This window comes from Lactuca serriola, chromosome 2 (genome assembly GCF_051521515.1).
Source record: "Lactuca serriola cultivar US96UC23 chromosome 2, Lser_US96UC23_V15, whole genome shotgun sequence".
Taxonomy (NCBI): domain Eukaryota; kingdom Viridiplantae; phylum Streptophyta; class Magnoliopsida; order Asterales; family Asteraceae; genus Lactuca; species Lactuca serriola.
In genome coordinates this window covers 182,178,583-182,249,279 of record NC_136409.1, presented here as the reverse complement: position 1 = coordinate 182,249,279, position 70,697 = coordinate 182,178,583, and the positions used below count along the sequence as shown (strand labels likewise).

At 39.1% G+C, this 70,697-nt stretch overlaps 6 protein-coding genes and 1 non-coding gene across 10 annotated transcripts; 3 read left to right on the top strand and 4 right to left on the bottom strand.

Moving 5' to 3' along the window:
* Positions 1-1,402: 1,402 nt before the first annotated feature.
* Positions 1,403-1,474, bottom strand: TRNAT-CGU (transfer RNA threonine (anticodon CGU)). The gene has a single exon. It is a non-coding gene; the product is annotated as a tRNA-Thr (tRNA).
* An 89-nt stretch (positions 1,475-1,563) lies between these two features.
* LOC145087628 (transcription initiation factor TFIID subunit 8-like) lies at positions 1,564-4,386 on the top strand. The gene is made up of 2 exons (XM_079025629.1): positions 1,564-3,096; positions 3,347-4,386. Exon 1 carries the CDS (start codon positions 2,042-2,044, stop codon positions 3,044-3,046), a length of 1,005 nt encoding a protein of 334 aa, XP_078881755.1. The 5' UTR covers positions 1,564-2,041; the 3' UTR covers positions 3,047-3,096; positions 3,347-4,386.
* A 457-nt stretch (positions 4,387-4,843) lies between these two features.
* Positions 4,844-8,340, bottom strand: LOC145087627 (AUGMIN subunit 5-like). The gene is made up of 7 exons (XM_079025628.1): positions 7,395-8,340; positions 6,728-7,325; positions 6,493-6,645; positions 5,876-6,431; positions 5,549-5,744; positions 5,291-5,423; positions 4,844-5,208 (listed from the first exon to the last, which is right to left on the bottom strand). The coding sequence occupies exons 1-7, from the start codon at positions 7,934-7,936 to the stop codon at positions 5,080-5,082; spliced, it is 2,307 nt and encodes a 768-aa protein (XP_078881754.1). The 5' UTR covers positions 7,937-8,340; the 3' UTR covers positions 4,844-5,079.
* A 14,473-nt stretch (positions 8,341-22,813) lies between these two features.
* On the top strand, positions 22,814-24,989 carry LOC145087624 (RING/U-box superfamily protein). Of its 2 annotated transcripts, none has more exons than XM_079025624.1 (5): positions 22,814-23,009; positions 23,591-23,858; positions 23,958-24,408; positions 24,490-24,599; positions 24,680-24,989. In XM_079025624.1, the coding sequence occupies exons 2-5, from the start codon at positions 23,742-23,744 to the stop codon at positions 24,707-24,709; spliced, it is 708 nt and encodes a 235-aa protein (XP_078881750.1). In that variant the 5' UTR covers positions 22,814-23,009; positions 23,591-23,741; the 3' UTR covers positions 24,710-24,989. The 2 variants fall into 2 exon arrangements, with proteins under 2 accessions (XP_078881750.1, XP_078881751.1); XM_079025625.1 differs by lacking the exon at positions 22,814-23,009 and adding an exon at positions 23,016-23,149.
* A 75-nt stretch (positions 24,990-25,064) lies between these two features.
* Positions 25,065-26,769, bottom strand: LOC145087625 (Thioredoxin superfamily protein). Of its 2 annotated transcripts, none has more exons than XM_079025626.1 (8): positions 26,612-26,769; positions 26,239-26,403; positions 26,043-26,162; positions 25,932-25,975; positions 25,724-25,849; positions 25,527-25,611; positions 25,357-25,413; positions 25,065-25,275 (listed from the first exon to the last, which is right to left on the bottom strand). In XM_079025626.1, the coding sequence occupies exons 2-8, from the start codon at positions 26,377-26,379 to the stop codon at positions 25,198-25,200; spliced, it is 651 nt and encodes a 216-aa protein (XP_078881752.1). In that variant the 5' UTR covers positions 26,380-26,403; positions 26,612-26,769; the 3' UTR covers positions 25,065-25,197. The 2 variants fall into 2 exon arrangements, with proteins under 2 accessions (XP_078881752.1, XP_078881753.1); XM_079025627.1 differs by having other exon boundaries at positions 26,239-26,392; positions 26,612-26,762.
* A 1,782-nt stretch (positions 26,770-28,551) lies between these two features.
* Positions 28,552-31,541, top strand: LOC145087621 (Regulator of chromosome condensation (RCC1) family protein). The gene is made up of 9 exons (XM_079025615.1): positions 28,552-28,730; positions 29,163-29,437; positions 29,513-29,706; positions 29,846-29,893; positions 29,984-30,056; positions 30,146-30,317; positions 30,478-30,900; positions 30,971-31,162; positions 31,242-31,541. The coding sequence occupies exons 2-9, from the start codon at positions 29,185-29,187 to the stop codon at positions 31,276-31,278; spliced, it is 1,392 nt and encodes a 463-aa protein (XP_078881741.1). The 5' UTR covers positions 28,552-28,730; positions 29,163-29,184; the 3' UTR covers positions 31,279-31,541.
* An 85-nt stretch (positions 31,542-31,626) lies between these two features.
* Positions 31,627-40,018, bottom strand: LOC145087623 (agamous-like MADS-box protein FUL-L). Of its 2 annotated transcripts, XM_079025622.1 has the most exons (9): positions 39,791-40,014; positions 39,326-39,536; positions 36,744-36,822; positions 36,483-36,547; positions 32,546-32,645; positions 32,413-32,454; positions 32,227-32,268; positions 31,981-32,087; positions 31,631-31,893 (listed from the first exon to the last, which is right to left on the bottom strand). In XM_079025622.1, the coding sequence occupies exons 2-9, from the start codon at positions 39,508-39,510 to the stop codon at positions 31,788-31,790; spliced, it is 726 nt and encodes a 241-aa protein (XP_078881748.1). In that variant the 5' UTR covers positions 39,511-39,536; positions 39,791-40,014; the 3' UTR covers positions 31,631-31,787. The 2 variants fall into 2 exon arrangements, with proteins under 2 accessions (XP_078881749.1, XP_078881748.1); XM_079025623.1 differs by lacking the exons at positions 36,483-36,547; positions 36,744-36,822 and having other exon boundaries at positions 31,627-31,893; positions 39,791-40,018.
* Between the last annotated feature and the right edge of the window lie 30,679 nt (positions 40,019-70,697).

Below are 70,697 nucleotides of genomic sequence, written 5' to 3'. Positions count from 1 at the left end.
TTTTACCGTTGTACTCTTATTGACGAGACCTTCGATTCTCGTTTAGGTTGTGTCGGCTAAGCTGTCTACTGCTAAGCTGAAATTTAGAAAAATCATAACTTCCTCATACGAAGTCAGATTTGGGCGTTCTTTTTATGCATACTCTCGTTTTAACGAATACTACGAATTTCATTTAGATCACTAAGGCTAAAAAGTAGTTTATCAAAAACTTAATTTTTACGTCATTCAGCGTCGTGTCGGTTTTGTCGTGAAACTTCAACATGTCATAACTTCTTCATTATAACTCGGATTTCAGTATTCTTTATATATCCAGAATCTTTGTCGCGGCCACTACAACTTCTTAATAGATATCGACTTTATTTAATATTTATTTTCGACACTTATTTTTTATTCTTAAATAATTAATTCCTAATAATTAAGCATAAAACACATAATTCTTTTTTCATTTCTTCAAAATGAGTTACAAAGATTGACCTAGACTATTACATCATCATTAATGCTTATCTTAGAAACACGGCCGTTACATAACTCGCCAAGTTGTCATTTAACTCGTCGAATTTCTCCATTAAATGCACAAATCGGGAAAACTCGTATCGACTCGCCGAGTTCACGTAATGAACTCGTCGAATTAACTAGGAATCCAACAGCTTAATGCATTAAGTTGTTTCCATCGAATCTAGGAGCTTCAAATCTCAGATCTCCTTCAAAATGATGTCTAGAAGGGTAGAGTTTCAAACTTTATCCTTAGGAACCATCCAAGTTGAGTCAAACCCAAACCCTATACTCACTGGAGTGATGCTTAACCCATTAAGCCCTTAAAATCTCAAAACAAAGTCCTAATATGCAAATATGGTCCCCTAAGGTTGAGAAATCACGTAAAGTTTCCAACTTTACGTCCATGCATGCTAAAGGAACCCTAAGACTCGAAATGGGTTTAATAAAGGACTTAATGCATAAATGGGACATAAAACCTAGTAAAGTTTGCAATTTTCATGGATGTTAGACCGTTTTTTTTTTCTTTTTTTTTGTTCCGGACCATATATGTTTAAACCAACTACATCCATATATTAAAAAAGTATTTTGCTTTTTACAAAAGAAACTATTCACTTAATACTATTTAAGTAAATTTGCACTTTAATAAGGTATAATTTTACATAAGTTTCTCTATGTAATAATGATACTAAAAAGAACACATGAAGCTTTAATCTGGCTTTATGCAAAAGACGTGATCATGTGACAAAAGAAACTATTCACTTAATACTATTTAAGTAAATTTGCACTTTAATAAGGTAAAATTTCTAGTATTTGGTACACAAGTTTCTATAGATAATAATGATACTAAAAAGAACACATGAAGCTTTAATTTGGCTTATGCAAAAGACGTGTTCATGTGATAAAAAAAAGCTCCCGGCGAGGATCGAACTCGCGACCTTTCGCTTACGAAGCGAACGCACTACCACTATGCTACGGAAGCAGTTGATTGAAAATTATATTTTTAAATATATATTGTGGTTGTTAAATGATGGCTTAAACAACCACTCACTTCAGTCTCCCAAATCCCAATGTTCTTACGATAAAATCCAGAGACCAGTAGTCCACTGTCTTCCAGTGTAAAACTCGGATCGTCATTTTCCCGATCCGGTGTTTTACTCGAGTGTTTATTCGACTCATATGATCCGATTTCGTTTTATTCAATTGCCTCTCTTATTCATTTCAATTGTCATGTGATTGGAATCTCATTTTGCTGCTTATTACTCACTGAATCGCGGAAACCCTAACGTACACGTGCAACTAGTAAGTTCAAAAATTGGTTAAATCGCATGCTCGTTAATTGTTATGTTCATGTGTACCTGATAATGTTCGGTGTACCGGATTTGTCATGACAATAAGTTCAAGGTTTTTGTGTGGAATGGATGTATTGATTATATGAGCGATTTAGGGATTAGGATTTGTCATTTTTGTTAGTTGGTTCAAGCAATTGGGTTTCATTTTTCTTTTCTTCTTGAATTGGTTGGAAACGAAGTGATATGAAGTTGATAACATGAGCGATGGAGGAGGTGGAGAGAGTTCAAGAATTAATAATTCTACATTGAAGAAGAGGACGAAGAAAGACGAATTTACAGAGTCACTCGCACGAATTGCAGTGGCCCAAATATGTGAGAGTGTAGGGTTTCGCGGGTTTCAACAGTCCGCACTTGATACATTATCTGATATAACCTGCAAATATATTCAGGACATTGGCAAAACGTCCAATTTCTATGCCAATTTGGCAGGTAGAACGGAAAGTAACATGTTTGATATAGTTCATGGGCTAGAAGATTTGGGGCTTTCACAGGGATTTACAGGTGCTTCCGACATTGATCATTGTTTTTCAGAATCCGGGATTATAAAAGAGATTTCTCAGTATATTGGTGTCTCTGAAGAAGTAGGATTCGCGTATTCTATTCCCCCTTTTCCTGTAATTAAAGAACGGCTTCCAATACCAAGTTTCTTTCATGCTGGAAAGACACCCCCAGTGGATCATATCCCCCCTTGGTTACCCTGTTTCCCTGATCCCAATACGTATACTACCTTGGCTTCAGATAGTACTGAACAAACTGAAACAAGACGTGATAGAGTTGACCAAGATCAGAAGGTCATGGGGCTGCCATTGCTGAATAATCCTTTTCTTGCATTTCCACTAGAATGTGGAGAGAAGGAGGTTTCTTTGGTTTCTCTTCCTGCTAGACTTGTGGAAGAAGAAGTGGCCAGAAATCATAGTTTATGGGCAAAACATTTGTCTGAATTGGGGTCATTTGCTCCTGTGATTCATGGGTTTAACAGCAGAGATGCTGATAATGAGGAAAGTAGGAAAGATATTGTTGTAGAAAGAAGTCGTTCAGTGCAATTAAAGTTTCAAATCAGCAAGACATGCTCAGGAAATTTGGAAGCCATGTCTTGGTTTACTACAGATGATGAGTTGAGGGATGACAAGAAAAGAAGAAAAGAGAAAATTCTGATGGAGTTGTTAGAAAATGGAAAGCATACTGAAATGATGCAGATGTAAATTAGGAAGATTAACATAGCAGGATCGTTCCCACTAACGTGATTTTGGAGGTATGTTTGCTGTTTCAGTAACGACGATTCTTTTAAATTTAGATTCTTTACTTTTTGTGTATTGTTTTATTTCCTTACCCATGTTGTCTATACATTTGGGCTCTTGCCAAGTGTTAAGTTTTATGCTTCTCTTTGTTATAAACAGAACATGTTACTTCATTCAGTTTCACCATACATTAGTATCACATTGTCTTAAATTGTACAATGATACTCATAAATATCTCACTCAAGGAGATGATGTTTTCTCTAGATGAACAGAAGACATTCCTGGTGGCGTTCCAGGCAACCCTTGACTTGGCTGAAATGGGAATGGAGGGAATGGTGGAAGCAATGCTGGTGGCGGCAATGATGGTGGGGGCGGAGATTGAATGAGATTTGGTTGCTGTTGGATTGGTGGAAACGGCAGTGAAGGGAAGAATGATGGTGGTGGAGGTGGTGGCGGTGTGAAGAACTGAGTGAATGTAGATGGTGACGGCTGGAATTGGTCATACATGGAATCCGGTGGTGGCTGTAATGGCACTGGATCGAACATGGAATCAGGCGATGGCTGAAAATCCGGTGTGAACATTGTATCTGGTGGTGGTTGGGGATCAGGAACGAACATGGAATCCGGTGGTGGCTGGAATGGGAACATTGGAATCGCTGAAGGTGGCTGGAATGGAAACACTGGAACCGGTGAAGGTTGTTGAAACTGGTAAGGCAATGGTAGCCCGAAAGCATTTGTGTCTGCTAAATCATTATAGTCCATTGTTGTTTCCGCTCCAATAGGCGATGGGAATGGGGTTCCAGTTCTAATTCCATCGTCGGAATTCTTGTTTCTTGTTTCCGTTTGACATTCCCTCGGTTGTTTCCTTGGCCGGAATGTAAAAATCCCAGCTGAAAAAATACGATTTCCCGGGGTTTTTGCCTTGAGTGTAATTGACGATTCAGTTGATGTGGCAACCACCGGACAATCCGGTTGATTACTTCTAATCAACTTAACTGAACACTCCCTGATTTTATCCGTAACCGCATAAGGCAGTTTAACTGTAAACTCGCCTTTCCAATTCGTTTTCACTTCCTCTCGGAATTGCGATTCCATTCCGCTTGCCCCAACCCCGTTCCCACCACATTCCACCACCACCGATGCACCTAAACACAGAATCCAAATCACCATTAACCTTTAGTAATGGGCTGTTTTTTTTTTCCTCATCAAGTTACGAGTCTTGTGTGTATAAAGTGGCTAAACAAGTAATAATGTCTGTATGTATGGATAAAATGATTTATAAATAGTTCTGTTTCTTTTCTAAACTAATCTATCTATTAGGCCGATTTACCAATTTACCTTTACATTACAAAAAAACAAATTTCTCAATCTTCTGTCAATTTTAATGTGAAAAGTTAAGAAGGAAAAATATGAGAAATAGGTAAAGAGTTAGTCTTGATGTATTAAGCATTTTTTTAGCTCAACTCGGTAAGTTCATTAAGTAAGAAAAAAAAATCGTAAAACAATTACACAAAACTTACCCGAAATGAAGTGACTCGAATGGGAAAAATCTCGATTGAAGCAAGTGTCGCAATAAACAATACCAACAAGTGTAGTGGGGTTAGCCTCGGATACAACTTTCAAAGTCAAACATAGGGTCAACACTATGTTCAAACAAACCCAAGACAACATTCTCGAAACAATCATTACTCTTTGCATAGAATAGAATTACCACAAATTTTTTATAGAGGAAACTCTTAACATTTTGTCGATCGAATATGGTTTGGTCAAAATATAGTTCTTACTGATTTAACTCTCTTAGATAATAATACAAATGTTTGAGTTTGTATGCATGTATATTTCTTGGTTGTCTATTGGTTGCCAACGTGTATTGAGCCATGAGGCCAGTTGTTGGTTCACATGAATGTTATGGTACATTTCAAAACCCAAAACTTACAAATATAATTTTATTATTATATATTAAAAAAAGAAAGAAAAAAAAAGATGAAGCAAAAAGGCTACAGAAGTTCGCTGTCATAAAATGTAAGAAGTTGCTTCACGTGATTATGCCAAGCTGCAACGTTTTGTCCATCTACAGTTACCCAATCAACAACTGTTGATGCTGGTTGTTCCCACCATTCATCAAGCTGCATCAAAATTACATCTCATTCAGCTTTATAAAAAAAAATTAAAGATTTTATTAAAAAGAATGGAAAAATCGATGCTTACCAAACCGCTAACATATTTGCAATCCTCCAGTGATTTCTGAGCATTTGAAACTCCATTTTTTAACTCAGGCATCCACTTTTCTGAAACTATCTCCATTTGTTCAGAAGCCAAATCTAAACAGTAATTCGTTGTCCTGAAAGATATAAATAATGTAAAGGGTGTAGAAAAAAGAAATATATATATATATATATATATATATATATATATATATATATATATATATATATATATATAGACACAAAATAATTAATATATTACCCTTTATATTCTTTTTGAGTATGATAAGCATGATTTAATAATGTGTGACCACTTTCAACAAGTTCCTTTTTTGTATGGACCATATTTATAGCATTTGATAAGTCCTCCAATAAACAAGCCTCGGACCCACGCAACTTTAAACAAAATTCCATTGATTCCAACACGGATGCTAGGCTAGCTTCTGAATCTTCCACACCTAAATTACAGGAAATAGCAACGTACTTATTATTATTATTATTATTATTATTATTATTATTATTTTACAAAATCTAAAAAAAAAAACTAAGGTACATTTGCCTATATAGGCAAAAAGAGTATTGAACATACCTGCAGGATACTGAAAGGCTGCAGTAACACGGGAAATGGAAGGAATTGCAGAAGGATCTCCTGCACCAGCTCTTGCTGTAAGTAGAGTGGCATTCTTTTCTGCAATAGCAACTGCTTCGGGTCCAGTGGGCCCGTTTGGAATCATGGATTCCAACAGTGCTTGTGGAGTTGATGGAAGCATGTAAAGAGTATTATCAGGTATGTGAAAAAAGGCTGAAGCTTCTTTATCAATAAGATCTTTTGTGTTGTTTGTTATGTTGATGACAACCCCACATTCTGGAATGATGGTATTTGATGCATGCTCTCTTGCAATCAAAGGTTGTTGACTCCAAAATGCAGCAGCATCCATGTTTGCTTTCATAAGAGTGTTACAGATGAACTTAAGCTCTGATCTTCTACTATCAAATTCTTCAATTTTCTTCCACTTTTTCTTTAAAGAATCTTCAGCTTCCTTTCTATCTTCACACAACATGTTCAAACGCTGAACTTCAGACATCAAAGTGGCCAAGCTCGCCTTTAATCCAGCAGCTTCTCTTTCCATGGCCCACACCTCCAACTGTACAAACAGAAAACAGTTAATTAAGAGGCATTTGAAAGGTTTGTTTAACTTGTATTACCTCCAACTGTCTGAGACTACTCATATTCTGTGAAAAAGAGTCTTCATCATCACTTCCATACAGACGCTTTTGAAGTTTCTGGAATGCACTTTTAGCCTCTGCAGCTTTATTGAGTTGATCTTCAGTAGCCACAAATTGTTGAACATGTGCTTTCTGTAAACATGAAGATGCATTCACTTCTATATAAAGCAAAATGGCATATGTTGTTAAGGGTATAAAGTAGAGAGAAAGATACCTGTCTTTCAAGAAGTTGATTTTGAGTTCCCTTTGAAGCAATATTACCATTACCATAAAGTTGCAACTGTAATGGTGAGCTGGCATCAGGGGAAGCATCCATTACCCTGTTGTTCTCGTACTTGTACCTTAATGTTTCTGCATCGGCTTTAATGTCAATCTTCTCTGTTTCTTTAGCAATTAAAGATTTCAACTTTTGAGTGTAAGTGATTAAAGATAGAAGCAACTGAGGAGGACTTTTGAGACAGTTATGAATCACATCTTGGATTTCATCAGGTATGTCTCCATCAACATCAATCCCTAACTTGGCAGCTTCTTGTTGTGGGTTTGAATGAATACCAATTCCTTCGAATGCAGGAAAGGAATTATGGATTTTTTCTGTCATATGTACTGCAAGCCATTCACATGCCTTGCGTATATTCCTTTCCTTGTTCGTTTCATTTAGAAATGTGTCTTCTTGTTTGGAAGAATCAGCCTCCAGTCTCTGAGAATTCTTTGCTTGATTAACATAGGAAGAAAGACGCTTATGATACTGGGAGAATATTCTAATTGCTTCATCACACTGTTGATTATAAGCTTCCAATGTCACCTGTTTATGCCTACACTATGAACGAGAACATGTATTATACTCCACATTAAGAATGGGATTAGTTTTCAGTACAACAAACCTGTAATTTGATCGTTCATCAAGCATTCTTTTGCGGTCTGCTTCTTCACGTGAAACCTCTAACATTCGTGCCTTTAACTCCTTCCTTTGGCGTCTCACAATACGCCTCAACCTCTCCACTTCCTTTTCAGCTGAATCTCTTTCCTGTAGAGCTGTCTCTCTGTTATTGATGTCCCCTGCATTCGTGCTTTCAATCCTTCCCTTTGGTTTCTCTTTCCTCCTAGCTCCTCTAGTCCCTTTCCCAACCTCGCCATTTTTGCTAGATTCTGTACTGTCATGGCCACTAGCGTTGTCTTCTCTACCATGGACGAGGATGTTACGCCGGATATCATTAACCGTCTTCACCGATTTAACCCTCTTTAATAGAAAATTAAAAACAGGGATCATATTCCCACGACAAACCCTACGAATTGCGTCAGATGATGGCATTGATGCCTTACTCGAAGCCATGTAAGGGCCTAGAGGTCTATATCCCATTTCCTTCTGAAGCCAATCTAATATGGCTTCTGGCTGGGCGACAGAGCTCGTCGACGAGCTCTGCATTTTTGCGAGAAACCCAAAAAACTAGGGTTTTAAAATACCAATTTGACTAATTTGACACTGAATTGGACACCTCAACATATAGAATTTCAATGATCAAGTCGGGTAGCGGAACAAAAACGCTATGATCGGTTGAGAAATTAAGAAAGTTATGGAAAGCAAGTAGATCTGAAGATGTTGGTGGGTTTCGCCGGCAATTCACAAGGTTTTAGATCGAATGGAAAAAGTTATTAAAAGATATTACAGCGTGTAGTTGCTCCACTGGTCGGGAAATTGATCGGAGTTGTTGACAATGAGCGATCTGAGTATGACTCTGAATGTTCAAATGGAATGTCCCGCCCGTAATCGTGAAATGGTTTTGGATTCCACCACATTCTTCCTATTGTTACCGGACATCGCCATCGCATGCATTTTAGATTTTAGATTTTAGCTATAGATAATTAGATATTTACTTTTTAGTAAATTGCAAAAATGGTATGGTGTTTTGTACTTTTTTTCCTAGTTAAAAGCCTAAAAGAGAATCTTACGAGTTATCCATTACAAAAACATTAGGTAAAAATTTATAATATAAACAAAAAATTATGTTTCGGAAGTATATTACTATAGGAGGATATAATAAGGCTTTATAAAAGTTACATGAAATAAGAAGTGGCCCTTAAAGTTCCATGATGTGTTGAGATAGTATTATACTTAAATATTATATATTACGATTACGATTACGATATCAAGGTGGTCTATTGATGATCATTTGAAATTTAAACATTCCACAATGAAATGGATGTGAAGTTTGAATCTCACTAGCTTCAACTTTATGGTGGTCTATTGTTAAAAAAAATTGTTTTATATTGAAATAATTTTATTGTTATAAAATGATATATAGAGATCAAGTAATTTGCTTTACCTTATAGAATGAAATGTGTGCAATTAAAATAAGGGTATAAAACTGTATATTATGACTATGAGAAAATCATAATGATTATTTTTCACATTCAAAATAACATCGTAAGCATGAATCCTCTATTATTTTCGAAATACCAAATATAAGGACATATTATATTATATAAGGTTTTTATGTCTTTCCCTTCCTCATGTCCCTACATCTGACACCCTAAATTCATGCATGAATGTTTAATGTAAATGCTCGACTTAACATTCTAATGTAACTCTTATGAGACTCCTCTTAACTATGAATGGCCCTACTCAAACATCAATATGATATTGTCACTACTCATGTGACCAAGCGTATAAGTCCATACTTTAAAAAAAAAAAACTATGAACATTGGCCCCTACTTAAGAAACCAAACATAAATGACTACTTAATCAACCACGTGTCGTTGTCCCTACTTAAGAGACCAAGTGAACTCCACTCTCTTCATGTGCATTGAATGACTATGACAAACTCTAAATATTACTTTAGAAAGAGGCTTGAAATTCCAAGGTCTTCTTCTTGATATACTCAATTCTTTAAATCACTATCAGTAAGTTATTTAACTCCATTCTAATAGTACATTAGAATCTGAATCATGTGTAGAAAACTCATATCTAATGAGTAAAACACATAACCAAAATCATTGTTTGGAGTTCAACCTATGTAAGACTAAACTTTAATTTCTTAATGTATGTGTTCGGACTAGCTTAGAGCTACAATAAAGAAGGCTGACCATTACGGTTGTCTAAAAAGATGCGTTATTTTGGAATTTGTTTTTAGACATGTGTTTTTTGTTAGCGGGTTATTATTATTATTATTATTATTGTTGTTGTTGTGTTTTGTATAATAGCTTTTCATTGATATATTTGTTCGGCCCATTGGCTTCCTCTGATGTATTCATATATATACTGTGAATTAATAATAGATGAGTTTTTTATGGGAAAATACAAACAATCTCATGGTATCAGAGCGATAACAATTTCCCTGTAAACCCTACTCGACGGCCGTTCTTCTGTCGTTCGACCTCTTCTCATTTTCTCATCTTCTCAATTCTATCTTCTATTCTAATATTCTCATTCTAGTCTGTCTCTGCTATACGTGTTCTCAAGATGTCAGGAAACAACTCGTCTGATAAACCTACATCTACCATTAACATTAAACATGTTGTACCCCTTGTTCTTGACCTGGAGCAGATGAACTATGACATATGGAGAGAGCTTTTTGAGATTCATTGCATAGGATATGGGGTAGACGATCATCTCCGCCCTGTTGAACCAGTCAAAGCATCATCAGAAAAGGAAACACTAGAGTCAACATCGGCTAAGGATGCATGGCTTCATATGGATTCAATCATCAAATCTTGGCTCTATGGTACTCTCTCCATCTCTCTGTTGAACATGATTTTTAAGAAACAAGCAACAACCCTTGAGATCTGGGAAAGCCTTGAGAAAGTTTTTCATGACAACAAGGCTTCAAAGATCATCCAAATTGACAGGGAGCTTCGTAACGTCTCAATCGGAAACTCGACAATCACTGAATATTGTAACAAGATCAAGTCACTTGTTGATCGTCTTGAACACATGGGTTCCAAAGTTCCAGAAATTAATCTAGTTGCCTATATGTTGAACGGGCTCACTTCAAAGTATCGACATGTGGTAATAAACATAAGACATCGTGATCCATTGTTGTCTTTTTGGGATGCTCATTCTATCTTGGTTCTTGAAGAAGAGGAGATGATACAGGAAGAAAAGAAAGAGGCCTCTCTCACTCATATGGATCATGCTTCGTCTCAAATTGCCCTAAACACTAAGACCTCAAACCACACTTCTAATTACCGTGGTGGCTTCCGTGGTGGACGAGGGGGTCGTAATTATCGAGGTAGCCGGGGCGGTGGTCGCAATGGTGGTCGAAACAACTAAAACAACTACCACAATAATGGTAGTAAATTTAATGGTGGCTCTAATAACTTTTCTAATGCAGGTGGTCAACAGAATCAAAATCACAATGGAAGTGCATGGGCTTATGGGTGGTTTCAAGTACACCAACCCACTCACGGGTCTTCTCAGTCGGGTCTTCTACCTAGTCCATTGGTTGCTCCATTTCAGTCCAGCACTCCGTTTCAGTCCAGCACTGGTCCCAAACAGCCTCTGACCCAGCACACATCAGCCCACCAGCATCAGTTTTTTAGCCCACCTACAACCCCTGTTCAGCAGGCCTTCTACTCGACACATCAGGTTCACCAAGCCACATAACGAGCCTACTACATTGCCTCAAATGTTTAATACGATGACTCTAAATGACCCGGGGCAAAGTGATTGGTACATGGATATCGGGGCCACATCGCACCTTCACTCAAGTGCAGGTATACTCAAGTCCGTTTCTGATAAAAATAGTAATTTTCCTTCATCTGTTATAGTAGGGGACGGATCATCTATGCCTGTAATTAAAATGGGACACACCACTCTTCCGCATCAAAATCCGTATCGCACTCTTACACTTAAAAATGTTTTGATTACTCCATCTATTATTAAAAATCTTATTTCTGTCCGTCGTTTTGTTCGTGAAAATATGTGTACCATTGAGTTTGACCCGTTTGGATTTTCTGTGAAGGATTTCCGCACCAAACAAATTCTCATGCGATGTGATAGCACTGGGGATCTCCATCCTGTTACAACCCCGACTCCTCAAGCTTGTGTCTCCATTGCTCCGTCTCTTTGGCATCAACGTCTTGGACATCCGGGACATCACATTTTTCAACATTTGGTTAATAATGGTTTTATTTCAAGTTCGTCTAATAAAGACTCTAATCTATGTCATGCATGTCAAAAGGGCAAACACATTAGATTGCCTTTTAATTCTTCGAGTTCTGTTTCGTCTTTTCCTTTTGAATTGGTACATTATGATGTTTGGACCTCTCCTATTGAGAGCACAAGTGGTCTTAAATATTATATCTTGTTTCTAGATGATTTTTCTCACTATGTTTGGGTTTATCCATTGCGTAACAAATCTGATGTGTTTGATAAATTTGTGATTTTCCGTGAGTTTGTTAAAAATCAATTTCAAACAGATATTAAATCACTTCAATGTGATAACGGGGGTGAATACAACAACAAAAAATTTCATCAATTGTTCGATCAAAATGGCATTCTAATGCGTTTTTCATGTCCTTATACATCCCAACAGAACGGAAAATCTGAGCGTATGATTCGCACTCTTAACAATGGTATACGTGCTCTTCTTTTTCATGCTCGACTTCCTCCCACATTTTGGGTCGAAGCTCTACACATGTCATCATATCTTATAAACATTCTTCCTTCAACCACTCTTCACCATGACACCCCCTTTCATAAACTTTACAAAACTCAACCAAGTTATGATCACTTACGGGTGTTCGGGTGTCTATGTTCTCCACATATTGTTACACCTCATAAATTAGCACCACGCTCCACTCCGTGCATTTTTCTTGGTTACCCAACTAATCACAAGGGTTACCGGTGCCTTAACCTTGACACAAATGAAATCATTATCTCTCGCCATGTGGTATTCGATGAAACAGTATTTCCTTTTGGCTCCATGACGCCTAATATCGCACCTTCATACTCGTTTCTCGACAATGAAAACAACACCTCGTATCTTCCTTATCATGTCTTATTTCCATCATTCTCTCATGGTGATACACCTCCCTCAACTCCTCCAGCATCTCCTTGTGGAGTCATTGATCAACCAACTATCGATCAGCCCAGTGAGTCTGATTCCTCTACCAGTACGCCAAGCCCAACTGTGCTTGGTCCATCTATTGCTGATTCATCAGTGTCAGGATTCTCTCCGCTCCATAATCCTTCTCAATCGGCCACCTCGTCTCCTCTGTCTGAGTCCCCTCCGAGTGTCACACCTACTCGATCTCAACATCCCATGCGTACCCGATCTAAATTGGGTATCTCTAAACCAATCCGTAAACTAAATTTACACATAGATTCTACATCTCCTGTTCCTAAAAATTATTTACAGGCTTTTAATGATCCTAACTGGCTTAATGCGATGAAAGAAGAATATACTGCTCTTATCTCAAATAATACTTGGGTTCTAGTTCCACGACCACCCGATGCTAATGTTATTAATTGTATTTGGTTGTTTAAGAAGAAATTAAATGCATATGGTTCATTGTTGTAGCACCTGGTTCCTGGTACGTAAATCTTATTTGAGTATTTCTCTTCTTTTAGCCTTGGACTCGGCGAGTCATAGGTCCGACTCATCGAGTGGATGCGGGACCCGGGACAAGTTTAAGTTGGCGACTCGGCGAGTCCATATCCTGGACTCGGCGAGTCACAGCTGTTGGATGAAACCCTAAGTTTCGGGGGTTTGCACCTTATTTAAACGACTTAACTGCCCCAAGCCAGCCCCATTCACCCTCAGAGCCCTGTATCTCTCTTTAGCCTTGCTTTCTTGTGAGCTTGAAGTGTTTTGTGGTGTTATTGAAGTTTCTTTGAAGGAAAAGAAGAGGGAATCAAGAAGAGGAGAAGGAGGCCAAGCATCTCTGTGTCATTCCAACGTTTCCCCTAAGGTATAGCTTGTTTCCCCTTTGTTTTTAAGCTTATAGCCCCATAAAAGTCCTTTTGAGCCATTTCCAAGATTGTTTGTGCTTGAGGGTTTGTAATAAGTCGATTGGCCTCTAGATCTAGGCAAGATTGAGCTCCAGGAGCTCAGATCTGTTAGCTTTATGGCCCCATGTTGCTTGTTCACCCTAGATCTACCCTTTTGAGGCATTTTGAGCCCTAAAATCCATATTGGTGAATATCCACATGTAAAGTTGAAACTTTACGTGTGATTCGTGTCCTAGAAGTCCAGATCTGTGAATGGCATGGACTGGAATCGAGCAAATCTGTGTATTTAGTGGGTGCATGGCAACGACTTGGCGAGTCGTTCATGTGACTCGGCGAGTCTGTTCGCGAGTCTCCGAGTTTGTCCCCTTTTCGTAGTGTCGAGTGAGCAGTGAGTCACGGGGTGTGACTCAGTAAATCGGAAGCTGAACTCATCTTTGGAGGAACTCGGCGAGTCAATGCCCTGACTCGGCGGGTTCAAGGCAATCTCCTTAGATTAATAACAGACTCGGCGAGTTGTTCATACAACTCGGCGAGTCTCAGCATAAGTGTTCATCGGATGAAGATGAACTCGACAAGTTGTTCATACAACTCGGCGAGTAGGATGAAGGACTTGAATATCAGTTTAGAAGGAGGACTCGTCGAGTCGTCGCTTAACTCGACGAGTAGAAACGGGATCCAGGACAATCGTTTGGATGGTGACTCGGCGAGTTGGAAAGCCAACTCGGCGAGTCGGGTCAACTGAAAGTTGACTCTGACTTTGACTTAGGGCATGGTCGGGGGTAAGATGGTCATCTTACCCAAAGGTCAGTGAGCAGTGTTTGATTGAGTATGTTGTGGGAATTGCAGCCGGAGGATTTCCGGAGCAGCAGCAGCAGCAGTAGGCAGTCAGTTCCCGATCAGATCAGCAGCTACTTCGAGGTGAGTTACCTTCCAGTAGCGGTGGGTCTACGGCCACAATGCCGGCCCACCAGTAGGAGTTATATGTAGATGTTTGTCTCTGTGATATTCATCTAGGGATTACTACTACCTGTGTTATGTTATGTGCTAGTATGATATGATGCTATGTGCTAGTGACAGTAGAAGGAGATAGTCCCCGAGGTACCCGGTCGGTAGGGCCGAAGGGGTGGTTATACCCAGTCGTCATAGATAGATTCTGATCTTATGATACTTGTTATGTGGTAGTAGTAGAGGGAAGGAATAGTTTCCCAGTATCCGGTCGAGAGGACCGAAGGGGAGGCCAGCACCCAGATATGCTAGGCAATATCCGGTCGAGAGGGCCGAAGGGGAAGCCAGTACCCAGATATGCTAGGCAGTATCCAGTCGAGAGGACCGAAGGGGAAGCCAACACCCAGATATGCTAGGCAATATCCGGTCGAGAGGGCCGAAGGGGTAGGTCGGGCACCCAGATATGCCTGACAATATATGTATGTTATGAGATTATATGGTATGTGGTACGGTGGGGGAACTCACTAAGCTTCGTGCTTACGGTTTACAGTTTTGGTTTCAGGTACCTCCTCAGCTAGGGGAAAGGAGCCGGCACGGTAGCAGCATGTCACACACACACTCTCTGGTTTCCGCATTTACGAGCTTCACTGGGATTTGTACTATGATATTTTGATTGGTTGTATGATTTGGATTTTAGACATGGTTCACGTTGTGTTATGGTTGATCAAACAATGTTTCTAGTTATTAATATTTTCTAAAGTAATGTTTTAAAACAAAATTTTTGGTTGTGAAAATTGGGTCGTTACAAGTTGGTATCAGAGCCCTGATTTGAGGGATTGGGACACACCTTCGGGAGTGCCTGAACTCAAATCGAGGGATTAAAAGATTTTCTAAAAGAAAATGTTTTCTAAAATTGAGAAAAGAGTTTTGAGAAAGAACGAAGTGTGTGATGTGCGCGACCGGCCGAGCTCAAGTAAGTATTCCCCAAAGTACCCATACAAGTTTATGTTATGTTTATCAGCTTTTGTAGAACAGCATGCTAGAATAGGACTAAGGATCTAGGAGTGATGCCTTATGTGCCTGCTTTATGTGTTTCAGTTGTATGAGAATTGCATGCTAGTTATTGAGTAGACAGTAAGTAGGATAGCCTGATTAGGTTATGCCTGATAGTATGAGCTTAACACTTAATGCTAGCTCAGTTCCTGAAAGTAGATAGAGTTGATTGAGATTGTTACCCTTATCTGAATGCTGCTTGCTTCGTGCTACGTGGGACTCTGAATAATGGGAGTTAGCCATTAGGCGAATGCGTCACGTCACATGTGATCAGGGTTGAATAATCTTAGAGTGCCGGATTTGATCCTACTGCGCAACTCTTGTTTGAGTCCAACCGTTGTAGGGACGATTCGGGTACTCGAAGGATTATCTGAGCCTCGTCACATGTGATGGTATTCGGGTAAAGGCTGATTGGCATTACAAGGAGGCCTGCAGCAGCTGAGGACTGGTTAGAGTGGAATCAGAGATTTCCCTAGGGCAAGCCTAGGATGGGTATAGTAGTGATCAACAATAGGGAAAGGGATATGATGGAGTCGAGGCAGTCCTTGAAGAAGGTACGGATAGATGTGGAAGGTAGTATGGGCCCGTACTACTGAAAGCAGAGGATCCGTACCCGAACCAAGGAAGGCCAAGACAAGACTAGGGAACTTGTAAGTAGTTGTGATCCCTCAGGAAGTATCAGTATCTCTAATTATTGTTGTGATGTATTGCAGAATGGTGGTACTTCGATCGAGGCCGGTAGATGGCGGTTCAGGAGAGGGTTCAGGTTCGGGATCAGGTTCTGAGCCGGTTGACGAGGGACTACGCGAGTTCATCGCGTCAGAGATCACCAGAGGCATCCTTGAGTCGACCCCCATTCTCTTTGGGCCGATCAAGGAAGGGATCATGGAGTTGATGGAGGATCGCCTTCGGGCATTCAGGAGCGATATGACATCTAGCCAGTCAGGATCTCGCACACTGTCCTTCAAGGACTTCAGGGGCAGTAGTGCGTCGGATTTCCATGGGGTGAAAGACCCCATTGCTTCCAGGCGATGGATTGCAGACATCGAGTCTGCCCAGTTGACTAGCTTCTGCCCCGAGGGGTCGAAGGTGAGGTATGCAGCAGGGTGTTTACGGGACCGAGCCCGGGATTGGTGGGAGTCAGTGGGAGACTCGTTGGGAGCCTCAACTATCGAGGCTATGACCTGGTCGGACTTTGTGACCAGGTTCAAGGCATAGTTTGCGCCGGCTGTCGAGCTTCAGCAGCTGGCCAGGGAGTTTCTAGACATGAGGCAGACGATGGAGACTGTGGAGGAGATCACCGCCAAGTTCCGGGAGAGGGCTTTATTGGTGCCCCAATATGCTGGTGACGAGGACATGAGGAGGACTCGTTATCATGATATGCTACGAGCTGACATCCGGGAACATGTTAGCTTTTCGGCTTGCCCTACCTTGGACTCTATGATTGTCAAGGCAAGGGAGAGGGAGATAGATTTGGAGCACATCCGGAAACGGAAGGCAGAAGAGGGTCAGTCAGGAGGGGCTTCGGGGAAGAAGCCCAAGGGATTTGATGCGAGGCCGAAAGGCCAACATGGACGGGGACGCTGCAGGAAATGCGGCAAGACGCACGAGGGAGCGTGCCGGTTCGGATCATCAGGCTGCTACAAGTGCGGCAAGTCTGGGCACTTTAGCAGGGATTGCACTGCTCCGGCAGCAGTTATTCAGACATCGGAGTTGCTGTGTTTCCACTGCAACCAAAGGGGCCACAAGAAGGCCAATTGCCCCCAGTTGACAGTTTCAGCGCCGGTAAAGGCGCCAGCTCCAGCGACCCTGCGGATCATGGATGGCCGGCAGGGCAAGGTAGAGGCTCCAGTGGTGAGGAGCCGAGCATTTCAGCTGACTACCGAGGAGGCACGCGCCGCACCCGATGTGGTGACGGGTATGATTCTTTCCCTCTATTTTTTTTTATGATGTATTGATATTGATGTGTGCTCCGTATGTATATGTATGCATTAGGATCATTCCATGTGAACGGCATCCCAGTTCAGGTGTTATTCGATTCGGGTGCATCCCGATCATTTGTTTCCCTTGCGCTTAGCAAGAAGTTTCATGAGATTTCGGGTGAGTTAGATTGCCCTTTAGAGGTAGAGATTGCTGATGATCGATCGGTGCGAGCATCGATGGTGTTTCGAGATTGCGTGTTGCATTTGTTTGAGGAGCGCTACTTGGTAGACTTGGTTCCCATTCCGTTGCGTGGGAACAAGGTGATTATAGGCATCGATTGGTTGAGCCCCAATGGGGCGGTGATAGATTGCGCGCAGCAGCTAGTGCGGGTCAGGACCCCAAGCGGGGGAGGGTTAGTGATTCATGGTGAGAGGCCTCAGTATGGACCCACTGTATGTTCAGCAGCGAGGGCTAGGCGCTACCTTCAGCAGGGATGCACAGGATATGTCGCGTATGTGATGGATACTCGGGAGGCGGGTAAGGCGACAGTGAGCGAGGTTCCGGTGGTCCGAGACTTTGCAGATGTTTTCCCAGAGGAGCTTCCTGGGATACCTCCGGAGCGACAGGTGGAGTTCAGGATTGACCTTGTTCCTGGTGCGGCTCCGATAGCCAAGGCGCCGTATCGGTTGGCTCCTCCCGAGATGCAGGAGTTGTCTACGCAGCTACAGGAGCTGCTAGACAAGGGATTTATTCGCTCGAGCAGTTCGCCCTGGGGAGCCCCGATTCTGTTTGTGAAGAAGAAGGAAGGATCGCACCGGATGTGTATAGATTACCGGGAGCTGAACAAGATAACGGTGAAGAACCGCTACCCGCTTCCGAGGATTGATGACCTCTTTAACCAACTTCAGGGAGCATCTTGGTTCTCCAAGATTGATTTGCGTTCGGGTTATCATCAGATGAGGGTCAGGGAGGAGGATATGCAGAAGACCGCGTTTCGGACGCGCTATGGCCATTATGAGTTCGTGGTGATGCCGTTTGGGCTCACTAATGCTCCTGCCGCGTTCATGGACCTCATGAACCGCGTATGCAGACCGATGCTGGATCGGTCTGTGATAGTCTTTATCGATGACATCTTGGTTTATTCCAAGACTCGGGAGGAACATGAGGAGCATCTAAGAGAGGTGTTGGAGACCCTGAGGAGGGAGAGCTTGTATGCCAAATTCTCCAAGTGTGAGTTTTGGTTGCGCGAGGTGCAATTTCTTGGATACCTCGTCAACCAGAACGGGATTCTGGTCGATCCGGCCAAGGTCGAGGCCGTGATGAGATGGGAGGTTCCGAAGTCTCCATCTGAGATTCGGAGTTTCCTGGGATTGGCAGGCTACTATCGGAGATTTATCCAGGATTTCTCCAAGATAGTCGTGCCCCTGACGCGGTTGACGAAGAAAGCCGTGGTCTTTCGGTGGGGACCCGAGCAGCAGGCTACATTTGAGACGCTGAGACAAAGGCTGTGCGAGGCGCCGATCTTAGCCCTGCCAGAGGGCGTAGAGGATTTTGTAGTTTACTGCGACGCGTCCATTTCTGGGTTGGGCGCGGTACTGATGCAGAGGGGGCATGTCATTGCCTACGCTTCGAGGCAGCTCAAGCCTCACGAGGCGAACTACCCGACTCACGATTTGGAGTTGGGGGCGGTGGTTTTTGCCCTCAAGATTTGGCGGCATTACCTCTACGGGGTTCGATGTACCATCTACATGGACCATAAGAGTTTGAGGTACCTCATGGATCAGCCGAATCTGAACATGAGGCAGCGTCGATGGTTGGACGTGGTAAAGGATTATGATTGTGAGATCCTTTACCACCCGGGGAAGGCCAATGTGGTGGCCGATGCGCTTAGCCGCAAGGCGGCGCCGATCAGGGACGTTTGCATGAGGATGAACGTGGTGACTCCCCTGTTGGAGCAGATTCGAGAGGCCCAACAGGAGGCTATCAAGGAGGAGCATCGGAAGAGCGAGCGTGTGGTGGGTCAGGTTTCCTCATTTGATTATGATAGTCGGGGACTATTGACACTACACCCTAGGGTATGGGTGCCGTATCACGGAGGCGTGCGCTAGATTTTAATGGAGGAGGCGCACAAGTCCCGATTCTCTATTCATCCCGGGGCGACGAAGATGTATAGGGATCTTCGCGAGCTTGGTTTCAGCGTTTTGCGATGTTTCTCACACGTATTGGTTTTGTGCATAGCAGGTGTGATTCTTCACTATTCATTTACAGACAGGGCTCTCATATGGTGTATATCCTCCTCTATGTGGATGACATAGTTCTCACTGGATCCTCTTCTCAGCTCCTGAATCACATCATTTCTCTTTTGAGTGCTGAGTTTTCTATGTCTGATCTCGGTGACTTACATTATTTTCTGGGTATTTCTGCTACTCGCTCCACCACTGGTCTATTTTTGTCTCAACATAAATATGCCAATGAGATCCTTGATCGGGCTAAGATGCTTAACTGTAAATCAGCTCGCACTCCAGCTGATATGTCATCTAAGCTTGATGGTTCGGGTCCTCCAGTTGATGATCCTACTTTGTATCGCAGTCTTGCTGGTGCTCTTCAGTATCTCACATTTACGAGACCAGATATCACATATGCAGTACAAACAGATATGTCTTTATATGCATGACCCGCGGGAACCTCACTTTACAGCTCTGAAACGCATCCTGCGTTACATACGCGGTACTACCGGTCACGGGCTTCAACTATTTTCTTCTCCTGGTAACGATCTCATCGCGTATTCTGATGCCGACTGGGCGGGCTGTCTGGTTACTAGACGATCCACTTCGGGTTACTGTGTTTTTCTTGGACACAATCTCCTCTCTTGGTCCTCTAAACGACAGAACACGACGTCACGGTCTAGTGCAGAAGCAGAATATCGCGGTGTCGCGAATGCTGTAGCTGAGACATGTTGGCTTCGCAATCTTCTATTAGAGCTTCACTCTTCTCCTCATCGAGCTACGATAGTATATTGTGATAACGTGAGTACTATCTATATGTCGTATAATCCGGTTAATCATCAAAGGACCAAACATATCGAGATTGACCTTCATTTTGTTCGGGACAAGGTTGCTACTGGTCATGTGCGTGTATAATAGTTTTTCATTGATATATTTGTTCGGCCCATTGGCCTCCTCTGATGTATTCATATATATACTGTGAATTAATAATAGATGAGTTTTTTATGGGAAAATACAAACAATCTCATTTTTTATATTATAAATTGAATGCTAAATTATTTACAAGATTAAAAAATAAACCCCGTGAATAATTAACAATTCATTCTTTCACATCGAAGAACAACAGTTATTTTTTATTCGTTTATTTATTCCGCATCATGATGTTTCATAAGTTTATAGCATGAAGGGTGGCAAATCAACATCGTTACATGTTGTACAGATGAAAATAGATAAATGGTAAAATGTACATAAATTGGGTAAAAATGAGTAAGGGCTAAATGAATAAATATGGGATACTTGCTTTGTTGTTATTCAATAACTTCATTTTTTTTAAGTCCGAATGATTAATAAGTCGCAAACAAGATTTGCATGATTGGAAGTTAACTTAGTGAAACATTAGAAGCAGTATATATCTATTTTGAAATGTTGTAAGAAAATCTAGTGTGCCTTCATATCTTTTTTTTTTTTTGTTATCGAACAATGTCTATATTTTTACATAAACAACCAAATAAAAAATGTCTTGTTTTAAAATGCTTCAATAAGATAATAAACTTGATCATGTAAAAGTTCAAAATCTTATTTGTAAAATATGAAATTCTGTAGGGTGATTATGAAAAGAAAACCCTATATTGCTTTCTATGCATGCTGTACTCTCTTGTAAAATATGAAATTCTGTAGGGTTGTTAAAAAAAACCCTAATCATGCTACACACAATCGAGCTCTAACCATACAATGAATGTTAACATCTTAAAAAATAAAATAAAAAAGTGTATAATTTAGCAAGTATGTTTGATAAAACTGTTGAAAACAATAAAAAAGTAATATGTTGAGAGAGGCATTATTTTAAGGCCAATTGAAAATTTTAAATCGATTGAAAGCAACCACAATAATAAATTACAAAAAAAAGATCTACCACATAAGGCCATTGTATCAGTCCAGTGTAGTTGGTAAAACTTTTTACAAAGTCATCCCAAAAAATCATTAAAATGACTATAAAGACCCTTGGCATGTATGTGTATGATAATGATAGAATCATTACAATCCATTTGAAAGTAGTTTACTTTTTCTTAGTTTACTTTGTTATTGAGCAAGGTTTGAATCTCAATCTTTTTGTATGAAATTGTCTTAATGGTTAGACTTTTATCATATGATAAGTTTAATCATTTTAAAAATTTATATCATTGAAAAAACGTAGTATCTCTATAATTCGAGGATATTTTTGTTGATATATATATATATATATATATATATATATATATATATATATATATATATATATATATATATATATATATAAAACTTAATCAATTCTTGTCTACAATTAATTCAATAAACCATATATTTTATACATATAATCTTTTTTGAAGTCCTAACTCTTATGTCATGATTTTTCGATGACAATACTAAACAAAAAGTAAATTTTCTTAAAGCTAAATGTATCTATTTTGATAGTTTCATCAATAAAAGGAATTCTTTTATAAATATAGACGAATAAATCTACAAAAAAAAATCATGTTGCTTCTAGTTATTGTTTCATTTGACCTTAATATTTGATTACATATAGTTAGATTTGTTGATATGTATAGTTAGGCATGATTTTGTGTGTATATAAACTAAGATGATATTCTCCGAAGATAGTGATTGGCTTCTGTTTGATATTACTAAAAAAATGAAAAATAATGATATGCATTGAAGGTAACTATTGGGTTTCCATGTTTAATATCAAAAGAGTTATCATTTGAAATTTATAAACATATGATAATCATCTCTTTCAATGTCTCTACAAACACAAATATGTAATAAAAATCCTATTTATTAGTGTTATATCTATTGTAATGATTTTTTTTCCCGAGTGTATTGTTGTATTTTTGATAATCATCTCTTTCAATGTCTCTACAAACACGAATATGTAATAAAAATCCTATTTATTAATGTTATCATTTTCTTTCTAGAACCAGATCCTTTGTAATGATTTTTTTTTTCCAAGTGTATTGTTGTATTGATGTTTTTGATGTTTTTAATAGTTGAGTCATGAGTAACTAAAAAATATTATTATTATTTTCAAATTCCAAATGTAGATAAAGTATATCATAGGGACTTGCGGTGAATTGTATTCATTTTCAAGGGTCTAACTGCAATATCGTAAAAACTTTGAAGCATATTTCTACAAATTAACACAAAAGGACCCATACTTTCTCAATTATAACTTGCCACCCACCATTGACATGAATACCGCGTGTTCTCGTAGTCTTTCTCGCCGAAAAATCCAACAAAAATACTCGAAGAATTTCTCATATCATCTGATAATTAAGCAGCAGAACCCCAAACATCAAACTTCGAATTTTCAGGTTTTCTGTTCATCATCGCCAACATAATCATCAACCTCTCTCACTGTCTCAAGGTACCCTTATCTCTTCATTCTTCCATTATCCATCATCGTTACGTGTTCTTCGGATTTCTGATGCTGTTATCGCTGCCAATTGAACGATTCACAATCTGTTTTTATGGGTTGTCTACGCTGTTGAAGAATTGACATTCTAGGTCGGGGTTCATCCGATTCTTATTTTTGGTTGCACGACTTTGAATAAAATTGAAACAGGTTAAATTCAGAATCGACTGAAAAAAGCACAACACGTTTCATACAAAATTTGGGAAAAAGTCTTTTAGGGAATTGAGATGATTTTAAAAAAAAAATAATCTCTATTCTCTTGACCTGGTTGCTTTGTGGTTATACCAAGTCATTTATTCCGTCTGCCGCCCCTTTGATTCTACAAAAATTCATGCTTATTTCCATATCTGATCTTAGGGTTTTATGATCGAAAACCACATGGGTTTTAATTACGAGCTCGGATTAACTCATTGAATTCACTTTTTTTTTTTTTTTTTTTTTTTTTTTTTTTTTTTCTTTTTTTCTAATGTGGAATTGTGTTTTCCAAAAGAAACATTCCTGACTGAATGTGTACATGATGAATTCAATTGCAGGCAGTAAAGGACATTTGATTTGGTATATTCATACGGAGGTGAGAGGTCAGATAGAGAGGGTCTACTGGTTCGCAGAGCCATTGTAACTTCTGCGGGCCTCAAATCCTCTCTGATTCTTTGTTAAAGCTAGAGTATCATCATCATCATCATCATGGGTTCCGTTTGTTGCTGCTTGCGTGATGAATGTGAAGATTATGTTAATCCCAATAGTTCCATTTACAGAAACTGCATCTGTCTTCGATGCTTTCTTCAAAATTTCTTATATATGGTATTTTCATTACCACTCATCTAATCAAATGTTTCATGATTTTATTTCTCCCTCTCATGATACTCAATAGTTACTTATTCCATGATTTTCTTTGAATAGTACGCATCATTATTCCAAAGAGGGGAAGAACATGTGAGGCTTCCAAGCCCTAATTCCATTCAAGGGACAACAACATCTTTTAGTTCATCAGCATCACTTGACAATTCTTTATCTGGGGTGTACAGATCACCTCCTAGACCTTTACCTTATGATGTTGATCCTAGGTATATTCGTCTTCAGAGAGATGGACTTGTTTCTAGAAGGGAGAAGGGCTCAAGTCGTTCACAGGAAGAAGGTGAACCATTAAGAGGAAGTGATAGTGATACAGAAACAGATCCTTTATGTGCTGCTGGAAACAAATGGAATAATAACAGCTCCACTTGTGAAGATGGAGCAAAAGGGTTACAGACAAAATCTTCTTTAAAGGTTTCAAACACAAAAGAGTCAACTGGATATGCACATATTTTTTCTTCATCCGAAGATGAAGACGTTTGTCCAACATGTCTTGAAGGTAAATTTTCATTTTTCACATCATATATAGATATATCGTTATGGAAGGGTATTTATGACATTTTGATGTATTGGATTGCAGAATATACTACAGAAAACCCTAAGATAGTTACAAAGTGTTCGCACCATTTTCACCTTGGTTGCATATACGAGTGGATGGAAAGAAGTGACAGCTGCCCTGTTTGTGGCAAGGTAATGGTTTCACTTTCGTTATGGAAGGGTATTTATGTCATTTTCTTCATGGCAACAACTTTGGATGTTTTTTTTTGTAGGTGATGGCATTTGATGAGGAGACTGTTTAGGCTTTTTAACATGAAGTGTTGCTGCTATAAATATAATCGCGGCCACAAAAGAAATGAAGATGATAAAGAAACCAAGAAAACAGCTTGTAAATTCTTTGTGAATACCCACCCGCATGTTACCTGTGTTCTTTTTTTATTATCATGTATAAAAATGGATTAATTGTTCGATATAATTTCACACGTTTTCTTACACTCAGTTATTGAAGAAATCTCTTGAATTATACAGGAAATACATGCCCATTGAATGGGAATGCTCTTGTATTTTTTCACTTTATCTGTATTTACATGTGTTCAAAAAGACTTTTGAAAGCAGTTTGTTTTGACTTCCAAATGATTATGATTCAAATCAAGAACATAAACAAAAACATAAGTTTATTTAACCAAAAACAAATCAGATAAGTGATATATTTATTGCAAACATTAATGTATGAATGTTTAAAAACAACTTGATAACACTCTTATATGGAGCAATTACTAGATGAAATCACTCAATTAGCAGCCACTTGAAAAGCTCTCAGGAATACTTCTGCAGGTTGGCCACCACTCAGCTGATGTTTTCCATTAATCTGAGACAAAATAAATAAATAGCCTTTAATTCAAACTGAAAGGCAAAAGCCAAGAGTAAATCTAATTATCCAATCGCCTACCACATAATGAGGGACACCAGAAATGTTGGCTGAGTGTTTCTCAAGTTCTTTATTAACCTTCAAGAATTCATAGTAACCAACAAGTTTATTATAAACTGGTTTTACTATGTAAAACAATTGAACAAACATCTTTATTTTTTGAAATTTTTTATAAAGTTGAAACATACTACCTCCTCAAGTCCCATGTTTGGATCATCAAGAAACTCAGCTGCTCCTTCTATCCCAGCTTTCCTTGCAGATTCCACAAGAAAGTTCCTGTATTCATGTTGTTCAATCACTCAATTTGGTTGACATTAAAATGAAATAAGAAGTTTTGTTTGAGTAACAAAGGGTGTTTGATAATATATGATGAAATGAAGTTAGTTACCTGTCACCTATAAACTTTCCCTGTGTGAAATAGCCTTTGAATATCTCTTCAACAAGATTGTGTTGCTTATCAAGCCCTTGTTTCCCTGCAAAAAGTATGAGCCTGTGGCTTTCCAGGGAACATCCCCTGCTTTCCAGAAACAGAATCAGTGAGTTCTTGATGTGTTTCCATAGTTTAAGAATGGAATGGAATGGAATTATAGACTTACGTGAGGCCTGACATGCTGTATTCCATTCCGATTTCCTTAAAAACCTGCAATTCGATAGCATTAATACAAACGTCCAGGAATTGAAAACTGAAAGCAAAGTGAGTGAGTTACCTGAGACATCCGAACACTCATTTGATCAGCTCGAGAACCAAATTTGCTCCTGTAGTAATCGATCTTGTTAACCCCTTCTTTAGGGGCAGAAGGGTTTAGTAAAAATGGATGCCAGTTAATCTGTTTCAGAAACAATAAACAGATTAATATATTTAAAAACAGAAGAAAACAGATTGAAGTGAGAGAAAGTTAGAACCTCGAAATCGTATTGATCTTTTGATAGAGCTAAAGCTTTGTCTAGATTCTTCTTGCCCACGTAACACCATGGGCACACACTATCCGAAGTCACATCAATTTTAATGAGCTTCTTCCCAGCTGTATTTGTTGATTGAGCCATTAATCTGGTGTATCTGCAGTATTTCTGAACAAAAGTTATCGGTTTCAAAATCAGTTCAATTTCAATTGTTCCCTAAAACATTTTCAGCCGTTTTTACCAGTTTCAAACGCACATGCAATGTTTTTAACAACCATAAAAAATAAACAAAAAAGGTTAATCATCCGATCATGAAGCTGATATATTGAATCGGTAAATGTGAAGATTTTGTCAAAATTGAAGGCTGAAGACTGACCTCGAAATTTCAGAACTTCAAAGTTGTTGAACGGAGGGCGAACACAGAAGAGGATTCCTTCTGGCTTGTATATATACGTCTACTGATGCCAAATATGAATGTAATCACATCATTTGGGGTTTCAATTGTCTTCTATTGACGCGTTTGTTTGACTTCGAAATGTCAACCACCTACCGTCATGGATGATCGCCAATTAGTTCAGAAATTAAAGGGCTGAAGTGGTACTAGTGTAAAGTAGAAGGGGTTAAGGTGAACTGATAAAAGTTACAATCTTTTTTGTTTTTGGACTGACAAATGAATTTGATTGAAGTTGACCCCTAGAGATCCGATTTGAGTTACAACATTGTCGTTATGATAAAAGCAACACTAAAACGTTTATGAATTTGAGCTTGACGATCAAATTGAAGATTTGAAAATGCGATTCCGGTAATTTTTTAATATGTATGAAAAAACTGAACAAAGTTCAACGAAGTAAACAAAAACCTAACAAGAGGTGAAGAGCTAGAATATTTTTAATGGATAACCAAATAGAGACAAGCCTCATAATTGGGATTAATATCGATGTCAATATAATAATACCAAAGAAGATCAGTGGACAATAAAGATTCAGTGTTTGTGATTTCCATATCAATAAACTGAGATAAGGGAAATTTCATACTCGTTAATTGGTCCTCGGGATTTAATATTGGGAAGTTTGCTAAAAAATGAAGGATGCGGATACTTCCGTCCAAGATTATGGCAAAGCCTAGATAAATGATAAAATCTTGAATACAACAAACTATGAACAATAACATGATTGCTCGTGAGTCAAAATGGTAACTCTTTTATGTAAATATATATGTTTTGGAAGACAACAATTATTTGGAACTATGGTCGTCCACCATTCGTCGAATAATGTGTTGCTTGCTTCCTTTGCCTTCCTTGCAATATCAACTATGATTTGATATTCGCCTACGAGTAGAAGTTTGTTCTCTTAGATCAACAGTAGTGTGTTTGTCCTTGCTACTTAAAATATGTATTCTAAGATGGGATGTACACTCCATGTCACATTTTCGAGTGTTCAGTTTCCGATTTCCTTCTTTGCCCAAGGGATGATGTCACGTTTAATATTGCATGCAAAAGTTAAAACAATAAACATTTTTATAACTTTTTTTAGGCAGAATCGCATATCATTGAACTCCTAGATTTCGCCGTTGAAATTACCATAATTGAAATCATGATTCGTAGTTTTCATTCATATGTCACAAATCATGACCAACTCAACATTGCCAGGAGTCATTATATAATAGTCCTAAAGAAGCAGACTCTTGCTTATTTTGGGAACCGATACAATTAAGTCATTGATATTCTTGAGGTAAACACGAAGTAGCCTAGCCATATTTTCTTTAAACTTATATATTTTGTACATGTTACATGTATGTATGTGTGTGTGGAAAGACAATTGTAGTGACCATTTTAATCGAGCTAGCTTTATCAGATAATACAAGTATATGATTATGTCTTCCAAATCAATGATTTATTTTTGGAGCTTCGACAAAAATCATTTCCATGACTCTCTGTCATGCCCCATTTCGTAGGCAAACATCAAGATTAGGTTTTTCCCATTACCACCATGAATAATAAATAACATCTATGACGATAATGTCACAAAGAGACATGCAACATGTGCATATGTAAATGAGAGATATTATCGTCAACTACTAATGTGTAAATAATTACACTAGATGTCAAATTTAACTTGAATCCACCCATTTCAGAAAAGTTGGTTATTTAAAAAAAAATACATAATTTTTAGTTATTCTTTTAATTTTTATGGTTAAGTGATTAATGGCTTAAGAAATGTAGGGGCTGAAATGGTTTTAATGTAAAACACAGCGGGTTAAAGTGAAAACTTGGGGAGCGAATTTAGATATATAACCAAACCCAAAGGGTCTGGAAGATTCTTCTATGGTGTCGAACGGCACACATTTTTCCGATCACCGACAAGAACACCGAATTCCTTCGACCGTTTATCCCCCAAGGTCCTCGGAACTCAACAATCATTCTACGACAACCCAATCATTTCTATTTTTGTTCCGAAGATCAAATCTTATCCACAATCGATCTTCTCCAGTCAAAGGTAATCTCTTCCCTCTTGCATATATAATCTAACATCTACGCACTTAATTCCTCTTCTTCAACATTTCTTTGCCGGTCAAGAACAATTTGAGAAATCCAAGGTGAAATAATTTGCCACCTGTTTACTTTCCTATCATCAATCAATTACCTAAATTAATTTGATTACTATTGATCTATATTTCATTTTAAGCTTCCGTAGCGGTTAAGAATATACGAAAAATCAAAAGTGAAACCCTTGTTATTACATTTTTTGGGACATCCTTTGATTGATATTTGATCATATTCAAGTTTCATTTTTGGGTTTAGATCTTTGTTCATAGTTTCGGTTTCAATTCAATCCAAATTGACAACAAATTGGGAATACAATTGGTTAACGCATGATTGTTAAATGCAAATGCAAATGCATATTGATTTGTGATCTGTGTTTGATTAGGTTTGTCAGGCGGTGTGAGTAAATGGCGATTGATGAAATATTTGGAGACACTCCACCGGTGGTTTCCCCAACCAAAAGTGCACTTTACGTTTGGGGTTATAACCAGTCTGGACAAACCGGTAGAAAATGTGAAGACCAAAACCTAAGGATCCCAAAACAGCTTCCGCCTGATCTTTTTGGGTGTCCAGCCGGAGCCAATTCACGTTGGTTAGATGTGACTTGTGGACGAGAACATACTGCAGCCGTCGCCTCTGATGGCTCCCTCTTCACTTGGGGTCAGATTCCATTTTTACCCTTTCTTCAAATTGTGATTATTGTAACTTTTTAGCACATATTTTCATTCCTTTCAGGGGCAAATGAGTTTGGTCAGTTGGGTGATGGAACTGAAACGAGTAGAAAACATCCTAAAAAAGTGAAGCTTTTGCAAAATGAGTTTGTGGTATCCGTGTCTTGTGGGGCCCATTGTACTGCTGCTATTGCAGAGCCACGTGAAAACGATGGGACAATCTCTTCTAGAAGACTTTGGGTTTGGGGACAAAATCAGGTTCATAATCTTTTTCACCCACAATAGCAACCTACTTACATTTCTCTTTTAAAGATAATAATAATAAAATATGTAAGAAATGAAGTACATTGCCCATATTGGTAGCAAAGTTGTAATTCCATTTCTTCCATCTTTTCAGGGATCTAATTGTCCTCGTGTATTCTGGGGAGCGTTTTCTCCTAATACAGTAAGAATTTGAATACTATTATTATTATGTTTCCTTCCATTAAATCGCAAAAATAATTCTTTTATCTTTCAATAATTTCAATCTATTCAGATTATTCGTCAAGTGTCATGTGGAGCTGTGCATGTTGTGGCACTATCAGAGGAAGGGCTGCTACAAGCTTGGGGTATAAAATATAAAATTATAAACGCCTTCCCCTTTAAACTTTTTTACTATTGATCTCTTATTAAATGCGTGTATTAAAATATAAACCAGGCTACAATGAATATGGTCAACTTGGAAGAGGTGTTACTTGTGAAGGCCTTCAAAAGGCACGCATTATAAACGCATATGCTAAGTTCCTTGATGAAGCCCCTGAGCTTGTAAAGATTACTCAAGTTTCATGTGGAGAGTATCACTCTGCAGCCATATCAGAAGATGGAGAGGTGTAAGTGCATTAAAAAAAAAATGGGCCTTTTGTTGATGAAGATAGGTTCTAGAACACAAGCCGATTAATCGCTTGGAGGTCAAGGCAACCTCACATCAAATCATATGTTGTCATCATTCCAATTCTGATTTTGAATTTGTAATTTCACATTTGATTTCAGCTACACATGGGGGTTGGGAAGCATGGGACAACTTGGTCATTATTCTCTTCAATCAGAGGACAAGGAGTTGATACCACGGCGTGTGGTGGCACTTAATGGGATATTTGTGAAGAGTGTAGCATCAGGTGGTGTGCATACGTGCGCTTTGACTTCAAAAGGAGGTCTATACGCTTGGGGTGGTGGTCAATCTGGTCAACTTGGGCTGGGCCCACAAAACGGAATCTTTTCATGCGACTCTGTAACCATGTTTCGGAACATTCCGGTTTTGGTCCTTCCATTTGGTGTCAAACAGGTTGCTTGTGGACATTCTCACACACTTATCTGCACACAAGATGGTAGAATCCATGGTTGGGGTTATAACAGCTATGGCCAAGCTGCTAACCAGAAATGCACTTATGCTTGGTATCCATCTCCAGTTGATTGGTATATTTCTCTCCTTCTCTCTTTCTCTCTCCTTTGACTTGAAGGTTTGACCGATGAATAACCGAAACAGGTGTTTGGGGGAAGTAAGGAAGCTGGCAGCTGGTGGGGGCCACTCTGCTGTATTAACAGACGCGTGTTCATTGAAAGAGTTGTGTGAGTTTCAAATTGCAGACTGTTTGACACCATGGAATGCTTCTATGATTGAAGATGTTGCATATCGAACTGGTTCAGATGCTTTGGTTCGTCTTTGTGAGAGGTTAAGGTATTTATATATTAAAGTTGTGACATGTTTGACCATAAAAGTCAACTGTCTTCTGAACCAGTTTTGTTTGTCATTGTAGGGAACGTCACTCTGATGGTGGAGCTTGCAAATGTTAAAATTGCTTCTGTAATCTGAAATTCACATGTTGGCAAACTTCAACAATTGATTGATGAATTCACTAGTTGATTTATACAAATGTGTGTTTAAGAACAGGTGGAAATATGTGTCATGTTAATGTTGTAGAACTGTTGTATATGTAAATTAAGTGTTAAAACGGGGCTTGTTGCTGTCGATGTAACTTGCAAGTCATTATTATGTAGATACATACAATATATGATGAAACCAAATAATAGCAAACAAACATCCATATTCATGGTCATGGTCATGCATGCAAGTGGATCTTCTACTAAAGCATAGTAGCAAATTTCTTTTACTGATTGATGTTGTTATCATCTAGAGCCATATTGGATGCACTTTCCAGAATGCGTTGGAGCATAAATATGTTTATAACTTTATATATGTAGCGGGAATCAAACATATAATAATAATAATAATTGTAGAAATCAAAAGTTGACCACTTTATATAATTATATTCACACACTCCGATGGGTGGAAGATTAAGTTCTTATTGGTTAATGTGGCGGATCATCCACAATGGCATCATGGTCGTGGAGACAGGTTGAACTTGAGCTGATTCCTCCTCCCTCATGGCCGCTCCAATGAAAGGTCCACTGCAAAAGTTAATGTAGTTACAAAACTACCCCTCATACGCACAGAAACCGTTTTTTTTTGGGGGGGATGGGGGGGGGGGGGGTTACCTAGTATTTGCAAAAGAAGTAACTGAACATGGATATGGCTGAGGTGGATGCTGAGGTAATTGCAACATTGGAATTTGTTGCTCACTGGTCTTCTCATTCTCTTTCAACTGTGCCCAAATCAAATAGTTGCCGAAAAATGTCATCTTAACTTTGCAACATGTGGAAAAAGGTTGTCGTTTTCATGGGAACATTTAAAGTTTTATTACACTCCACGTTGAATGGAGTACAGTTTCTTAAAACAAGTACCTTCTTAGAGAGTGAATTGTTTCTTTCTTGCAATGCCCTCTCCTGTCATATAAAGGAGAGATTTATTAGTCAATGATACATGTTCTCAAGTTATAAAAAATAGCGCCTCGACCTAAATTGTTTCAGGATTTCATAATTCCAAATTAATATAAATGTGTTTGGCAGCATAAGAGATGATACGGCTACCTTTTTATGAAGCTCAGAGATGGACTCGTGCATGAGTTGGTTCTGCATATTAGGGTGTATAGTAGCAATTAGTCCTTATTATATACATACGGAAAGCAGATATGCATTTTTGGAAGAACCAAAAGCTGCTTACCTTTTTTGTCCGTATTCGCTTAAGAGCAGTCTCAAGTTGTTGCTCCACATTTTGAAGCTCTCTAAGGTTTAGTTGCTCTAGATCTTCCCCATCATAGTGCCTGTACATGTTCAAATGACATATGGTTATCCTACAATAAAACGTTTTAAGACCATATACCTTTTCAAAATGGGTTTCAAGATTAGCACATTCATAAAAAATTCTTAATATTTTGATTGATCTTAAATACATTCAAGGATACATGAGATTGTTATTAAACCCCTACAGTCGAAAAGGAGGATAGCGGATGTTCATGCTGGAGTGGAAATTTTTAAACAATGTTAGGGTAGTCTTTTTGATAAGATATCTACATGTTGGTGGGCAGACGGGGGATTTAGTACGCAGTTGTCGCCAACACAAAATTCTCCACGAACAAAGTGGACGGCAAACATTCAACAACTTTGGTTTGTTGTTATCAACAAGAGTTGTGGCATCGTAGGATGTTATGGAAGACAGAGAGATAGTGTGTTTTGCATACTAGGTTTGAGAGAGCGATAAGTCTGTATAGTTAAGGATAACACTAATACCAAGAAAATGGTTAGGGATGTCAAAAAGTCCTATTGGACCCCGTTCCCGTGGGGGCCCCGTCTCGTTTGGGGGAATTTTTTTAAAAAAAATCGGGGGCGGGTTAACCCCTGTTTTAATTTCGGGGGTAGGGGCGGGGATAGGCAATCCCGTCCCGAAACCCCAATGGGGACCCGTTAATAAATTACACATATATTTACGTATATTAATTATATAAATATAATAAACAATAACATGATTTTAAGCTGCCAAACTTCATCAAAAAACATTTTTAAGTTGTTTGTATAATATTTTTTAGATGCCATAATTTTTTTATTTTTAACATATAAAATTTTGTTGAACTAATTATTTGTTACCTAAAAAATAATTTCTTTTAGTCTAAACAACAACTTCTTTTAGCTCAAAAAAGGTAACTCAAAATCAATTGGGGGCAGGAGCGGGGGTAATAAAGGGGATTCGGGGGCGGGGACGGAGGAACGGGGAAACTTCAAGGGCGGGGGCAGGGGTTTTACACCCCGTCCCGTTTACCCCCGTTGACATCCCTAAAAGTGGTAAAGTGTACGAATATAGGTCAATACGAACTCACGAGATAACGTAACTATTATGAAATGTAACGATTTAGGTCCAGAAGCAGTTAGAACAATGCCGTCCATATATAGTAATAGATATGCAATTTATTCATGCATTGAAAATTAAAAAATAAATACCACACAATCTGCAACGAGAAGCGCATGAATGGATAAACGTGTCAAAGCGTTGGTACTCATGGGCGATTTTACCTAGGTGCCCAGTGTGGCACCGACAATTTTCGATTTTCAAACTTTTTTACATATTTTTCCTTCATCAACAACACTTATTTCAACCTCGACAACACCTAGTATGTATTCCTACGTCCGCCCGTGTTGGTACTATTCATGTGGCACTTGCTACTACACAATACATAGATTTCCATAGGCGTAAAATGTGATATAAAGCTAAGGAGTTAAAAATACATAAAAGGCCGATGCGTGTATTCGCCAAGGTATTTTGCAAGAATGCTCTTTTAACTTCGAGTTAATGATTTTGCTGAGGTTCTTTGCACGGTGATTGTATTGACAACCATACTAAAGGATAATAACAATCAATACTGGTGGCTTAGCATTTACTACAAGACATGCCTTGTATCGTTGTAGAGAGCCATCCAAGTAGAATTTGTGATGGAATAGCCACATACACCTAATAACAAGAGCATCTAGGGGTCTCAGTAAGTATTGTTAGTATGTAACACACTATATTCATCATGTATGACAACCTTTTAGAGTGAGGCAGAGAGGGGTCACAGAGGGATTTGCGAGTGGAGTTGGAAATGGGTAAGATGAAGCGTTATGACGAGATATGAGATTCAAAAACTTATCAGAGTCTCGCGCTTAGACCAAGTCACCATTTTGGCAGTAGGGAAAGCGAAACAAGCAGACCATTGGGGGAGGTGGTGTGAGTTATGCTATGGAAATAAATGGGGGGGGGGGGGGTCGTTAGGATGTTGGGTTGTTGGTGATTAGAGTATCACTGACCATTTAGTATAACTGGAATTAAAACGAGTGCTAATATATATTTAAATTATGATCAAATATGAGTTTAGAGTTGCGGTATCCATACTTATATATAAGGCGGGTTTGATCTCAAGTAACATGAAAAAAAGGTTTAGAGAGTTATGCCCCCTTACGATTGGCAGTTCCCTAAAACCTCTACATTCTTCTAGACCTAAAATGTAATGGAAAATCTTGATCAAAATACATGAATAAGGAAAGGATAGGCCAAAGGCATGTTAGGGTTTAAGCACTTCTACAAATGATTCAAACGATTTAACATAGAGCAATATATACAAACGAAAATAAGAACATGATGTCTAATGTCGTTCACATGGTTAGAGTGATCAGCTACGTCCACAAGCGAAGCTTTAGTATACTAGTAAGTTGGGGGCCGTTGGGATGTTGGGTTGTTGGTGATTAGAGTATCACTGAACATTTAGTATAACTGAAATCAAAATGAGTGCAAACACAGAGCAATATATACTAGTAAGTTGACCTAAAAACTGCCAATAAGACGAAACCCAAAAAGCTATGACAAATATGGTCCATAAATCAATTTAGTATCGTATCTGCTATAGAAATTATCCCATAAGAATTTTATTCCAGGATCGACTCCTCTTTACTGTAAAGCAGGACCTCATACTTGGTTTTCCTAGCGACTATAGGGCCAAAATGGTGAATCAGTCTCCACAAGTTAACAAGGAAACTCATGTTGCCTTAGAGCATCCACAATGCAAGTCATATAAGAGTTGAATGAGGTGCTGATTAGGGTTGAATATGAGTTGAATAGAGTGTGGGTGATGACATGTAGTATAGTTGAATAAAGGAGTTGAATGATCATTGAATGGCTCAATAGAAAAAATAAAGTGGTGCTTATGATTGGATAAGAGTTTAATGGTTATTCTAGAAATTGTTTTCCAAATGCTAAAACTGCAACTTTCATTGTTGTTATGCAGATAAGATGAAGAAGAATATAATTTGTTAGCTCTTGTTCCAAGACACAAGGATGAATAAGCCCTTAGTGGTGGTCCCACTCACCGATCAACGGGCGGGGTTGAGAGCAACGCCTTAAATCCTCTACATAATTTTAAACCAAGAATGCAGTACGAAGCCTTAATCAAAATGTATGAACAAGGAAAAGATAGGTATTGTGGGTCTGGCAAGAGGTAACTTATGTTGCTTTACAACCCAAGCTACCTCAGTAGATTGCAACCATGATGCCTATACGGTCTGTTTTAGAAGTTCCAGCTGCTTGGCGGATATTTCTTGAAAACGGTTTTCAAGTGCTAAAGCTTTAATTTTCGTTGATCTTATCTAGATTTTGGATGAATGAATATATAAGTCGAGCTATTTTGTTTGTGGGATGTGTTCGGTTTTCATCCCATGGCATATATGTTGGCTCGGTTTTGTCTGATGGTGGTGTATCATCGATGTGATGTAGAACCTTGTAACAACTAGAATGAAGTTGGAAAAGTTTGACAACATATACTAGGTTACTTTGGAGTCATAGAGGATGCATACCTTGTGCGGGATGTTTGATATTTCTATGCATGGTGTAGCTTTGTCTCAAACTTTGCATTTCGAGTCATGACGAGTGGTGGTGCGCTTGATGGCACGTTGGCGGCCGAAGGGGTTTTAGGTTTAAAAGCCTAAGGCTATGATACCATAAAGGATTCTTAATATCTACTGATCCCAACTGAATATAACGATACACTAATTATGTATAGTAGCATAACTAACTGTCCACTAATTATACGAACATATACATTAATTAAATACATTATATTGCTTTTAAGTGAATCTACCTTATGTTCTTTTCTAGAACTTCAATCTTTGCCTTAAGCTTAGAGGATTCAAGAGTCCAGCTTGCCTGTACTTACACATATTCTCAAAAAGTCAATAATTCAACCTGATACGGATGCTCGATTTGAATGCTGATTTAGACAGAACATAAGGAAATTGGACAGTTAATGACAATTTTTATAATGTTCCTTCAATTAATATTTTATCTAATAAAAGTTATAGTAACAAATTAATGCGATATATTCATGCACATGTATATATACCTGCGTTTCGGTTTCAGGAGCAGTAAGCAATTTCTCAGCATACGAATACCTTTCATACCTCTCAAGAATCGTCTCCATACTACATGTTTCGACTAAATGTAAGATTAATATACATGTGTATATATGCAAGAATTTTAATGAACAGTTTACTATTGATTAACAATACATTATATATAGACTACAATGCATTGTTAAATTAAATCTTCCAAGAAAGAAATTAAAAATGGTATTTTAAGACGTTTAATTAGAATAAAGTAAATAAAAAGTACATGCCATTCAATTCGATATTCCAAACCACTTTCATCACAGCAAAATCATTAAAACCTAATTTGTGGCTCCTACTTAAGTATATATAGATGTCCTACTTGAGATACCTAAATCCTTTAAAGTAAAGCTAGCTATCATCTACATGTTCTCATGTTTTATGTACCAAATTTCTATTATTCTATATTATCTGTTCATCCAGAACATTGCGCCAGTCGCTCATTTCAAGAACATGTATTTCAGGGCATTTTTGTAACAATTTTTCTTCCTTGGTATGAAATGGAATATAACCACTCCTCCTTTTAATTTGAAGTTAGTTCTATTCATCAATTCGATTTTTAATTTGTCGTATATAATTAATTTAGGTATAGTTTTTAAGGTTAATTTGTTGGTTTAATTAAGATGATCATCTGCCAAAAAGAAGTACGACTTGAGACCCAAGACGACTTTATGGGAATATCACAAAATCTTGAAGACCAAATTAGACGCTTTGAAGCTTTACAGCAATGGCATGCCAATGTCGATTCAATTAATCATTAATTTTGTCATTTCCAATAACACAACTGCTAAAGTTACAAAGCAAGAGTTAAAGCAATACGTACACTTGTTAATTTTGCAGAAATTTATGTCATTTCTCTAACCTCTTTATATATACCAGGCTTCTTGCAATCATCACAGTCGCTTTATCTTTGTTAGTTAATGATTCCAATTGCATAACATGTAATTGTCCTCATATATAAGCATCTATCTTTCCATATATTTAGATACAATTAAACCATTTTACATTTACCAAAGATATTTCTAATTAACCGATGATAACGAATTTAACATGTTTACGTTCACAGGAAATATATCCAGGATGTTGAAGTACTTACCAACAAAAGATATTCAAACCTAAAATTTGCAAAATCAATGGTAAGTTATTGATTAGCTTCAACGTATATAAAAACCCTAAATTTGAAATTTCAATCTTAGTCATATACGTTGAACTTTACAGACCTAAAGCATATATAAAAACTGAAGACCTTATATACAGTTCATATCATGGTAAGGACGATATAGAGGTTTTGAAAAGTTTGACGGAGAATATATCAACAGCTGAGAGCTTGAATCGATGCAAATTCTTGCTTAATTTCTTGTGTTTTGTTCTTTGAAAACGAAATGAACAAAAATGGTAACTTGATTTTCTATGAACACTCGCAAGAGAAATAATTACAATTTAAGGATGGAATATTCTTTGACAAATTGGTAACCTTAATTTTACTTTAAAGCTTGATCTTTTGCCCTTCTCCGGCGAGATCTTTTGCAAGATTGCTTGTAATTTAAAAAAAATAATTAATAAAAAAAAATACTTTGTGCTCGATCTATAGAGGTTTGACGAACCCCCTGATTAAAAGTTAAAACCCTGTCAATCGACCCTAAAGGAACTGGACTCTACCCCAAAAGATATGAATACAAATTATGCTAGATTCCAATATTAATCTTAGAGCTGAAATATTATATTTATAAAAAAAATCTTTTGAATTAGTACACATATCATCTCCCAACAGCTAGCCTAGGATACAACTTTTGTGATCAGTCCTAGGTTGTCTTAAGTTGTTGCTTATGTACAAACAAATTAAAGTTGTAATCACTTTGAAGAAAATCTGGTACGATGATGTTAAGGCTGTAATGAGACAGCAATTAAGCAGCAGTGTCACACAGCTCAAGAAAACACTTGAGAGTTCCAACATCAATATTAAACTTTTTTCAGTAACAATTTATTAATAATTTCAAACAAATAAAACAGTACACTACCCAGAAAAAAACAAATAACAAAATCCACCCAAGGTAAGGGGTTTCATACTGGACTAAATATAGTAATATATTATAATTGTATAATAATATATATAGATGCATGCAGAAAGGAGAGAGAGTGAAGAAAACCCAAAGGATTTGTGTCAGGATAACCAAAAGAATAAGAAAAAACCTCAAGAACACACACAAGATTAAGAGAGTTAATTTGACCCTGATGATATGAACTTGACCAAAAAAATTTTGATTTAGGGTTTAACTATTCATAGACTTCATGTGGTGCCTGTTCTTTTAGACTTTCTTATAAAAACATAAACAAAGAAAAATCAAGACAAAAATAACTTGAAATCTTGAACATATCCATACAGATATATATGGAAAATAACTTCTGAATGATTTATAAACCCATCTCAGACAATAAAACCTGTCGACTTTTAAATGTATTTCAAGCCACTGATTTAAAAGAAGCTGAAGAAGAAGAAGAAGAAGAAGAAGACGAAGAAGAAGAAGAAGGGGGTGCGCACCTGGAGTGAGTGGCGTACTCAAAAAGTTTGCCTTTTGTGGAAAAAACGATGAGAGCAACATCAGCATCGCACAAGACAGAGATCTCATGAGCTTTCTTGAGCAAACCTGTTCTTCTCTTGGAAAATGTTACCTGTCTGCTAATCTTGTTCTCGATCCGCTTTAACTGCACCCTTCCTCTCCCCATCTAGCTTGCTTTTACAGGGTTTCTTTCTACAGAAACCCTAAAAAGAATCAGCTTCTAAAGTGAAAAAACAATAAAAAATGCGAAGCAGATCTAAGAAGAAGAAGAAGACGACGACGACGAAGACACAGGAGAATGTTTTCTGTAGCTTCCTTTCTATTTTGGTGTATGTATTATTTTATTAGACAGTCTTTCATACCATAAAAAAATCTGTTTCCATACCATATATATTTTATCTTGTAAACAGCATAAAATTATTATTTGTGAGATCATTTTAACTTACTCCCAATAACTTTGAAAGATTTTGAGTTCTAACTTCAAACTTCAACTGCCTCATCATCTGACAATAGTTTAGTTCTTATAAATATGGTAAAGGTAAAGGCTGATTAATGGCCTTACATTAGACTATATGTGTATTCTACGCTTCTAACTTTTTTTAACCTTTAAGAAAAATGTACGTACGTACTAAAAAAACTAAATGCATGATTTGTTATATAAACCCAGAAATTAATGTTCATACTGTTTTTATATAAGATTCAAGAAACCATATTTGTAGGATAAAAAAATGTGGAATTTGAATTTGAGAGAGATGATTAAACCAATTAACACTTGGATTTTATAAGTATTTGATTGGATATTTAAAATTTAGGAATACAATTTTTATAAGATGTATATCAATGGAGGGGCAACTGAAGTAAGGAATAAAAAAAGGAGAGGATGGTGAAAGGGAATAGTTGCATAAGAAAGGGATCTAAAACCAGGATGGTTTAGGACAGATTTGGTGTCAAGTTCTCATTGGTGGATTTCTTATCTCCCCTGTCTTGTTTTTAGGGTACATGTGTTGGATCGGGTCAATTTGAATCAATTAAATCCAAATCCAAATGAGCGAGAGTATGTCATACTTAATTAAAGTGTGAGTTGATAATTAGAGTATGTGTTCTACATAAAAGAAATTGAGAAATTAAGAAATTAAGTAATCTAATTAGTTTTTGGTGGTTTTTAAAAAATATAAAAAGTTCTTTTTTATTATATATATATATATATATATATATATATATATATATATATATATATATATATATATATATATATATATATATATATGTTCAAATGTTTTTAGTAAATATTGTGTGCCTAAATGCACCAATCAGAAATTAGCAATTAATTAATTAAGGGTAAATTAGTAATATTACATATATGTATTAATGAATATCCAAAATTAACAACTGATATCCCTTTATTTAAGGGATCAATTTTTATTTACTTATTAAAACCCTACACCACCGTTTTTTCCAGAGACGTACATCACCAACACCTCCTAGTCCGCCGACCACCATTGTTCCAACTTCTTTATGCTTGGTGGTCTTCATTGTCGACCAAATCCGCAGCAAGTGGCTATTCCACCACCATCAAATTGTTGATCGGCCTTCATCATCATCAGGATCTATTCGAGATTTTGTATAAAGCCTTTATCGTTTGAACTTTGAAGTCTTGTTTATAATCGTCAGGTATGTATTTTTTGATGTTCTTTATTGTTTCTTTCAATTAATTGATAAAAAAGGTTAATTCGTTATGAATCGAAGTTGCTGTTTCATTCGAATGGGACATTCAATTTCATAAAGTTTGCAGTTTTTGATCTTTTTTATTGTTTCCATGGCCAACAGGTGATCTTCTTCTTCATCTTATTTTGATTTGAATCCATGTAAATTTGGATGTTTGGGTTTTCCTGAAAAAATTTATGATAATGGATGTGATATAACTCATGGTTATTTGGGGTTGTTTCTTGAATTCAAGAAACTGAATTGGTAAGACTATCACTAATTTTTTTTGAAGAAACTGAAGAAGCACACCACGTGTTTGATAAAATGCCTCAATGAAAAAATAGTTAAAAATCATTAATGTTTTTACTTCACTTTGTTCCTTATTCTTTTCAGAACTATATAACTCAATTTAGATTGGGTTGGATGCCATTTTCATAACAATAGGTTGATACTAGTTCCTTATTCTGTCAGAATTTGCAGTTAAATACATTGAACATATCGAGAAGAAACACATGGAACCCGAAGAATGTTAGTTCCTTATTCTGTCAGAATAGGTTGATGCTAGTTCCTTATTTTGTTTGTTGGATATATTCTTAATAATACAAATTCTTAAATAATATTCTTGCAGAATAGTTTATTTTGTAAGAATATTATTTGTTGTATTCTGATAGAATTGTAGTTAATTATTTGTATGTTTAATGTGCAGGTTTTACAAGTGTATCACTACAAATTACTTGACAATGAATTTCTGATAGAAAAGGCTTCAAGAATGGCTTAAAGACCTGATGGGAAAGGGTTGAAGAATGAATTAAAGAATGATCACACTCATTTTTTAAGAATGTTGTTATTTTTTAAGAATTATACTTGTTTATTCTTTCAGAATGTTTGTTATTATTCAATGAATCACAATCATACGATGTAATTTTTTGATATATTATTAGTTCAAGAATCGATTTTGTGTATTCTTTCAGAATGTATTTACTAGTTTATGTTTGGCATTCTGCCATTATGACAGAATAAAATCGAAAAATACATTTACTAGTTTATGGTTGACATTCTATCATTCTGACAGAATAAATCGGATTTTTAAATTTGAATTAATTTAAAATATTCAGATTTTTAAAAAAATAAAGGAATTAATCATCCCTAAAAATCTGAAATTTTCCTTTTTTAATATAGGTTAATTGACTAAAATGCCCTTATGCTGAAATTTGTGTGATTATATGGTACATGCTATCCTATTCTACTACCATAGACCCTCAAATCATGACATTTGATTATATTCCATCTGATGGTCCAGATCTGTGCATTCTGGCACACAATAGTTAGTAAAAACAAAATAACCTAACCCTATATATATATATATATATATATATATATATATAGAGAGAGAGAGAGAGAGAGAGAGAGGGAGAGAGTTCAATTGAGAAAAAAAAAGGTTGAGAATGGGGGAATCATTCTCAACCACTCATTTATTTTTGCCGCAAAAGCCTCCATCGTACTAACGAAAATGAGAAAAGAATAGACATGTGTTTTCCAACAAAACATAAGAATAGACATGTGTTTTCTAACAAAACATATTTCCTTAAACTATCCTAAGCATTACCTTAATATATACAAAAACATAGTCTTTTCGTTTTTTTTTTTATTTTTAAGAAGCTATTTATCGAAAAATTATTTTAAATATACCAAAATTCATGATTTTTTATTCTCTACAAATAGACATCCATATTGATATAGTTTTAAAATAAAATAAACTTTTTTTTTTATATTTTCAGCTATCGTTATTCATAAGTGAATAAAAATGAATCAAGTTTTTTCTACAGTACATTCGTTATTCGCTTATGAATAAAAACTATGATTAATTTTTTTTTACATTTTAAGTATCATTCATATATGAATATAACATATACTAAGCATATTATATTCATATTTAAATATTAGACGATTCATTCACTTGTGAATATTACATAGTATATTCACTTGTGAATATTAGATGATATATTCACTTATGATTATTAGATAATATTTTCATATCTGAATATTACATAGTATTACATGGTATATCACATGTGAATAATACATAGTACATTCACTTGTGAATATTAGATGATATATTCACTTATGAATATTACACAGTATATTCACATATGAATATTACAATGTGTTTTCACAAATATATATAATTTTTATATGCTATTCACATATAAATAACATACAGACTTGCATATTCGTTTTTTTTGTTTTAATAATCATATACTGATTCAAGTGAGAAAACATATTCATATATGAATATAACGTGGTAATTTAGTTTATGTATTTCATCAAACAGTTGGAGTGCATACAAGTTCACTATTTTTAAAATGTTAAAAAGATCAAGTTATCAGTTCCAAATTATCATATACTTCCAATTTCGACTTCAGATGCGACACCTATGTCTGATCGATTTTTCATTTTGATTTTGATTTTCGAAAATCCGATTGGGAACCTGTGAGTACCGATTATGAGTCCTTCAATGTCGACTGTGACTGCGAGTCAAGAACTCCGATTCCAATTTCATGAACATCAAAGAAATTCCGATTCCAACTGATTTCGTTTGCGAATCTGGGAAATTCCAGTTCCAAACTTTAGCAAATCGATGAAATTGATGAATTTAGGTTGCGAATTTGTCTTGAACAACGAACCTCCCAGCTACGAATATTGATGATTGATTAACACTGGATGACATTGATGATGGTTTAGTTGAAGAAATCTGGATGATTGTTGAAGGTTGGAGGAGAAATTTTAAGGATGAACGAACTGTTATCGAATTCTCTATAGTTACGTATTTGACACTAAAGGTTATTTGTAACACCCAAAGTCAAGAAGGCCAAGAAAGGAAAGGAAACCCTAAGTTTAAGGGATGACTCGGCGAGTCCAAGGAGGAACTCGACGAGTCCGAGCAGGATCCGGGTCGAGGAGTAAGTGACCGACTTGGCGAGTCTGGTCTGTATGAGGAAAACCCTAAATTCGGGACTTTGAGCCTATTTAAGCGCCTAATTGTCTTCCTTAAGGTTCCTTTACTGCCTCTCTAACCCAAAATACCAAACCCTAGCCGCCATATCCATTGTTGAGCCAATTATTGCCTTGAAGAGTGCATTAAAGCTTGGAGAAGGAAGAAGGATCTTGAAGGTACAAGAAGGGGGCTATAGATCTGGGATTAGGAAGATATTTCTGAACATTTGGAGGTAATACACTAGTTCTTGGACCCCTTTGCACCTAGATCTATGTGTGAGTTTTGGGGCTTTTTAGCCATGATTAGTATCCATTTGAGTTAGAAGCCAGATCTGAAGTTGCTACTTAGGATCTAAGCTTTTTTGGGCCTTGTGAAGCATAAAGTATCTGCCCTTGAGTTGATTTTGGAGCCTCTTTGCCTTAAACCCTAGTTTATGGTGTATTTAGCATAGATCTCCATCTCTACACGTAAAGTTTGCAACTTTACGTGAGGAATAGGCTTGGGAAGGGTAGATCTACAGTTTGGAGTCCATGCATGACTCAAAAGTCCTCTGCATGTATGTAGATCCGAATGGACTCGGCAAGTAGCATGGAGATTAGGAGGAACTCGACGAGTGGGATGAACGACTCGTCGAGTCGGATGAAGTTGGGCAGGAACTCGGCGAGTTGGAAGAACAACTCAGCGAGTCTGTTGAAGATTGCCTTGGACTCGGCGAGTCAAGTCACGAAACCCCAAACCCTTCGAGTTGAGACTCGAGTCAGTGAGTCGAGTGGAGACTCGGTGAGTTGGATAGGTCAGGACTCGGAAATCGGTAGACTCGGCGAGTCATGGACTGACTCGGTGAAACGAGTCGCGAATGGAAGGACTCTGAGCTTATGAACTCGGTGAGTCGGTAGGCAGACTCGGCGAGTAGGGTTGACCTGGGAGGTTGACTTTGACCAGGACTTTGAATTTGACCAGAGTTGACTTTTTTGACTGTCGGGGGTCAGTGAGACTAAGTGTTGCATTGATATTGGTAGCTCGAGGAGCTAGCGGAGCAACAGTTTAGGGAATTGTCGGTAAGCATCCAGAAGGTTTTCAGCAAGTTCAGCAGTTTGAGGTGAGTTTCCCTTTTGTGTGAATGGGTCTACGGCCACAATGCCGGCCCATGTAGTTATGAGTAGAAGACCCGGGGGTTAGCCCTAAGCACAATATGCTAGTATGATATTCAGGACGAGGTCCAATGATAGCGGGCGGGTGCCCAAGGAATGGTTTATGTGATAGTTTATACTTGTTGTCTGTGTGATACTTGTATGTGCCTGGTAGGGAGGTGAGTGTGGGCGAGGTCCCGTATCTCACCAATAGCAGAGTGTGGATGGTGTTCCATATCTCATTATCAACAGATCAGGGGCGAGGCCCAAGTTAGGGAGAGAGTGAGTGTGGGCTGGGCCCGTATCGCACTATCAGTAGGAGCATGGACGGGGTCCCATGACTCATCAGTAGCAGGACAAGGGAGAGGCCCAGGATAGGCGAGGCCTTTGGACATGATCTGTTAGTATGTGTTTAGCTTATGTGTTGTGATATGTTTATGTGCTATTATATGTTAGAGGGCGAGGCCCTGTGACAGGCAAGGCCTAAGTGAAACAGATCTGTATCCAAGTGGGGCTCGAAGCCAGGCGGGGCCGTTGTAGCGGGCGAGGCCCAGGATAGCGGGCGTGGCCCAGTATGTGCAGTATGTGGTTATACATGGTATGTGGTAGGGTGGGGAACTCACTAAGCTTCGTGCTTATAGTTTTCAGTTTTGGTTTCAGGTACTTTCGGTAGCGGAGGGAAGAGCTCGGGGTGATCGCATGGCACACACCATAGATTAGACAGCCTGGGAATGTTTTACTCTGATAACGAACATGTGTTTTGGAAACTAATACTCTGATTATGTTTTGGATCGATAATTTTGCTTTAAGTAATGTTTTATTAAAAGAAATTTTTAGTCTTGAATTTTGGGACGTTACAAGTTGGTATTAGAGCCTTGGTTTGAGGGATTCGGGCACACTCTAGGGTGTGTCTGAACTCAAACTGAGGAATTGGTATAGAAGTTTTCAAAATGAGAAGACAGTTTTGTAAAAAAAGAGTTTTGAGAAAGAAAACAGTTTTAGAAAAGCAAAAAAAAATACAGAAAGAAAAGAACTTTGAAAAGAGAAAAAGGGGTGTGGTGCATGCAATCAGCCGAGCTTAAGTAAGTACCCCAAAATACCCATACAAGGTTATGATTGATTATCATTTAGTAGAACAACATGCTAGTATAGGACTAAGGATCTAGGAGGATGCCTTATGTGCCTGCTTTATGTGTTTTAGCTTGATGAGAATTGCATGCTAGTATTGAGTAGACAGTAGTAGGATAGCCTGTGTAGGTTATGCCTGATAGTAGGAGCTTAACATTGTATGCTAGTATAGTTTCTTGTTATGAGAATAGTTTTGCATGAGTATGTTTCCTTTATCCGAATGCTGCTTGCTTTGTGCTTTGTGGGACTCTGAGTGATGGGAGTTAGCCATTGGGTGAATACGTCACGCCACATGTGGTCAGTGTTGAATAATCTTAGAGTGCCGGATTTGACCCTATTGCGCAGCTCTCGTCTGAGTCTAACCGTTCTAGGGACGAGTCTTTTACTCGAAGGATTATCCGAGCCTCATTGCATGTGATGGTATTCAGGTGGTGGCTAATTGGCATCACAAGGAGACCTTCAGCAGCTGAGGACTGGTTTGAGTTGAGCCAGAGGTTTCCCTAGGGTAAGCCTAGGATGAGATAGTGCTGGGAACAGTAGTAGTGGATAAAGGACCTGGTGGAGTCGAAGCAAGTCCCGAGGAAAGTACGGATAAATGTGGAAGGTAGTATGGGCCCGTACTACTGAAAGCAGAAGATCCGTACTCGATTCGGGAAAGGCCGAGACAAGACCGGGAGCCTGGTAGAGCATGTGTTGGTCTTGCAACAGTGATGAGTATTTTGATAGTGGATATATTATATTTTCAGCATGGTGACGTTGAGAGAGAGACCAGCGGGCGGATCAGGCGCCGAAGAGGGATCAAGCTCTGGTTCAAGAGCCGAGCAACTCGAGGAGCATATGAGGGATTTGATATCAGTTGAGGTTACGCTCAGTATTCTAGACCAGACTCCTGTGATCTTTGGCACGGTCAAGGAGGGTATACTGTAGATCTTTGACGAGAGGCTGGGAGCCTTCCGTACCGAGATGATGGAATTGATGGGAGCGTGTACCTTGACATTTCGAGAGTTTAGGACTTGCGGGGCACCAGATTATCATGGGGATAGGGACCCCATCGCTAGCAGTAAATGGTTGGCTGATGTTGCCAACGCATTCCGCACGAGTCGGTGTCCTGAGGGGGACAAGGCCAGACTCGCTTCCTGTCTTCTGAAGGACAGAGCGAGGGATTGGTGGGAGGAGATTGGTCATGCTTTGGGGGATGATGCCGCGTTGGATGCGATGACTTGGAGCGATTTCTCGGCCAGGTTCAGGGCAAAGTTTTCGCCAGTTATTGAGGTGCAGCAGTTGGCACGAGAGTTTCAGGATTTGACGCAGACCACTGAGACTGTGGCGGAGATCACCGCCAAGTTCAGGGAGAGGGCTCTTCTTGTACCGCAGTATGTCGCGGATGAGGAGATGAAGAAGGCCGGATATCACGAGATGTTGAGGGCTGACATCAGGGAGTTCGTGAGCAGTTCCGGCTGTAAGACGCTGGAAGATATGATTTCTCGGGCTAGAGAGAGGGAAATTGATTTGGAGCAGATCCAGAAGAGGAAGCCGGATGAGGTTCAGGTAGCCGCGGGTTCGGACAAAAGGCCCAAGGGATCGGATTCGAGATCGAGGGATTATCAGGACCGCAGCCGGTGCGGGAAGTATGGCAGGGCGCACGGGGGCGCGTGCAGGAGTGGTAGCGGTGGTGAGTCTAGTTTCTTCAAGTGCCGTCGGACTGGTCATTTCAGCAGAGATTGTACTGTTACCACCACACAGGGATCAGACTTGATATGTTTTCACTGCAATCAGCGGGGCCACAAGAAGGCCTAGTGCCCCGGTTTGTTTTCAGCAGGACGGGTGATGGCACCTGCCCCTGCAACTTTGAGGATCACAGACGGCCGTCAGGGCCGTGCAGAGGCGCCTGCGGTAGGACGCAGTGCTTTTCAGATGGATACCTTGGAGGCGTGAGCGGCACCGGACGTTGCAGGTATGCGATTTCCGTTTTCAGTTCTTTTATTTGTGCATGATTATATTGTTATGGTTCTGCATCATTATCAGTATGAGTATTTTATTTTTGAGCGGTTGATTGTGATCGAGTTATATGCCATCTGCATACCTTGGATATTTGAATGGTAGTTAGGAATGTGCCCTATTGGAGAAGGTTACATAGGATGCAGTAATTGTAGCATGCTTGGGAGGGACTTGGTACGTCTCGCTAGTTTGGAGTGGTATAGTTTTAGAGATGGATTGGTTAGATCCCTGGCTAGGGTAAGCTTGGGTTCCTCAGCAGATTGATTATGGAGCGGTAGCAAGGATTGGGATTTCTTTTTGAGTATTGAGCAGCAAGGGGTAAGCAGGATCGAAGTGGGGGAGAATCCTCTGAGTGTGCAAAGGCAGGAGCACGCAGATCCAGAATGAGTGCGCGACCTCCGAGAAGGGAAAATAAGTGGTGCAACGTTTGATGGATTGAGGAGTTCAGGGTTGGGAGTTTGAGAAACTTTCCATCACCTATTGCATGTATTAGTGATGGTTAGTATGTAGTTGGGAATTCAGGTTGGAGGATTGCCTGTAGGACTCGAGTGAGTCAGAAGGAGGATCTTGAGAACTGATAGCATGGGGTGCTTTCGTATTAGCGGTCAGTGGTAGAAAGTGTTGTAAGACTACGGGGCAACCGTAGCATTCACTAGTGGTCAGTGGTAGAAAGTGGTGTAAGACTACGGGGCACCTGTATCATTCACTAGCAGTCAGTGATGGAAGGTGATGTAAGACTGTGGGTAAGCCGTAGCATTCCTTAGCAGCTTTGTTAGCGGAGTTGGGGCGAGGCCCTTATCTCCTAGTGATCATATAGGGATTAGGAATGGGTAGTGGTCGAGAATGGTAGGGAGTTTGCCTGTATATCCCTAAAGAGGTGAGACCTTGGGAGAGGTCGCTCCAGAATATACTTGGGTGAGACCCGTGGGTGAGGCCCATAGAAGAGTAGCAGTATAGGTGAGACCTGAGATCAGGGTTGCTCAGTAGTATGGTTGGGTGAGACCCGTGGGCGAGGCCCGAGCGAGAGTGGTTAGACAAGTAGGAATAGAAGGATAGAGGCGGGTGAGACCCGTGGGCGAGGCCCGTGAGTTTTAGCAGCTCAGGTGGGACCTGATAGGGACCTTAGTGTCAAGATAGGGGATCGAGGATCCCAGGATTGTAGTGCCTGAATGGCATGATAGATTGAGCAGTTATAGGTGGTCGAAGTTTCTTCGGAAGTCGCTGGGAGCGACTAGGAGTTGTGTTGGGACTAGCGACCGGTAGGAGCCGGTAATCCATATATTGATAGGTTGGTAGGGACCAGGGTGGTCTCAGTTCATCTGAAAGGCAGATAAGGAATAGCAGGAATTTTCAATCAGTAGCAGCACGGGCAAGCAATCCATGGTGGAATTCAGTTAGTTGATCGTGGAGTGCTCGACACCAAATTATAGTAAAAAGAAATACCCAGCGGATACTGACGATAATGACCCGTACAGGAGGTAGCGGGAGTAAGGGATTTGGTGAAGATAGGATCTTCACAGTGACAGAGAAATAGTTGGTTATGAAGCATCGTCTTGGGAAGGCAAGGAAATCGCGCAAGGAAAGAAGGGGTGAACCCCTATGGGTTCAGTGCAGTACTCGGAGAGTACCGGAAGGATTGTCGGTTGAGTAAGTTGTGCTTTCAGAATGTTCAAGGTCAGGGTTGACCCGAGATTTTTATCCGGAAGGATTGACGTTAGTCAGAATGATCGGGTGGAAGACCAGCGAAGGTAGGCAACTGGGGTTGGAATAATTAGTAGAGTATTGGAAGCAGATCGCAGGTGGTTGGCCATAGCAAACTTCGAGGACGAAGTTTAGTTTAAGTGGGGGAGAGGTGTAACACCCAAAGTCAGGAAGGCCAAGAAAGGAAAGGAAACCCTAAGTTCAAGGGACGACTCGACGAGTCCAAGGAGGAACTCGGTGAGTCCGAGCGGGATCCGGGTCGAGGAGTGAGTGACCGACTCGGCGAGTCGGCCAAGGAGACTCGGCGAGTCTGGTCTGTATGAGGAAAACCCTAAATTTGGGACTTGGAGCCTATTTAAGCGCCTCATTCTCTTCCCTTGGGTTCATTTGCTGCCTCTCTAACCCAGAATAACAAACCCTAGCCGCCATATCCATTGTTGAGCCAATTATTGCCTTGAAGAGTGCATTAAAGCTTGGAGAAGGAAGAAGGATCTTGAAGGTGCAAGAAGGGGGCTATAGATCTGGGATTGGGAAGATATTTCTGAACATTTGGAGGTAATACACTAGTTCTTGGACTCCTTTGCACCTAGATCTATGTGTGAGTTTTGGGGCTTTTTACCCATGATTAGTATCCATTTGAGTTAGAAGCCAAATCTGAAGTTGCTACTTAGGATCTAAGCATATTTTGGCCTTGTGAAGCATAAAGTATCTGCCCTTGAGTTGATTTTGGAGCCTCTTTGCCTTAAACCCTAGTTTATGGTGTATTTAGCCTAGATCTCCATCTCTACACGTAAAGTTTGCAACTTTACGTGAGGAATAGGCTTGGGAAGGGTAGATCTACAGTTTGGAGTCCATGCATGACTCAAAAGTCCTCTGCATGTATGTAGATCTGAATGGACTCAACGAGTAGCATGACGATTAGGAGGAACTCAACGAGTGGGATGAACGACTCGTCAAGTCGGATGAAGTTGGGCAGGAACTCGGCGAGTTGGAAGAACAACTCAGCGAGTCTGTTGAAGATTGCCTTGGACTCGGCGAGTCTGTTCTTAGACTCGGCGAGTCAAGTCACGAAACCCCAAACCCTTCAAGTTGAGACTCGAATCAGTGAGTCGAGTGGAGACTCGGTGAGTTGGACAGGTCAGGACTCGGAAATCGGTAGACTCGGCGAGTCATGGACTGACTCGGCGAAACGAGTCGCGAATGGAAGGACTCTGAGATTATGAACTCGGTGAGTCGGTAGGCAGACTCGGCGAGTAGGGTTGACCTGGGAGGTTGACTTTGACCAGGACTTTGAATTTGACCAGAGTTGACTTTGTTGACTGTAGGGGGTCAGTGAGACTAAGTGTTGCATTGATATTGGTAGCTCGAGGAGCAGCAGTTTAGGGAATTGTCGGTCAGCATCCAGAAGGTTTTCAGCAAGTTCAACAGTTCGAGGTGAGTTTCCCTTTTGTGTGAATGGGTCTACGGCCACAATGCCGGCCCATGTAGTTATGAGTAGAAGACCCGGGGGTTAGCCCTAGGCACAGTATGCTAGTATGATATTCAGGACGAGGTCCAATGATAGCGGGCAGGTGCCCAAGGAATGGTTTATGTGATAGTTTATACTTGTTGTCTGTGTGATACTTGTATGTGCCTGGTAGGGAGGTGAGTGTGGGCGAGGTCCCGTATCTCACCAATAGCAGAGTGTGGATGGTGTTCCACATCTCATTAGCAACAGATCAGGGGCGAGGCCCAAGTTAGGGAGAGAGTGAGTGTGGGTTGGGCCCGTATCGCACTATCAGTAGGAGCATGGACGGGGTCCCATGACTCATCAGTAGCAGGACAAGGGCGAGGCCCAGGATAGGCGAGGCCTTTGGACATGATCCATTAGTATGTGTTTAGCTTATGTGTTGTGATATGTTTATGTGCTATTATATGTTAGCGGGCGAGGCCCTGTGACAGGCGAGGCCTAAGTGAAACAGATCTGTATCCGAGCGGGGATCGAAGCCAGGCGGGGCCTGGAGTGGCGGGGCCGTTGTAGCGGGCGAGGCCCGGGATAGCGGGCGTGGCCCAGTATGTGCAGTATGTGGTAGGTTGGGGAACTCACTAAGCTTAGTGCTTATAGTTTTCAGTTTTGGTTTCAGGTACTTCTGGTAGCGGAGGGAAGAGCTCGGGGTGATCGCATGGCACACACCATAGATTAGACAGCCTGGGAATGTTTTACTCTGATAACGAACATGTGTTTTGGAAACTAATACTCTGATTATGTTTTGGATCAATAATTTTGCTTTAAGTAATGTTTTATTAGAAGAAATTTTTAGTCTTGAATTTTGGGACGTTACATTATTAACATATTTACAAGTTTGCCACCGTGTCTTTTTATGCTTAGATTAAATGAGTGGCTGAGAATGATTCCCCCATTCTCAATCTTTATATATATATATATATATATATATATATATATATATATATATATATATATATATATATAGCCATTTTTTCCGTAATAGGTTATTTAGGAGCCCACTTCATACTATATGGATCGAACCCTATCCATTCAACATGTTCTAGAATGCCTATGTCAGCCCATTCCAACTTGTTTCAAAGGAAGAAGTATAAAACTTTTATTCCGGATTTTATTCCGAAATACTACACATTCCGGAGATCTATATATTTCAGAGTAAAGAATCAAAAGAAGATAGGGAACATGATTTTGATGATTTGATAGTCTTATAAGTTGTTCTTTCCTACACTTTTAGTTGTTTAATTATAAGATTAGTAGTGTAAAATAATTACTCAAGAACACTAAGAACACATCCAAAATACAAAGAACATGTGGACAATGTTATATATGTTCAATTTTAGCTAATTTAGTGTTAGGACCAACCTAAAACTAGTTTAATTATTGTGTTAGACTATTATACATTGAAAATTGGTATTTTGAATCACACAAAAGACATCCCAAGCATGTCCGAAATGCAAAGGACTGCTTTGGAACACTGAGAACATGTTCATAATGTGCATAATAGTTTCAAATGTTCATCGAATTTGGTTTTGGAACACCATTTAAACTTCTTAATTACTTTTTTTTGTTTTATCTATAGAATGACAAGGATTTTGATGCATCAATTACACTATTTTGCAAACCAGAAATTTATACGGATATCCTTGTGAGACTTAAGGATAGACCGTCACATGAGACTATGTTCCGAAAGACTTGTTTTTGTAGGTGGATATTTATGTGGCGGTAAAGGGGGGTCATTTACTTCTACATTACGTGTTACACAGAAGTTGTGATAGACCCTCAAAGAGAAGTGGATGAAATGATTTTTAAGATAGAGGGGTGTGAGCTGACTTTTGGGAAGAAATTTTTTTGTCTTGTCACCATCTTCCAGTTTGATGAATATTTTTGGTGCCGCTGATTCCGGTCTTACTTTCCAATCTCATGTATTTATTATGGTTGAGAAGAATAACACCGTGAAATTCAAAGATGTCATTGATGTGTTTGAAGCATCGCTTAATGACATATCGGACGAGGATGTGGTTTGTGTATGTCTTATATATCTGTTAGAGAAGGGTTTTAATGGGTGCTTGCATCGTCAAATGTGGTATCCAACCTTGATGAATTCAATAGGTATCGTGTCATTAATTTATATGTAACAGTTGTTCTAGGTATCATTTAATTTTCAAGTTTTTAGGGTTTTGCACTGGGACTCGACAAGTTGGGGAGCCCAACTTGACGAGTAGAGATCGTTTTTGGACGCAGGACTTAGGGTCTACTCGACGAGTTGGAAGGCCCCAACTCGAAGAGTAGGCATTGTAAAGGAAAACCCTAATTTTCAGGGGTTTGTACCCCATTTAAGGAACTTATGGGTCATTTGTAGCATCCCTCATCGTCCTATCTATCTAGAGAGAAACCCTAGCAATGCTTTAATGTCTTCTTGAGTGTGTGTGAGATTTGGAGAGTGAATCTTGTGCTTTTTGGAAGGAAACTTGAAGGTTGAAGAGATTGAAGTGAGGAGAGGGCTTTAGATCCGACATCTACCTGGTGTTAGCATCTATTTGGAGGTAAAAAATTGCTACCTTGATCTCTATTTGCTTAGATCTCATCTTATAAAAGAATATGGTCACTTTTGGTGCAAAAGGGTGTCATACTCGGATTTTGACTTGTCATGAGGATATGGTTCCAGATATGGACACCTCTAGGTCTTCATAGACTTAAAGTTACTCCCTTTACCTAGTCTAGGCCCTTTTCCATGTCCTAAACATTATATGAACCCTAGTTTTAGTGTTTTAGCCATTTGAGGCCATGCATGCAAGTAAAATTTGCAACTTTACATGGTATTTCGGTCTTAAGGGGCTGGATCTATAGTTTGGAGGTTTGGATTCGACTGGAAGGACTGATTATGTTAAGGCAAGGGAAAACTCGACGAGTTGCCCTGGCGAATTGGCGACTTGGAGCAGGTTTTCCCATTTTCGGTCTGCAGAGTAAACTCGGTGAGTTGATAAGATAACTCGACGAGTTAGATCGGTTTTTCCTGGTTTCGATCTGACGAGTAACTCGACGAGTTGGTTAGGTTTTTTCCTGATTTTCTGAAGACTAAAGGAACTCGACGAGTTGCTAGATGCACTCGACAAGTTGGGTCAACATGGACTGTTGACTTTTTCTGTTGACCTTGATTTTGGCCATGGTTAACCAAGTTTGATTTTGAGGGTATTTTTGGTATTTTAGGATTTTCACAAGACTAGTCACATGATGATTGTAGGCAGTTGAGTTGGAGCTGCGTTTTGGGACTTATCTGATCATATTATCCTATCAGTTCAAATTTTTTGGGAGGTGAGTCTCCTCACCATACCAATGGGTCGAAGCCACCAAGGCCGGCCCATTCTATGATATGTGGTACACTAGTTGATGCGGTGATATGTGACATGTTAGTTGGTTATATGCTAGGTGGTATGTTAGTTGCAAATGTTGTGTACTTGCATGAAAGACAATGAGGGGAAACCATGGCGCTTGGATGTAAGACCATGCGGGGGAGCCCATGACTTTTCAAGTAAAGACCGTGAGGGGAGCTAATGACACTTAGATGTAAGACCATGTGGGGGAGCCCATGGTTTTTCAGGTCAAGACCATGGGGGAGCCCATGACACTCGGATGTCAGACCATGTGGGGGAGCCCATGGCTTTCTAGCTAAAGACCATGGGGTAGCCCATGAGACTTAGGTGTAAGACCATGTGGGGGAGCCCATGACATCCTGGAGTAAGACCCTGGGAGGAGCCCACGACTTCCTTATATGTTGTATGCATGACTTATGTGGTTTATGTAACATTTATAGCTAATATAGATTATGGGATTATGTAGGGTATGCTCTAGGGAACTCAATAAGCATTAGCTTACAATTTGTTGATTGTTTTAGGTACATTTGATCCTAAGGGCAAGAGCAAGGCTTTATGATGCGGCATGCACTCTTCGACATTTGTTTTGATGGGACACTCTGATATTTGAAATAAAATGTTGATGTTATGGATTTTGAAAACAATTGTCATTAATATTTCATATTTTATGGGAATGTTTTGGTTAATTAAAAATGAAAAGTTTATTTGAAAATTTGGTTCATTACAAGTTGGTATCAGAGCCTTGGTTTGAGGGATTCGGGCACACTCCCGGGTGTGTCAAGATTCAAACTAAGGAGATGGTAAAATTGTTTTAAAAAATCAAAGTTAAAACTTCTTAAAATAGAAAAAGAGGAGAGTGCAATGCACATGATTAACCGAGCTCAAGTAAGTGGTTCCCCAATATGTTAGCCATGTGATACTGATATTTGGATTATGATAGGCGAATGGATTTTGCTATGTGTATGCTTCTAAAATTGTGTACGGTTAGGAGATTATAGCCTTAGAATGCCTGTTTCGGCCTTATTTACTGTTCCTTGTTTGGTTGTGGTTCTAGGGTAGAATCTATTATTCGAAAGTCTATTTGATCCTTTCCTGTGTATAATTTGCATGCATAAAGGCAACCTGTTATAATTGAGTTCTGGTTTGTTATGGACAAAGCAAATCTTAGGATAGCCTAGGATTTGAGCTATGTTGTAGCCTGCGAGGTATGTTTTGTTATGGGACGAATTAAGGTTACCAGGTAGAGCCTTAGGGAAGGTACAGGTAGGTGTGGAAGGTAGTATTGGGCCCGTATTACTGAAAGCATAGGACCTGTACCCAAACCAATGTTAGATATGGAGGCTCTAAGGAGAATCGGTATGGGAGGATCCCCTTTTTTGGACATCCTGATCATCTGGATCTTGGTTGGGCGATGGTACCGAGCCCATTAATGAGAGGTTGCGTGAGCTTATCGTGGCCGAGGTTACGAGGGGCATCCTTGACGCTATCCCAATTTTGGGACGATCAAGGAAGGGATGATGGAGATTATGGAGGAGAGGCTCAGGTCATTCAGAGTCGAGATTGCTACGGGTCAGGTCGGGGCCCGAACTCCCTTGTTCCAGGAGTTCAAGGCATGTAGGGCGCCAGAGTTCTTCAGGGTCAGGGACCCCATAGTTAGCTGACGCTGGGTGACGGACATGAAGAACGCCCAATGAACAAGTTCTTGCTCTGATGCGGAAAATGTGGGTTTTGATTCATATATGCAAATGGATCGAGCCCGGGATTGGTGGGGAGAGGTGACTAGCCAGGTGGGAGCAACCGGTGTGGCTGAGATGACATGGGAAAAGTTTGTCAGGTGCTTTGATTTGGAGTTTGCACCATCTGTTGAGGTGCAACGACTAGTGAAGGAGTTTCATGAGCTCCAACAGACCACCGAGACCGTGGCGGAGATCACTGCCAAGTTTTGGGAACAAGCACTGTTGAACCCACAGTATGCTACATATGAGGATATGAGGAGGACGAGGTATCATTCCATGCTGAGGGATGATATTCGAGAGTTTGTGAGCTTTGCAGGGTGCAAAACCCTGAAAGAGATGGTGGAGAAGGCCTGTGAACGGGAGATGGAGTTGGAGTTCCGCACTAAGCGGAAACCAGAGCAGGCATAGACAACGGTAGGTCAGGCTAAAAAGCCTAAGACCTCAGATTCTTCCAGTAGGGGCCAGTAGGGCCGTAGCCGGTGTGCCGAGTGCGGAAAAGCACACAGTGGGGCTTATCGAGTGGCAGGCTCAGGATGTTATACATGTGGCCAGTCGGGTTACATGAGTAAGGATTGCCCCAAGAAGGGCTTGGTTTGTTTCCACTGTAACAAGACCAGCCACAAACGAGCCGATTTTCCGAGGTTGCAGGGAGGAGGAGGAATAGTAGCGGCGCCTGCGCCTGCCACAATGAGGATCACTGATGGCCGCCTTGCCAAGGCGGATGCTCCAGCGGTGAAGAGCCACGCATTTTAGTTGACTACCGAGGAGGCTCGGGCAGTACCAGACATCGTGGATGGTATGTGTTTTATATTTCCTGCTTGATATTGATTTGTATTGCTTATATGTATATATGTGCTCATGTATAGGGACCTTTTTGGTCAATGGTATGTCGGCTCACGTTCTATTCGACTCGGGTGCTACCCGATCGTTTGTATCTATTGTGCTTAGCAAGAAGTTCCGGGATGCGCCGGGGATTTTGGATTCCCTACTTGTGTAACGACCATAAATTCCAACCAATTTAAATTTTTCAAAAACAACCCAATTTCATAAAGTTATTACAAAAAGGTTTTCAATACAATTATTATCAGAGTCTTCCCAGAACCATATCATAAAACATAAACATGAGGAGCGGTACGGTCACGCCTTTACCTTGCCGCGGTATCCTGAAGTACCTGAAACATTTTAAACCACAACTGTAAGCCCGAAAGCTTAGTGAGATACCCCCAAAATACCAACCACATATAGCATACACATAACATGCCATATCATAACAGAACATAGAACAACCATGTACTTCGGATCTATTGTGTGACTGGTCCGCCACACCGGGCCTTTAGTCCACCTAGTCCACCCTCCGAGTCTAGCCATATACATCGAGTCTGCAGTGTGGTTGGTCCGCCTGAACCAGGCCTTTAACCCACCTGGTCCACTCTTTGAGTCTACAGTATGACTGGTCCGCCCGCACCGGGCCTTTAGTTGGCTTGGTCCACTCTCCGAGCCTCGGCACGTCTGGTCCGCCCTTGTGGGGCCTACAGCCTATCCGGACCGCTCACTGGGCCTTCGGAATATCCGGTCCGCCCTGGGTATGTTGGCCTACAGCACAAAGCAGGACCCGCCTCAACCCAACCCCAGACAACCAACCATGTGCACATAAACATATAATCATATAACAATTTATCACCACTCAACCGATCTAACAGATCACATAACATAACATCATCCTAACCAGGATACCGACCTAACGGGTCACTAATGTATACCATCCTAACTACCAGGATGAAATCATAGCAAAGCAATAACATATCAATGATACTCGGATTACAATCCGATAAAGGGTCGCCCTTGGTGCCTTAGACCCTGTCGATATAGTGAGGATAACTCACCTCGCAACTGCCGAAACTCTGAACTGAAAAGCATACTCCTGAATCACCGACTCACCGAAAATCCCGAACTAGCCAACATAGCAGAAATAACCATTAGATAAATCACAATATCCTTCCAAGGGTAAATTGACCAATTTACCCTTACTCAATCTGATCCATGACTAAGGCCCACAACACTTCATCAAGTCCATCATCCTCTTATTGGGCCAAGGCCCAAAGTCAAATTCTCATACAAAGCCCAATTTACTAAATTGGGCCCACCTCTACAAACGGGCCTAGATCCAAGGTCCATAATATTTATTGGGCCCAAAATACTCCATCCATACTATTCAGTCAAGGCCCAAGATTATTAGTCCATAGACAACCGAATCAAATAAGGCCCAAAAATCGTGATCCATACAGACAGATTACGTGGGGTGTACTTTAACATACGCTAAGTGTACAGGCAGAATAGTGAGTTCGCGGGGCGTACATCAGTTTACGTGGGGCGTAAACTCGCTGAACTCAAAGTCCCCCATAAGTCCATAATGGCTTAAGCTCTTAAGCCCAAACTTCAGATCCATCGACCAAACATGCCTAGGATCCATAAAGTCTCAAACTTTATCAATTGGGACGTCCAAAAAGCTCTTAATCCAAGGTCTTAATCCATTCAGACCTATCTATATCACATATGAGACAACCAAAGCCCTTGGGACCTCATTTTTCTTACTCAAGACCTCTCCTAAGGTCTAAAAGGACAGCTAATCTCAGCTAACTTGAATCATGCATCAAGATGAGGTTTTTGGGACAAGAATGGTGTCAAAACTTCACAACACATAGATCTACACAATATGATTGTCAAGATAGAGACTTTTTACCTCAAAAGGGCTCTAGAAGATGATCCCTTTCCAGATCTACGAGCTTCAGCCACCCCACTCCTTATTTGACAACTTCCTCTTTCTTCTTCTTGGCTCTCCTTTGCCAAAAAAAGCTTTCCAAGGTCAAACACACCCAAAAAAGGAGGTGGAATGTCTATCTAGGGCTTTTAAGGAGGAGAGAGTGTTTATGGAGGCTAGGGTGAGAACCAATGTGTTCCTTATATAGTGGCTGTCCCTAAATTTAGGGTTTTGAGACTCTGAGCGTACGCTGGGCGTACGCCTTGAACATTCGCGTCCAATTTCCCCCATTACGCTGGGCGTAACCCAGCTTACGTTGGGTATACCCACGCGTGTCCCAGCATGCTTGCATGGTCTTCCATGCAAAGTGTTTCTGTAAGGGCCATTCTTGCCAAATCTTCAAAGTGTCGTAACCCCTTCATTCTAGCCCCGATTCTGATGAACTTTATATCAACGGAAAGGTGGCGGGAAGATATTCTCTTCTAGCAGCACACCCCGATCCGAAACCTTCCCGAATAGTAACCCAATGCTCATGAAAGACCGAAACGCCCTTACTCTTGATCTTGGGAACCCATCAATAGATATTTTAAGAACGCGGTGTTACAACTTGAGGTTGAGATTGCGGATGACCACACTATGAGTGTTGTATTGGGACTGTGTACTGAATGTGATTGGGGAGAGGTTTCGTGTTGATCTAGTCCCGATACCGTTGCGAGGGTTGAATGTGATCGTCGAGATGGACTGGTTGGGGGCCAATGGGGCCATGATAGATTGCGAGCGACTGCTGGTGAGGGTTCGAACCCCAAGTGGGGGAGAACTGGTTATTCATGGAGAGAGGGCCTCACATGGGCCAACCCTCTATTTAGCTGCGAGGGCTATGAGACTTCTTCAACATATTTTTTCAGGATTTTTGGCATATATCTCGGATACGAGGGTTGAGTGTTGGGTTTTAAGCACTGTAACACTCCTATGGTGCACATGCAATCCTAAATGCTTTGGATCTATGTTTTCTCTAATTATAAATGCATTTTTTTTCAAATCATTCACCCTAGCTAGCATAAAATTGAAGCTATATAATAAAAACTTAGTTTGGATGCTTACCTCTTGAGTAGGGTAGAGTTCTTGACCTTTGAAAGCTTGAGCACCACAAGTGTGATGCCTCTAATGGTTCACAAACACCAAATGCAAGAGGACGCTTTGGAGAAAAGCTTATTTAGCACAAAATCAACTTCACTCTCTTAGAATGTATGTGGGTACCGATTTTAGCTCTAAGGGTGAGTATTTATAATGTGACAGATGCTACGGTTACACTTTGTAAACCCTAATAACCTTTCATATATTTAGGCTCCATGGGTTAACCTCCATGGACTATCCATGGATTATCTCAATGGTTTAGCCCATCCTAAGTAACTATGGATCATTAGTCCACATTATAATAATGATTGATTTACCCAATTAGTCCCCACATATTTAATTTGTCTATTTTGATCACAAAATTAATTCCAAACTAAATCTTGACCAATACTAATTAAATAATATGATTTCTCAATTAATATATTATACTTATAATATATTAATATATCACAAATAACCTTATTCTCAAAAGTCCATCCTATCAAATTGCACCGATGAAGGCAACCCAAAAGGACCATGCTACAATCAGGTCAAGTACATCTCAATTATAGTTATGGGCTTAGACACCAAATCCAACATTGAGACCTCAACAAATTTGGGTAGTGTGCCAGTTGTACGATATTTTAAGGATGCCTTCCCCTAGGAGTTGCCTGGAGTGCCTCCGGAGAGGCAAGTGGAGTTTTGCATTGATTTGGTGTTGGGTACCACTCTGATAGCCAAGGCACCGTATCGGCTAGCTCCGCCTGAGATGCAGGAGCTGTCTACACAGCTTCAGGAGCTACTAGACTGAGCGTTTATCCGTCCGAGCAGTTCCCCAGGGGGTGCACCGATCCTGTTCGTGAAAAAAGAAGGACGGGTCACACAAGATGTGTATTTATTATCGAGAGTTGAACAAGCTAACATTGAAAAACCGTTATCCACTTTCGAGGATTGATGATTTGTTCGATCAACTGCAGGGTGCGTCTTGGTTTTCCAAGACTGATCTTCGGTCGGGATACCATCTGATGAGGATTCGGGATGAGGATATACTGAAGACAACTTTCAGGACTCGGTACGGGCACTATGAGCTTGTGGTTATGCTATTCGGGCTGACCAATGCCCCAACAACGCTCATAGATCTCATGAACACGGTGTGTAGACTGATGCTGGATCGGTCGGTGATCGTTTTTATTGATGATATCCTGGTCTATTCTAAGACAAAGGAGCATCACGATAAACATCTGAGGGAGATATTGGAGACACTGAGGATGGAAAGGCTTTATGCCAAGTTCTCAAAGTGTAATTTATGGTTTAGAGAGGTGCAGTTTTTGGGGCACATCATCAACCAAGATCGCATTTTGGTTGATCCAGCCAAGATTAAGGCAGTGATGTGGTGGGAGGTACCGAAGAATACATCAGAGATACGTAGCTTCTTGGTTTTAGTAGGGTACTATCGGAGATTCATCTATGATTTCTCCAAGATTGCGGTACCTTTGACCCGCTAGACCAAGAAGAATGTGACATTTAGATGGGGCCCGAATCAGTAGTTGGATTTCAAGACCTTGAGACACAGGTTATGTGAGGCCCTGATTTTAGCACTACCTGATGGGTTGGATGATTTGATGGTGTATTGTGATGCATCTATCATGGGGTTAGGCGATGTACTGATGCAGAGAGCCCATGTGATCGCATACGCCTCGAGACAGTTGAAGCCTCATGAGGAGAACTACCCCACTCACGACCAGGAATTGGGGGCAGTGGTGTTCGCCCTCAAGATTTGGAGGCACTATTTGTATGGAGTTTGATGCATCATCTTCACTGATCACAAAAGTTTGAAGTATTTGATAGATCAACAAAATTGAACATGCGACAGAGGAGGTGGTTGGATGTACTGAAAGATTATGATTGCAAGATATTGTACCATCCAGGGAAGGCTAATGTGTTAGCCGATGTTTTGAGCCGCAAAGAGGCAAGTACACTAATTGAGAACGTTTGTTTGAGTTTGACGGTGATCTCTCCATTGATGGATATGATGGGTTATGGGCCATAAGAACATCCTATGTGCTCATACAAAACCTAATGCTTGGATCTAGGTTTCTCTATTGTACATGCAATTCATCCAAGACTATAAACCCTAGATCTAGCATATGATAATCAATATAACATATAATTAAGGGTTTAGATCATACCTTGATTGTTATGTAGCAATAACAATCTCAAATCCTTCTTGTATTGACTTTAGAAAGCTTAGAGTCACAAATGTCACTCCTCTAATGGTTCACAAACTCCAAAAGCAAAAGGATGAAAAGGAGAAGAGAAGGAGGCTGCCCAAAACATGTGGAAACCCTAGAATGAAGCTTGTCCACGTTTTTGGGGCATAAGGGCTCTATATATAGTGAGGCTATTAGGGTTATCTAACAAGGAAACCCTAATTTGGATGCTTAAGCCCTAAGCAACCCATGGACTCCTTTTCTTAAAGGCCTTGGACGATTTCTAATGGGTTTCCCCATAGAATTCGTCCACTCCTTAATACAAGGCAATCCATAGCCCAAATTGCAATTATCTTATAATTACAATTCCAGTCCCTTAAGTTTAATTAATCTCTTTTAGTCACAAACTTAATTCTTATTAATTCTTGACTAATATTAATTAAAAAATATGATTTCTCCCTTAACATATTATTCTCATAATATATTAATAAATCATATTTAATCATTTCTCTCCATAATTCATCCTATCAAGTTGCTTTGGTGAAGGCAACCCAAAAGGACCATGCACCATCGGGTCAAGTACATACCAAAATAGTTATGGACTTAGACACTAATCCAACAGTCTCCCACTTGGATAAGTCTAATAACTAATATGAGTATGACTTCAGGTCCTGATCTGCAATCGTAGCTTTCCAAAGCCGCTGTCAACTCTGATCCTATCAGATACGCGTGTCCTTTAGATAAGGGATCATATATTCCTCCATTCTAGATATCGTATGATACATGATTTCTAATCATTCTCTCTGTACTATTTCTTGACTTCCGATTTATGACGACTAACTAATTGAACAAATCAAATTAGCCCTAGCCCGGCCGAGCATTTACGTTTGTCATCACTAAATCATCGAGAGGCCCAAAGATATCGCTTTTATCCTTCTTTGGATAAAAGGAACGGATAAACTTTGATTCAATGCTCGCTTGCACTCACTCACCGAATCACACACAACAATATGTTTTATAACACCAAGTTACTAGTGCGTTTACATATTATCAATGTGCAACCGATTTGCAAGATACAACTCACACATTTGGGTTTCAAGAATATAATATGTTATCGTCTCACCAATCACTCGTGATACAATTCATGGAGTGATCCAAGTGAGGGTGGGTTTAATCCAATGCTCAAATCTTATTCATAAGCACTCATGAACATTGCAGAAAACATTTGCTTATGTCTAATACTCTTTAGACAATCCACACACCAATTCACGACAGTCTTCATTCATACCTACTTCCAACATATGAACGACTGTGGCCCGTTCGAATAATTTGACTGTTCTAAACCAACTAAATTATTCAGGAAGTCAAAACATGCAAAGTGAAACACAAGAATAATACTAATCCCATATGACCTCAAACCTTTGAGCATAAATAAAACACCTTTTATTTATCACCATATCGATTACTCATTATTTGTTGTTTCGGGTAATCAACTTCTTACTTGAATTATTACTACACTTGTCTCATGCTCCTAGCATGCTCACAATGTTTACCTATGGTTCTTACTTTGTGAAATAGATCAAATTGAACACATTTCCAATCATACTCATTTCACAACTCCGAATCCTTTTCACAAGTGAAAGAATATCAAATTCTTGCCACTTATGGAATATGTTAGATTCTAACATTTTATGCAACGATCCTTTTGTAATGTCACTGTACTTAAAGTCACAATGACTATTGCCAATGAAATTACAAAGTCCTCTATCGGAGATCGTTACAAGGCAATTCCATAGATGTGATGTCTCTCACTCAAAGTACATTCCTTTGAACATCATTTTGCATAAAATTTCTAATCTAGACATTGATTCTCAATATCCAATTCCCAATATGGAAACCTTTCCATACTTACCATATGACAACTCATTCTCAATAGAATCTTATCTAATCATAATAATGTCGATATGGTCCATCCAATATCATGCTTCCAACTACTCACAAGCGACCAATCCTCGGCGAACTTTGGATTGTCCTTTGATAGTTGTTTAATTATCTTAGTTAAAACCGATTCTTGTCCTTTTTCCCTCTAAATGCTCTAGACATTTGGAAAATTTTAGAATGGTCAAATATTATAGCATTTGCAATCAATCCTATACCCGAAGCGTATGGGACACGATGCATAATGTCTTACATAAAGATTTGATACTTCATCAATCTTCTGCCATAATATTTTATGTGCTACATTCTTATAATTCGAATTATGAAGAGGAATGCCGTAATTATAATCGAAATTTAAGAACACACTATGTATCCTTGACTAAATTATTAACATTCCACAACCTAAGCCTTTAGATTTTAAATGAAGCATAATATCCTGTCCCTTAATAATAACAAAACAACTTTACAACCCTTACGACTCTGCAAGGTGTAACTCTTGTTTTTCTATAATTAATATTGCTAACTTGCAATACTTGGCTTAATAATCATACAATCATAACATTTATGCTCCCACTATCATGATGATTATTATAAACATAACGCTTATGCTCCCACTAGCTTTGACATGTATTCAGAAACCAGCTTAACTTCCAGGAAAACAATACTCATTGAATTTCTTAAGTTCTTGTTTCTAATACCTAATACTTTGATAATCCTTTATCTAAGCTTATACACCTTTCCCTTAGATAGCTCATATGTGTGTCTAAACAATTAAGACTAATTGTCAAATCTCACAATTCAAATTATGGAGAGGGATACCGTAACCATAATCGAATTCGAGAATACAATTTCACAATTACTGTCTTCTAAAAATCTTTCTTAGTGAAAGTATTTCCTCACAGTCATTTTCACGAAGGAGGAAATCTTATGACTCTTAGATTTTAATGGTGTATGTATTCCTATCCATGTGAATTTTTCAAAACCAAAGTTCACGACAAATCCAAACTCATATGGATCGAACTTTCTTAGTCTTGATTTCTTGCCTTATGGTAGCAAAGCTGCCCACCATGTCTTCCAAGTAGTTAAGCAGCTCACCTTTTCCTATCAATGTACCTTTCTTTGATCAAGGTCCTTGCCTTTTATGCATTCAAATGAGAACTCATAGGACTCACATGCATAATTAACTCAATTGAAATGGCACAGAAACAAAATAGTGTCAACACGATAGGTTGTAAACCTCAACTCGTGTGCTAGTGATGATCGATAAGGTCTATTTTGATTTGTTCTTGAAACCTTTCAAGACTATTAAAACTCCCACTGACTCCTTGACATATAAGATTCTCTTGTCAATTAACATTTCTTGACAAACAAATATTCAAGAGTTAGTTTAGTTTTTATCAAAAACACTTCATAAATTGGTCCTAGTTGGCTTTTGTCTTATCCAAGACATCACAACTTTCCACATTTGATGAATGTTATAAACCTTCCTAATACTTGTCACTCAATATTACAATCTTAACTCTAAGACTTGTTTTGGAACGAAGTATGATTGACTTTATAATTTAACCATTTCTTCAGTTCTTGATTTCTCTTCTTAGACATACAATTGCATTAAGACTTACTTAGAGGATCAATTGGGATATGGTTCTTAATCATTAAGACTTATCATAAAGCATAAAAGGTACTCTCCCTTCTTCTTAGAATGGAGAAACTTTTATCTTTCTGCCTACTTGATTCTTCTTATTCGTTCTGCTATTGATTTAAACCTTTTCAATCAATTCATAATTACACTTAATCTTATAAGTATAATCATATTTACTAAACCTTTAGTAAATCATGACGAATATCTTTGTTACTCTTATGGTGGACTTGATCAACATGCAACTTTGTGTACTTGATCTCTTAGTCCTTCACTTGACATTTTGTCAATGAATTAGTCTAATTTCCAAATATGAAATTTCTCATTCATCGTGAACCAAGTTGCATGATTCCAAGTTTCTGTCCAATTGAAACTTGGGCGATGAGAAACTCTCCCTATTTGGCAAATTCTCGACATTTCCACAAACAACATAATTAAGAATCAAATCCATTATTGCTAATGTTAGAAACATTCAAACATCAATTTTTCATATACACCATTGCAAGGATAAATAAATAAAATCAAAATTTATTTTATTCCGGAAAAATTTGTCCTTACAATGCAATTCATTAAAAAACTATGCTAATACATATTTCTTAGCAATCTTATTCTAACTCTAATTAGTAGCTCAAGAATCTAATCTTCAAGTAATGCGATCGAAATCCATTTCTTCACGGTTAGATTCTGCTCACTTCTTCCCTTAAGCTTCCTCTCTTTTCTTCGATCCTACAAAACATTAATTGTAATCTTATCACATTATGTATTAAGAATCTAGAACAGGAGCTTAAAAGAGTTAGTCAATGGATTTTACCTAAAGCAGAGCCATACGTTTTGACTCTCCCATCTCTTAGATCTCTAAGGTAAATAAGGAAGCTTCGTCTCCAATGCCCCTTCTCTTGGAAATAAAAGCAAATTGACTCTTTTGGAACAGGACATGGAACTACTTCAGACATTGCCTTTCTCTTATGATCAAAGTTTTCGATCATAGCATGTATTTCGTTGCCATTGTCTATATCCATAGAGGTCTTGAAGGCGGATTCACCAATCAACTTTGCTTTTCTATTGCGCCAAACCATTGCTGATTCAGCGGCAATAAGCATATAGATGAGATCTATAAGGGTCACGTCGCAGTTCATCATATAGTACTTTCTTACAAACTCACTGTATGAGTTAAGAAGTGACTGAAGAACCCAATCAACAACCATCTCCTCACAGACAACGGATCCCAACATTCTTAAAATATCAATGTGTAACTTCATCCCTAGGACGTGTGCACACACCGACTTTCCTTCTTTATGTTTACTTGCCAAAAGGGCTTGAGTGAGCTTGAACTTTTCAAGCCTTCGAACTTGTGGGTTAGGGAGAATAATTGGAGGAGGTGGAGGAAGTGAAGTATGATTTCTTGTTCCTCGATCGAATCGTGGAATATCATCTTCATGTGGAATGCTTGTTCCACGGGATTTGTGAAGACCATAGTTGTCGTACTTTGACATCTACAAAACGGGTTAAAATGAATTCAAGTTAGTTGATTGATTGAGTCCTTAGTAAATCACCCAAATGAGATACTAAGGCTAGGACCCAACACAACACGCTACAACCTAGAAAAGGGATGCCGTAATCTAGTTGCAGAATATTTGAAGGTAAGTGAATGACGATTCACTAATTTGCACCATGAAAAACGAAAAAGAAATTTAAGTTTTAAATATATGAAAACTCCTAGATCCTTTGAGATTCATTGAACATTTCAATGGCATGTTTAAATCTCGATATGCCCCTCTAGTTTGTGATTGGGATGCCGAGGATCACAAAGCGGGTGTGAATAACCATGCAAACTTACATGGTGCCCTCACATGTTACAGTCACCTATTCGATGTGCCGGTAAACCACACACACTCCACCGAACTATGACAAACATTGAGTCACCCTTTGCTACCTTTGCTTAGAACCATTTAGTGTGCCAGTAAACCACACACGCTCCACTAACGTCTTCGTAAGGGCACAAAGTGTAATTTCATGGAATTGCATCAATTCACTTTTGCCTAAAGAAACTAAGATTGGGAATTTTATGAAAGCATTTAGTTACTTTTGTACTTCATTATACTTATAATGGAAGGTTTTTGTCCTATCCTACCCGTTTGGCTAACGACCCTCCACTAGTCAAGAGTGTGGTGGGTAAGAGTGGATACCCATTCAATCGCCATTTTATAGGCAATTTCCTTAAACACCCCTTATAGACCGGCTTCGTGAATGAGGCCTACTAATGGTAAGACTTGACACTTTACTCATACATATATAATATTAGACTTTTAATGATATATATAGTATATGGTGTATTTTACACTTTTGAAATAATAGGTGGTCTAATTTAATAATTATACACTTTAATTAATAAAACCATAAGGGTGTGGTTTGAACTTTTCAAAACAATACTAGGGTTTTAGAATTTAACAATCCTAATTAAACTTTTAATCAACTTTTAAATTCCAAAACTTGAGGACAAGTTTTGAAACATTTCAAAACATTAGGGTTTAGAATTTAAATATACATCAAAATTAAACTTTTAATCAAAATTTAAATTCCAAAACTTGAGGGCAAGTTTTGAAACCTTTCAAAACATTAGGGTTTCAACTATTTAAATTTCAAAACTAAACTTTTGAGTTCAAATTTAAACTATTAAACCTAAAGGGGAAAATTGAAACTTTTTATAACACAAGGATCAAATAATCTAAATTAACATTTAATCACATAATTATCCATATTTGATTTATTTAATGATTTCTTGCAAAACAATTTACCAATTTAATCAAAATAATTAATCAATTATCACATAAGGAAACAAATATTTTATTAATTGATAAATATCTTCAATTAGATCAAGAATATAGTCATATATATCATAAAATCGGATTTATATTGATCTAATATGATAAAGGCAAGTATCTCAAGGATAAACAACAAGAAATCCCGAAAATAGCTCCATCTGACGCTCGAACTCGACGAGTACCCCCATGGACTCGCCGAGTAGGGGCAACTCGCCGAGTTCACAGTGGGACTCGCCGAGTCCATCATGCAGAACCACAAAAAATCAAAATTTTTCAACATACAAGGCATCAATACAATAGAAACCAACCAAGCTTTGATACCACTGATGGGTTATGGGCCATAAGAACATCCTTTGTGCTCATACAAACCCTAATGCTTGGATCTAGGTTTCTCTATTGTACATGCAATTCATCCAAGACTATAAACCCTAGATCTAGCATATGATAATCAATATAACATATAATTAAGGGTTTAGATCATACCTTGATTGTTATGTAGCAATAACAATCTCAAATCCTTCTTGTATTGACTTTAGAAAGCTTAGAGTCACAAATGTCACTCCTCTAATGGTTCACAAACTCCAAAAGCAAAAGGATGAAAAGGAGAAGAGAAGGAGGCTGCCCAAAACGTGTGGAAACCCTAGAATGAAGCTTGTCCACGTTTTTGGGGCATAAGGGCTCTATATATAGTGAGGCTATTAGGGTTATCTAACAAGGAAACCCTAATTTGGATGCTTAAGCCCTAAGCAACCCATGGACTCCTTTTCTTAAAGGCCTTGGACGATTTCTAATGGGTTTCCCCATAGAATTCGTCCACTCCTTAATATAAGGCAATCCATAGCCCAAATTGCAATTATCTTATAATTACAATTCCAGTCCCTTAAGTTTAATTAATCTCTTTTAGTCACAAACTTAATTCTTATTAATTCTTGACTAATATTAATTAAACAATATGATTTCTCCCTTAACATATTATTCTCATAATATATTAATAAATCATATTTAATCCTTTCTCTCCATAATTCATCCTATCAAGTTGCTTTGGTGAAGGCAACCCAAAAGGACCATGCACCATCGGGTCAAGTACATACCAAAATAGTTATGGACTTAGACATTAATCCAACAGGATATGATCAAGAAAGCTCAGGTGGAGGGGGTGAAGAAAGATAATTAGAAGATAGAGCGGATTCGGGGTCAGTATCCCTTATTTACTCGGGATAGCCGATGTCTTCTGACACAATGTGGTCGGTTGTGGGTACCGGTAACTGGGGGTGTGAGGAAAACTATTTTGGAGGAGGCACACAAATCCAAGTTCTCTATTCACCTGGGGGCCATGGAGATGTACAAGGATATGAGGTTGAGTTACTGGTGGCCCTACATGAAACGGGAGATTGCATGATTCGTGGAGCGGTGCTTGACCTGCAGGTAGGTCAAGGCCGATCATCAGATACCTCACGGCAAGGTTCAGCCGTTACCAATTCCGATGTGGAAGTTGGAAGAGATCACTATGGACTTCATCACGAAGTTACCAAGGACAGCGAGGGGTGTGGATGCCATATGGGTTATTGTGGATAGATTGACAAAGAGTGCCCACTTTATTCTGATC

Bases quoted from the DNA above. Each gene is read 5' to 3' on its own strand.
- LOC145087621 (XM_079025615.1), top strand. From the start codon at position 29,185: ATGGCGATTGATGAAATATTTGGAGACACTCCACCGGTGGTTTCCCCA. The intron at 30,057-30,145 runs GTATAAAATATA...AATATAAACCAG, and splicing joins AGGGCTGCTACAAGCTTGGG to GCTACAATGAATATGGTCAA. The intron at 30,901-30,970 runs GTATATTTCTCT...TAACCGAAACAG, and splicing joins TATCCATCTCCAGTTGATTG to GTGTTTGGGGGAAGTAAGGA.
- LOC145087628 (XM_079025629.1), top strand. From the start codon at position 2,042: ATGAGCGATGGAGGAGGTGGAGAGAGTTCAAGAATTAATAATTCTACA.
- LOC145087627 (XM_079025628.1), bottom strand. From the start codon at position 7,936: ATGCAGAGCTCGTCGACGAGCTCTGTCGCCCAGCCAGAAGCCATATTA. The intron at 7,326-7,394 runs GTTTGTTGTACT...TTCATAGTGTAG, and splicing joins GATGAACGATCAAATTACAG to GCATAAACAGGTGACATTGG. The intron at 5,745-5,875 runs GTATGTTCAATA...CCTGTAATTTAG, and splicing joins AGCCTTTCAGTATCCTGCAG to GTGTGGAAGATTCAGAAGCT.
- LOC145087625 (XM_079025626.1), bottom strand. From the start codon at position 26,379: ATGGCTCAATCAACAAATACAGCTGGGAAGAAGCTCATTAAAATTGAT. The intron at 25,976-26,042 runs GTAACTCACTCA...ATCGAATTGCAG, and splicing joins TGAGTGTTCGGATGTCTCAG to GTTTTTAAGGAAATCGGAAT. The intron at 25,612-25,723 runs GTAACTAACTTC...ACATGAATACAG, and splicing joins GGAAAGTTTATAGGTGACAG to GAACTTTCTTGTGGAATCTG.
- LOC145087623 (XM_079025622.1), bottom strand. From the start codon at position 39,510: ATGGGGAGAGGAAGGGTGCAGTTAAAGCGGATCGAGAACAAGATTAGC. The intron at 36,823-39,325 runs GTGCGCACCCCC...CGAAACATGTAG, and splicing joins GAGTACGCCACTCACTCCAG to TATGGAGACGATTCTTGAGA. The intron at 36,548-36,743 runs GTATATATACAT...GTGTAAGTACAG, and splicing joins CTCCTGAAACCGAAACGCAG to GCAAGCTGGACTCTTGAATC.
- LOC145087624 (XM_079025624.1), top strand. From the start codon at position 23,742: ATGGGTTCCGTTTGTTGCTGCTTGCGTGATGAATGTGAAGATTATGTT. The intron at 24,409-24,489 runs GTAAATTTTCAT...ATTGGATTGCAG, and splicing joins TTGTCCAACATGTCTTGAAG to AATATACTACAGAAAACCCT. The intron at 24,600-24,679 runs GTAATGGTTTCA...TTTTTTTTGTAG, and splicing joins GCTGCCCTGTTTGTGGCAAG to GTGATGGCATTTGATGAGGA.